This window comes from Botryllus schlosseri, chromosome 1, assembly GCF_051294905.1.
Source record: "Botryllus schlosseri isolate E-star chromosome 1, Bs_hap1, whole genome shotgun sequence".
NCBI classification, from domain to species: domain Eukaryota; kingdom Metazoa; phylum Chordata; class Ascidiacea; order Stolidobranchia; family Styelidae; genus Botryllus; species Botryllus schlosseri.
In genome coordinates this window covers 15,120,898-15,181,845 of record NC_137236.1, presented here as the reverse complement: position 1 = coordinate 15,181,845, position 60,948 = coordinate 15,120,898, and the positions used below count along the sequence as shown (strand labels likewise).

At 39.2% G+C, this 60,948-nt stretch overlaps 3 protein-coding genes and 1 long non-coding RNA gene across 4 annotated transcripts; 2 read left to right on the top strand and 2 right to left on the bottom strand.

Moving 5' to 3' along the window:
- Nucleotides 1-3,129: 3,129 nt before the first annotated feature.
- Nucleotides 3,130-5,207, top strand: LOC145442954 (kelch-like protein 40). The gene has a single exon (XM_080320996.1). The coding sequence runs from the start codon at nucleotides 3,165-3,167 to the stop codon at nucleotides 4,809-4,811; it is 1,647 nt and encodes a 548-aa protein (XP_080177122.1). The 5' UTR covers nucleotides 3,130-3,164; the 3' UTR covers nucleotides 4,812-5,207.
- Nucleotides 5,208-30,296: 25,089 nt separating this feature from the next.
- LOC145442962 (kelch-like protein 6) lies at nucleotides 30,297-32,697 on the top strand. Its single transcript, XM_080320999.1, has one exon. It carries the CDS (start codon nucleotides 30,570-30,572, stop codon nucleotides 32,187-32,189), a length of 1,620 nt encoding a protein of 539 aa, XP_080177125.1. The 5' UTR covers nucleotides 30,297-30,569; the 3' UTR covers nucleotides 32,190-32,697.
- A 4,719-nt stretch (nucleotides 32,698-37,416) lies between these two features.
- LOC145443097 (uncharacterized) lies at nucleotides 37,417-40,661 on the bottom strand. The gene is made up of 3 exons (XR_013916282.1): nucleotides 39,579-40,661; nucleotides 39,115-39,203; nucleotides 37,417-37,789 (listed from the first exon to the last, which is right to left on the bottom strand). It is a non-coding gene; the product is annotated as an uncharacterized LOC145443097 (long non-coding RNA).
- A 49-nt stretch (nucleotides 40,662-40,710) lies between these two features.
- LOC145437778 (uncharacterized) lies at nucleotides 40,711-44,318 on the bottom strand. The gene is made up of 5 exons (XM_080315079.1): nucleotides 43,764-44,318; nucleotides 41,509-41,657; nucleotides 41,194-41,433; nucleotides 41,057-41,131; nucleotides 40,711-41,001 (listed from the first exon to the last, which is right to left on the bottom strand). Exons 4-5 carry the CDS (start codon nucleotides 41,108-41,110, stop codon nucleotides 40,711-40,713), a joined length of 345 nt encoding a protein of 114 aa, XP_080171205.1. The 5' UTR covers nucleotides 41,111-41,131; nucleotides 41,194-41,433; nucleotides 41,509-41,657; nucleotides 43,764-44,318.
- Nucleotides 44,319-60,948: the final 16,630 nt, after the last annotated feature.

The following is a 60,948-nucleotide window of genomic DNA, read 5'->3' as shown; positions in this document are numbered from 1 at the left end:
ATGTCATTGTTGATCAGTTACATTAGATGAAGCAAGATCAAGATCCTTGCGATTTGATAGTTCCAGTCTGAAAGGATGTGATATTAATTATGTGTGTATTTTGACTCCTATTGATTCAATAACTGCTATCTTTACTTTTGCAGCATATCTATTGTAGCCTAGATTGTACTATTATTTATCCTTGAAGACTGGTTGGTGATGATGATGGTGCCGGTTGCTATTAAAGATACAGAGAAGCGTGCAGTGAAGATGATGGAGGAATTATATCGAATGAAGCAAGATCAAGATCATTGTGATTTCATAGTTCAAGTCGGAAATGATGTCTATCACACCCACAAAAATATAATATCGGCTGGTTCAGATTATTTCGAAGCCATGTTAAAACATGATACGAAAGAAAGTCAAGAAAATAGAGTTGTACTTCAAGATGTAGACTCCGAATGTGTCAAAAACTGCATCGATTTTATATATTTCAGTAAATTTGAGATTCCTGATGAAAAAATCATTGAACTTCTTCACGTTGCAATCATTATGCAGTTAGAAGATCTGACGCATGCAATATGTGAAATCTTGGTAGATTCAATATCTGTTGAGAATTATTTCTCTACAAGAAACGTTGCTGATGTTTATGGAATCGATGACATTTCTTCAGTGTGTAGAGAATTTCTACAAGAAAATATCAGAGAGATCGAAAACCAAGCTGGATTCGGTAGCGTTGACAAAAATGATATTATCAGTGTTTTGGAATCGGAGAAATCGATTTTGTGGGAGGAAGAAAAACTGAAGGTATTGCTCAAGTGGATTGAGACATGTCAAAAAAAGAAGGAATATTTGCATGAGTGTCTCGAATTGATAGAGTTTGACGGAATCTCACCAACATTTTTGCAGCATCTTCTAGAAACTCATCCCATTATCAGGAATGATGCCAAGTCACTTGAGTTGATCCACAGACATTACCTGGACGTATCAGTTGAACCGGTCAACAAAAAAGAAATGATAATTCTTTTTGATTTGCACGCAGATTGTATGCGATCTTTTAATCCGGTTTCCGAGAAAATAGCGAGGTTCCACGATGCGAAGTTTGCGCATTTTAAATCTTTTACAACCATCGTTCTCGAGTCATATGTTTACATTTTATGCGAGAATAGATCCGTTCATCGACTCAATTTTCGAAGAAAAAATTCAAAATGGCAAAGGATGGAAGATATGTTATGTCGCCATGGTACATATCCTTCCTCGGTGTCGTTGTGTGGATCAATATTTGTCCTCGGAGGAAGTTACGACCCTGAACTAAATTTTGTGGAACGGTTTGATCCTTCTTTAAATCGATGGTTTCTAATGGAAAACAACCATGCAGCAGATTATGGTGCAAGTCACGTGTCATTGGACGATTCCGTGTATTGTATTGGAGGTGGTGATGAGAATTTCCAGGTTTCCGCATTCTGCAGATTCACTCCATCCTCATCAGAGTGGGTTGACCTTGAACCGATGAGATATCCTGTGTGTGATAGTGGTGTCGTTGCAGTTGATCGAAAGATTTTTGTGACCGGCGGTTTGAGTGGAAAGGAGCTCATCAACAATGTAGAATGTTACGATGTCACATCAGCTCAGTGGTCTTCATTACCATCTATGAATGTTTGTGATGAGGGCCATGCTGTTTATCACATCAGCAATTGGATTTATGCGGTGAATTGGTATCACGATTCTGATGACATTGAGAAGTACGATATATTGAACAAGAAATGGTATAGCTTGAAAAAAGAAGAAAATGATTATGGTTATGGGACTTTGACTTTCGTACTCCGAGGATCTGCAATGGTGAGAGTATAGATCAGTGGTACTTAACTGAGGGCTCTTGAGAATATGTGATATTCTAGCGTTGACTGAAAACCTCTTTGAATAATGTTTAAGCATGCATTCTCGAGATTCGAGTAAGTTTCTGCTGTGCTGCGACATCAAAGTGATCTTACATATATATTTGTTGTTAAATAATGGTTGGGTAGCAAGCAATGTTCCATCTAATTTTTGACGAGTCTGCGCACACTCACCAACTCACTGCGCAGACTCTTGGAAAACAGTGCGTAACGACAAAAAAGTTCATCACTTTGGATTTTTTGTGCGCAACTTGGATTTCCTGTGCGCCAAGACCGTGAAAGCACTGCGCAATGCGCAGCTTCGAGGGAACATTGGTAGCGAGTAAAAGACAGATGACTGTGTGCCGGGGCTCAGTTGAGTGATAAAATTATGAATTTGTAATGGCAAATTTGAAAAAAATGTTTCAATCGCGTGTGGGTCTGAAGTAAACTTGTTTTGAGTTATACATTGTGATTGTCATTACCTTTCCTTTTTTATTACCTGCATCTACTTTTTATTCAGTATACACACCTCCTACACATCGCCTAGTACAGGTTAGTGTCTGAAAGATTACTCCAAGTCGTTTCGACAAAATCCTATTTTTGCATTGTATCGCAGTATCGTGGTGTATTAAATGATGAAATTGTTTTTAATAAATTGAATTGGAATATTATTGTCATTCAACACACATTCGGTTTCATTCAAACTACTAGCTGATATTTTTGTAAGTAAGAAATTGACAAATAAAAGGCAAGTTGGATATGAATTTTGTGATTTGATATGCTAACCTGCCTAGCCAGTCTTTTCTTTCATCATTGATTTTACTTACCACTTCCTAACACATGCATTTTGCTTTTATTAGCACGTCAACCATTTAGTATTTTGCATCGCCTAGGATTGGTGGGTGTCTGATTTCAAAGAATTCTCAATGTCGTTTCGACACCTTACTATCTACTTGTATCGCAGTCTTCTGGTGTATTGACATGTTGAGATTGTTGATAATAAATTGTGTTGAATTCATGTAAGTTGATAATTTTTTTTGCCCTGATAATTTATCACTAACAGGTCTTATTTGAAGTTTAGACACATTGTCGGTACACTGGGGTAAGATGTGTAGCAGTTCTAACCAACCTGCCCTGTTCGTGACATTATCAATCAATGTTAATGCAATTGGTTATCTGCATTTTGTCAATGCTGGTATTTGTGTGATAACAATTATGTCTGTATTTTGACTCCTAGTGATTCAATATCGGCTATCTCTACTTTTGCAGTATGGTACATCTAATGTAGCCTAGATAGTGCTATTATTTATGCTTGAAGACTGGTTGGTGATGATCATGGTGCAGGTTGCTATTAAACGTGTAGAGAAACGTGCAGTGAAGATGATGGAGGAATTATATCGAATGAAGCAAGATCAAGATCATTGTGATTTCATAGTTCAAGTCGGGAATGATGTCTATCACACCCACAGAAATATATTGTCAGCAGGTTCGGATTATTTCAAAGCTATGCTGAAGCATGATACAAAAGAGAGTCGCAAAGGAAGAACTGTATTAGAAGATGTAGATTCCGAGTGTGTGAAAAGTTGCATCAATTTCATATATTCAAGCAAATTTGAGATTCCTGATGGCAAAATGCTCGAACTTCTTCACGTCGCAATCATGATGCAGTTAGAAGATGTAAAGGATGCGATATCCGATATTTTGATTGAATCAATTACCACTGAAAATTACTTCTCTACAAGAAATGTTGGTGATATTTATGGACTGGTAGGTGTGTCTTCAGATTGCAGAGAATTTCTACAAGAAAATATCATGGAAATCGCAAACCGAGCTGGATTCGGGAGCGTGGAAAAAGATGAACTTCTCGGTCTTTTGAAGTCGGGAAAATCCAAATTATGGGAAGAAGAAAAACTTATGTTATTACTCAAGTGGATCGACAAATGCCACAGTAAAGGGGAATATTTGCACGAAGGTCTCAAAGTGATCCACTTTGATAAAATATCTCCAGCGTATTTGCAACATGTTTTACAAACTCAACCCCTTATAAGCAAAGATTATGAATTGTACAAGATAATTGCTGGATATATTTTGAATGCTTCTAACAAGGCACAAGAAGAAAATGCTGCTTCTGAATTGATTATTCTTTTTGATCGGGAAGGAGAATGCCTCCGATCCTTCAATCCAGTAACCGAGCAAATAGAAATGTTCCACGAAGCGAAGTTTCAGTCCTCGTTGAATTTCACTGCAATTTCATGCGACTCGTATATTTACGTTCTATGCGAGACTAAATCTGTTTTTCGACTCCACTTTCATTGCAAAAATTCAAAATGGGAAAACACAGACAGTATGATTTGTGACCATGGTGTCTTTCCTCACTCTGTTTGTTCATCCGGATGCATATTCGTTATCGGTGGCAGTTATCTTACAACAACCAGGGACGTGGAAAGATTCGACGCATCTGTAAATCAATGGTTCCAACTGGAGAACAAACCTACAGTGATTTCTGATGCAGGTCTCGTATCATTGAACGATTACATCTACTGTATCGGAGGTAAAGGGGAGGATGGCAATTTTGTTACTTCATTCTGCAGATTCAGTCCATCGTCATCAGTGTGGGTTGACCTCGAGCCAATGAGATATCCGCTTGATGACTGTGGTGTTGTTGCAGTTGATCAAAGAATATTTGTGAGCGGTGGTTGGAGTGAAGGAGACGCTATTAATACTGTTGAATGTTATGATGTTCTTTCAGCACAGTGGACTTCGTTGCCACCAATGATTCGTTGTCGTGGTTGGACTACTACATATCTAATTGGCAACTGGATTTATGCAGTAGATGAGTGTGGCCTTTCAGATAATATTGAGAAGTACGATTTATCGAAGAAGGAATGTTATGACATTCGTTTGAATGCAGGTCCGTCATTTTGTGTATGCGGAACTGTAATGGTTAAGGTATAGTCATCGAGCTGGTAAAAGTTGTCCGCGTTACTGGTCCATCAGAGATCACACCACAAATTTACACTCTGCCCATTTTCGACATATCAGCACTACGATTATTCAAATTAACTTGAAAAGGTTCATTAAGTCGAGATGGGTTGTAATTTTTAAATGTATCTTCGAATGCTTAAAATGACTGATGACACTTGAAATTGATGAAGATTTACCTACGATTACACGGGCTACTTCTAGGCCTAAGATAATCACACCCACAGAAGCTTTGCAAACTCATCACAAAACTAGCTGAAATATTTCATAACGTACCAGCGAAGTATAGTTTTACCCCAATACTTGTAAAGTAAGATTGGTCTTGAAAACATCACCGTTTGGATGAGTAGTGCACATTGAGAGAACCTACATGAGTTCTTCAAAAATATTAAGTACTTCGTTTTGATGACTTCCGACTTATATCATATATCACTTTGTATGGGCCGTAGTAGATTGTTATTAATGATATAGAAATCACTTTCAGAGTGTTTGAAAGATTTGTATATAACGTTTCTTTGCCTAATCTTTTCCTAACACCAGTCTTCCAAGCAATTTCAATGTTTCATAATAAATTGCAACTCTGCGATCACGGTTTCTGTTGAACTCCTGTCGATGTGTCCGTGAACAGGGCTTTCACAATGAAATATTTACATATACATGTACACATGCCAGGTTAGAGTTGGCAAGGCTTAAAGCTGACTGAAGAGTTTGCCTTGGTGATGATAGTGGTGCTCAACATTTTAGCTTGTGGAATGGTAAAATTACAAAAGAACTTCAAACAATCAAAATCGAATCAGAAAGACAAAAGCACGCAGGCAGACTTGGGTAACTGGATAATTGTAGTCTAATTGCACTAAATTAGAGCGAAGTGCCAGTAATCTAATTCTGATCCAATTTGGAAAAGCTGAAAATTTTCTAGTTGTCCATAAGTCTGTACGCAGGAGTGTAGATCCGGATTGTGATTTCGCATTGAAAGTAGAAGATTAGCAGGATTTTCCACTGAAGTATGAGAAATTAGTATGATGTCAGACGGCCTTTTTTGGACTCTAAAAACCCTTCATCCAAAATTTTTCTCTTTAGTGATTTTATTTCAAAGTGCATGATAAAGCATAATAACCAAAAGTAAATAAAGAAGAAATATAGTGCGTGCCTATTTGAATCCTGGATGGCTGAACTTAAGATCTCAAGTCTTATACGCCTGCACCATTCTTTTTATATTTAAATGGTCTTTGGGTTTATAGTCTTTAGGGTGTTATTGGAGCGTGACGAAATTGAACTCATATTTTCAGTCATATTTATTTCTCAATAATTTTCCATGTTCTGGGTTTGTCCATTTTTAGAAATTTACCAATCATCGTAATTATGATATTTTCAATATTTATGTTCCCAATTACCTACCGTACATTTTAGTTTATGGTGACCCTGGTAATTTTCTCATTTCTAGGATGACGATATCTCCTATTGGGTGGTTTTGGTAGGGTGTGGTGTTGGTGGAGCCGCTGTTGGGGTATATGGGATATGATATTTCCGGGGAGGGGTATGGGGGGGGGGTAGTAAAACACACGAAATGGCAGTTTTATTTACATATGGAAAAGGAAAAAAAAAGGCGTAAAAATAAATATTCATATTGGTACATGTATATGGAATGACTATACAATATGCATTTCATATATACGCGGGAAATTGGAGATATGCATAGTCATATTTCAGGATATTAACTAGATTTTGCGATCGCGTGTAAAGCGGTTATTTGCGTCGCCTTCAGGCTTATCGCGTGTTGTTCAATAGTTTGCGTAATTCCTCGCCCAATTTCTTCGATATGCTGTTGGTTATGGCCCGTATTCGGTCTTTCGTGGCATATTCATTCGCAATATCAAGTTGACGTTTTGATTTCCATATCTCGAGTTTGGCGATGGTGTAGGCCTTCAGTACCACAATCTTGTTTGGTCCGTCGTAACTGTTGTCGTAGATTTCTTTCTCCGTGGCGTCTATGTCGCTTCGAACGGTGTTTTCGATGATTTCCCTGATGACAAAAAATATAGTTTTGTACATATTGCATTCGACGTACATATGATATAGGGTGTCTTTTTCGGTGCCGCACAGTTTGCATTTTGTCTTCAGCATTTTTTGTCCGGACTTGATCCAGTTTGCTTTTTCCTTTTTATTTCCTGTGAAATATGCTTCGTTTAGTATTCGATACGATATAATTTTTTCCATATTTGTAAATATGTTTCCTGTATCGCGTGTAATTAGCCAGATTTTCTCCCAGTTTTTGTTTTCATAGTTTGGTTCCGTCTTTAGGTCTACCAATTTACTATATACTTCTCTTTGTGAGCAAACCATGTCGTCGTCATTTCCGTTGCGTATTTTGTAGTACGTTTCGAGTTCCTCGCGATATGTCGTACTCGGCGTTGGTCTGTGAGGCATACTGTTATTGTATGCATGGTGGTTCACATTAATTACTTTGCTACCAAGGTTGTACAAGGCTTCTTGGTGCCATATTTCTTTGGGTTTATCGAGTTCACTCAAAATTTTCATTCGTTTGAATTTCTTTGCTTTTATATGCGAATCTATATCTATCATGTCAATACCTCCATACATTTTTTTCTTTATGAGGGTGTTCCGGCTCTTCGCTTCCAGTTTTTCCGGGCACCATAGCAGTTGGAATAGCATCCTGTCGAGTGTTTTGAGCTGGTGGGACGTCACCGTAGCCGTCTGCAGGGTATACGTTGCTTTTGGGACAATCTTAGCCTTCATTGCTGTAATTTTTCCCATCCAGGTCAGGCGTTGTCCTTTTATAATGTGGCAGTCACGTTGGATTCTGTTAAGGAGATCTTCGTAGTTAATATTTGCCGCGTTCTTACCATGCGTTATCCCTAGTATATTGATATTGTCCCTGGCTTTGTTGTTGTGGCTGGAATTCTGGAGTATAACCCTTGATCTTGGATTTAGAGGTAGAATCGCCGTCTTTGGAATGTTCAGTTCCTGCCCCGTTGCTTCCCGAACCCTGTGATGCTCAGAAAGTATTCGCGTTATCGACTCGATGTTACTTATATAATAGGTAGTGTCGTCGGCAAATTGGTCCAGTTTTTGTTCGAATCCGGCAATATTGATGCCTTTTATTTCTTTGTTTGCCCTAATTTTCTTTGCAAGTGGGTCCGCGCAGACAGCGTACAGTGTCATGCTTAGGGGACAGCCCTGGCGAATACCTCGTTGGATTTGAATATGAGGTGTCGTAATTCCAGTCGATTCGATCTGTACGTATGGATGGCTGTATATCCTCTCAATTGCTTTTCTTATTTTGGGGGATATATCAAGTTTGGCCAGGATATCAAACATCATTGCATGGTCAATTTTGTCAAAGGCTTTTTTGTAGTCTATGGTAAGTATATAGCCTTGGATATTCTTTTCAATATGGTATCTTGTTATAGCACTCACGTTATTATGAATGGTATCGATGTTCCGTCCCGGGATTGCGGCTTTTTGAGTGGTTTGGATTTTTCCGTCCACTTCCTGCAGCAGTCTTTTATTGAGTACCTTGGCAAAAAGCTTGTAATCAGTATTAAGTAGTGATATGGGTCTCCAGTTTTCTAATTTTGTTTTTTATTTTCCTTTGTGTATAAGTATTACTTTTGCGTGATCCCAGCTTTCAGGTTGATTTGCAAAAAAGATTCCATTGTTCACTATTTGGCATAGTTTCGTACTTATTGCATTCCAAAACTTAATATAAAATTCAAACGTCAAACCGTCTGGTCCCGGTGACCGTTCTTTGTTCGTCTGCTTGAGCGTGTACCATAGTTCGATTCTCGTTACCGTGTCGATTTCATCCGGCGTCTGTTTTTTGGGTGTAGCATGATAGTCGCTCAGGTATTCAGTTCTCATCGCTTTTGTTGCTTCATGCCTTTTTTGCCATAGTGCTCTGTAAAAACTGGTTACTGCATCACATAATTTGTTGGGGTCTTCTGTTATCGTACCGTTGTCGAGCTCGATGTATTTGAGCTCTGCCTTTTTCTTTCTCGCTTTGATCTTAGACCAGAAAGTTCTAAAGTTCCCCCTTCCTTCTTCGGAGGTATCGGTTTTTGTTATTATTCTGAGTTTCTCTTGGCTCGATCTTATATCTGTCTTATTAGCGTCTTGTTTTCGCTTATCGAGTTGGTACCTTTTGCTCGTGTTTGCTATGTCTATTTTCAAATTGTCCCACCAATGTTGTAGACTTTGCGCTCCATCGAGGCTTGCCTCGCGTGTGGCAATCAAGTTGTTAATTATATCAACATAGACATTGTCGAGCAATAGTTCGTTGTTGCATTTCCAGTTCTGCGGCTGGCGCTTAGTCTTGTCGCTAAAGTCTAATTTAATGTGCGGACTATGATGGTCTGCGACATTGTTTTGATCGTGTCCTGCGCTTTTAATGAATTCACTCAATTCTTCCGTTACATAGATCATTACACCGATCCGTTACACATTATCTACTCGGGAATACGTATAGTATTCGGAGCTCGAGTGTTTATTTCTGAAGCAGTCAATCATTCCGTTTTCGCATATTATCTTTTCTAGTTGCTTAGCATCTGGACCCATTTCATATGTGTCCTTTCGTTTGACATCTTTTTTGTTCAGAATTACGTTAAAATCCCCTCCCATTATTATAGAAAAGTCCATCCTTTCCAATTCGAGTTCCATTTGGGCGAAAAAGTTAACTTTATCAATTTTTGCCGGGCCGCCGTTTCCAGCAGGCGCATACACATTTATTATATTGATCATATCTGTAGGGGAGCTGTCCAGACGTATCAGGATTGATTGGGCCCGATTTTCGATTAAAATCTGATGGTCGTAAATTTTACCTTGAAGGTGCTTCTTTATCATGATGGCTGTCCCCTTCCATCTGATTGAATATCCTCCTTTTGCGTTAGTGTAGATTTTGTAACCAATTCTTTGCGCCCATTCTTGAATCTCTGTTTCTCTAATTCTATGAGTTTCTTGAATTAAGAGCATATCGGGATCTGTCGCTTCTATATAATCTCCTAATGCAGTGGTTCCCAACCTTTTTCATCTCGTGCCTCCCTTGGCCGAAATTTAAGCCAAAATTCCCCCCTTAGGATAAATCTGCCCGATGATTAAAAAAGATCATTTTTACCGCGCAAACAACTGTTGACTGAGAGAATAAGACGGGCGGTACCAAGTGTTTGCTTCTAGCAGTGCTGTAATAACACTTTGTAAACCTCCAAAAACAATGGTCTTGGTCCCAATCAAACAAATTCTGGAAGGCTTGACTCAACAGACCCCCACACTTTCATTTGTGTTTCCGGCTTACCGTGTACCAATCGCTAATATAACTGCTGTGAAAAATCAGTATCTATAAATTTACTGGTCTCGCGATTTTTTTCTCAAGTTTGCGTATGCATTTGGCCAATAATATTTGTACTTCCATGCATAACAGGGTTGACCAGACTCGAGTGTGACTCGAGTCACCATTTTCTGATATACGGAAACGACTCGATTCAAGACAATCTGGGTATTAACTCGACTTGGACTCGAGTCATTCTACATGACTCGGACCAAGCCATATGACTCGAGACTATAAAATGGCCAAGACCGACATTTCATTGTAATTTCGAAGAACAGTAAAGTGACCACCCTGTTGGAATTTCGTCTATTGATCCTGGTACTTGACAATGCGACAACAAACAGCTCAAAGTGAGGAAAATTAGTATATCACAATTCCAAATCATTCAATATCACCAACCAGTGTTGACATGAGTGTGACTTGGACTCGGACTCGAGTCATAATACCATGACTCGGACTCGACCCTCTGCTCGGTGACCTGGACTAGGGCTTGACTCAATGGTGAATTGAATATGACTCGACTTGACTCGAGTCAAAACTATGAAAGTGAGATTGACTTGTGACTCGGAGCCTCGTAACTTGGTTACAGCCCTGATGTATAACATACACGTGATTAGATTTCCTACTGGATTCCATTGAAATTCAGGACACCCGTTACGCTTCGGCAACACTGCACCAAGTTTAACATGTCTTTTTTCGATCGGGAAGTTGTTCACTAAAAATAAAGCAAGGCTAGCGATCTCTTTGACTTGAATCGATGACGTTGGAATATTTTGTCATTGTCTGAAAATGTTGACTTGAAAATGTAAGATAAATAGGCTACCTCCACCAGAGGCCTTGCTGCGATAGATTCAGCACATTTTCTCGCTTAGGACATATTTGATTTAGAGGCCGTCGTTGGCCTACAAAATTGTCTTGCGAATTGCAGCACATCTGACCTATTTTTTTTTTAAAAAGGGGGGGGGATTTGTATGTGAAAAAGAGATTTCAAATAGCATTTGAACATACTTTCAGCAAATAAAAAACAGCCATAAGGAGCATACTTTTGGATATAACAGGTTGACTACATGACAGTTCGGACATGAACAATTTGGGAAATCCGTTACAATTCTAAAGTAGAATTCCTCCCTAAAAATTGCCAAATTCCCCCTAAGGGGGGAATTCCTCCCCGGTTGGGAACCACTGTCCTAATGGGTTCAGTGCTTTGTGCAAGCCGTTAACGTTGATCGACGTTATTTTCATCGCTACTGGAGGTGGTGGTGTGTCGCTTTGTCCCGTTTCTTCTTCTGTCTTTCTTGCCTTTTTCGGACACTGAATTTCAAATAGCAAGCCGGAGCCGGTTGGATTCGGAAATTTGCAAATGAGACCATCTCTGCTCTCCGGTGCCTCAACCGTTATTAACTGTTTTATCAGTTAAGCGTCTATACTATATTTGGTATCATATTTGCTTTCACTGTGTTGATGTAATCATAGCCATGCCGCAATCATTGATTTACTCGCTGGTTGATTAACTAATGAATTCTCTCTTTATCTCTATCTCCCTCTCTCACTCGCTCGACAATAAACAATAACATTGAGTAGGAGAACGGTTGCCAGTAAACTCGCCCCAAAGTAAATTCGGCCCAGGCAAATTCGGCCATTACCTCAGTAAATTCGGCCCACCGAGAATATTGTATTAAAACGTATTACCAACCGTTAACATGAATTAATTACATAATTATACTATTATTAAGTGATTTTGATGTCAGGGTATGCGTCGATCGCGTAATCACGGGAGATAGCGCGGATATTCACGGGGACCGAATTTACCGACGGCCGAATTCACCGGTCAATTCACTGGTTACTCGGTCAATTCTGCCCTCGGAGAATTTTTTATAAAAATGTATTACCAACTATTAATGTGAATTAATTTCATAATTATATTATTATCAAGTGATTTGGAGAACAGGGTATGCGTATAAATATATATATGTATATATATATGCCGATGTTTACGGGGCCGAATTCAATCGGTATATTCGGCCCTCGGAGAACATTGTGTGAAATTTTATTACGAACTAATAACGTGTATTATAATACATAATTATAATATTATCTAACCTGAACTGAACCCTAACATTAATCCTAACCCTAATTCTAGCTTAATCCTAAACCTAACCTAACCCTAATCCTAACCTAACTAATAATGTGGAGTATATTACATAATTATAATATTATCAAGTGATTTGGAGGTTAGGGGTTAGGTTTAGGGTTAGGATTAGCGTTAGGGTTAGGATTAAGGTTAGGGTTAGGATTAGGGTTAGGTTAGGATTACGGTTAGGATTAGGGTTAGGTTAGGGTTAGGTTAGGTTAGGATTAGGGTTAGGATTAGGGTTAGGGTTCAGGTTAGATAATGGTATTGTAACTGTTGTTGTTACTCTGGCCCTGGCCGAATTTACCGAGGGCCGAATTTACCGAGGGCCGAAGTGACCGAGGGCCGAATTCGATGGGCCGAATTTACTTTGGGGCGAGTTTACTGGCAACCAGGAGAACACGCTTCTACTTGATGGTATCGAGTTGTAATTTTTATTCGACAGCCAATCGATGTTTATGGTGACTTGTAGTAGTTTTTTCTTGTAGATATAATATCCTTGTAGTAAATGAAGCGATGAACGTACGGGCCGCAAGTCATGTCGTAGCGTGAGACGGAGACAAACCCTGTACCGTGAGTCGGTAAAAAACCAAAAACTGCAATAAAAGTCTGTAAAGTAAAGACACCTTCCCAGATTCCAGTCAGTGACAACGAGTGAGGGATAGATTACAAGTATACGATTTCTGCATACGAGAAAATATAGAGTAAACAGAGCTCACGGTCTACTTTTGTTTTATCCTATTTCAAGATGTTGCAAGTTTAATATACTAAACTGTCTGAAAGCCAGCCTACAACTCGTTAATGACGTTTAGGACCAATAATATATGAATACTAGACATATTTTTAGGCAAAATTTGACGAAATATTTCGCTTTTAGCACCATTTGGTAGTGAAGTAGATTATATCAAAGTCAAATTTATTCAAGAAGAAATCCAATAGTCCAAATCAAGTTGTGGTGAATTAAATAGAACTTGGCCTTGCAGAAACTTTAATAGAACAACGTGTACAGGAATCTTCAGTCATATTTGCAGTCTGGGTTGACTTTGGAGGAGAACCACTAGTAGGCCTACGTATTGTTGGAAATTATTAGACTACTTGTATTTTTACTTGGCATTACATTGTAACAGCGATAGGCTATTTGTAGGGGCGTATCTAGCCGAAAAAAAATGAGGGATACCTTCAGAATAGAGGGTGTTTTTAAAAGGACAGTGTGTTCCTAGTTCTAACCGATTGATCAGCTTGAATGTATGCAGAAATGCAGATATTACTACGGTCAGATAATCTTACTGGTTTTTATGACTGCCTCTTCGCGTATACAAAATTAAGTACAACTAAACATAACATTGTAACCCGTAAGCGAAGAAAACAGCATAAAGAGAGACTGCGAGGTATCTTGACCTTAATTACCAAAGCGAGGATGTTAACACAAAAGTGCGCGCAGATCATATCACAGCACATCGGGAGATCTCTCCATTTTGCGCTCATATACGAACACTCGAACAGTGAAGATACGCAAATGAATGTTTTCGTTTGTATCAATTGTTCAGCCTGTTTTTGCACATGATCTCAAATAATTTTGTTCTAAATCAATATGATATCTACTGCATGCTAATATTTTGGTGTATGGAGATGTTAAAGACCAATTAACGATTGAGCTTGTGCGATTGCATCACATGAATAACAGTGGCCCGGCGCAGGCTTAGGCTTGCATTCAAAATGCATTCCTAAATGTGTTTGCGGTTCAAAAGTGACAATGCGAATTGTAGAGACAAAGACTATAGCTTTGCGTTATTACAACATTACGTTGCACAATGATGTAGAACTATTATGCGCCGCAAATCACAAAGCGGCCTAGCCTCCAATGTTTTTACTACTGACTAAGCGCAGCAGACTAGATCACTACTGTAAAATCACAGGGATACCATCATGAACATAATTATTTACGGTCAAAACCCTTGAAATTTCACTCTCTAGCACTATATACTTGCAATAAAACGTTTGTATACTTTACATTGGGCTGATTTCCATTTTTGAAAGTCCACCGGTCCGCCAAATATTTTTCGAAATTTTACCGGTCCGCGAGGTCAAAAAGGTTGAGAACCACTGATCTGGACTTTAATAACCGCTTCAGATTACCATACTTCGTTATTGACCCTATCTGGCTAGATGCTCATTGAGCCGATTAGCCAATATTATTAGAAGCATGTCAGCCACAATTGGACTTTGCTTTACTATATGTTATCTGTAATTTCCAGTTTTTGCTTAATTTATTCTCATTGAGTACACACTCTCAGCGTATGTACTTCTGTTAGTACATGATGAGTTGTCTTTTGCATAACGTGTTGGGTCTTGTGTTGTCAGATTTGAATTGTATGTATTGTTTATTTCATTTGTTTCTTGTTACAGAGTTCGGTGAATAAGTCCTATCCCTAGGTCAAAACAATTTATTAAAGTTAGCCGATATTCATGATTATGACCTTGTCATTGGTGCTTTGAAGGAGCTCAATGTGAAATAGAAGAACACCACTGCGGCTAGGCATGGATTGTTGACTTGAAAACAACTGCCTGGCGAGACTATGGACAGTTCTGTCATTCTACTGCAAAGAATGTGGGTGTCGGGCAGTTTCTGCTGAGCAAGATCGGTTGGAGGTAATTTGCGTTGTGTTGATCGCGTGATTGCAATCCGCACCAATTCACGAGAGACTTCTGGAAGAAAGCGCGTTGACTTTCGGTGATGCCTACAAGAAGACACAAACAATGGAAATCACTTCTAGGGATTCCGATGCTTACCAAACTACTTTGTCATGTGCGACAAGTCTACATGTGCCGAGACGACAAGGTTGTAATGAAACCCAGCATGAAGATCAGAGCCCTCGTCGAAAACCAACCTCTTCAAAGCCGCTTTGTTATTTTTGTGGAGACGCTATGCATCCTCGTGTGAATTGCTTGGCAACAGATGTTGTATGCAGATATTGTCAGATCACCGGCCATTACAATCTCGCATTCGAAATCTTCCCTTTATGAATACGGTAAGCGCCTCAATACAAGCACACAGGAAATAGAATTTGACTCGCAAACAACTCGATCAGCTACGGATCGATCAGTATGCAATGTTAAGGTTGTCAATTTAAACGCTTCTTCATTGACGGATACTGGTCCTGGGGAATGTTTCATGTATCAACAATTTGGTGATGAATACAGAAAAAAATTGCATTGCTCATTGCTCATTGAATTCTCGACATCTTCCCCGCGGCCATTGGGAGGATGTGTTACTGGACGCTCTGCTTTCTATTCGGTTGCACTCCTCACGTGAGAATGTTTTGTCACTCACACTGCTCGACAAATGGCACCTCCATTCCGTCATGGTTGTAAAAGCTTGAAACCATGTCCTATTTACGTCAAGCGACATGAAGGATGAGCCCTTGGTGGACAATGCGGAGCTTCTCAAACCATACCCTGTTTACGCCCATGTCCGACTTAACGTTGGCAGATAAGCTATGGTATCGGTTCGGTATATGTCACCACGCAGTACCACCGTCGAAACTGGGAGAGCAGAATTTGGTAACTACGGCGAAAATTGTCCGGTTGGACAACTCCCTAGCAAATACGCCGCGATTTGTAATGACGCCATTGCCACCAGCACCGAGGGCGGGAATAACGAAAATCCGCAACCGAACATTGAGCATGAAAGACCACTGTTTCGTCCTTCAACGCGTGCTCGGAAGGCAGCAGATCAATACGAGGCAGTATGTATCTATTATTGACAGCGTATCACATCCCAGTAATTGGTTCCTACTGAGTACGCACACCAAACGTATGTAGTCACTTTAGTACGTGAGCAGTAGGGCGAGTTTTTTTTACCTGAAAACGATATATATTGTGATATTGTGAACAAATCAAAACTTTAACGTTTTAGACTTTAAAAAACATGATTTCAAGGTAATTTTGACCTAAAAAACGACAAATTTTACATGATTACACTTTATTGTAAGGAAATCTGGACCTACGAAGAATTCCAATAGTTACATGACACGTTGTGGTGGAAATTATCAACATTTATTGTAGTACAACAAAAGATACTTTCCTGCATTCATGGGTAGAGAGTGTCCGTCCTTAATAAGTAGCTTGCCAAGAAGAGAGTAGGAACGTTCAACAGCAACAGTTGTTGGCTGGCAACTCTGAAGTTGTGGGTACAATGCTGGTGACACGCCGTGTTGCTTCATTCTAACAATGTTGTCTCCTCTACATCACAATTCTCCATCATGCCCTTATTGATATAAGAACCAATGCCCACACAGTCTTGCTTCAGTTAGGTTAGGATATAGCAGTACGATGAGCATAACACCGTGTCAACCTATTTGTTTCATTTGACCGTTTATGATTCACAATGTCCGCACAATGGGCCGGGAGCCCAATAAAGTAGGTTACAAGCTGTAAAATTTCAAATCATAATTTCAGCGACTATGACAAAAGCAAGATACTGGTTGCAAAAAAATGGAGTTGTAAACAATTTTGATCTAACGCTACAATTTTTGACTTTTTTGGACATGTCAAAAAAATCGCCGTATTGATGAGTTGCCTGGTGCTTCAGATGTCAGGTCTCGCATTGTTGCAGGCCTATATCATTTGTGTGTTGTTACAGAATAAGTTTTATAAAGCCAATCTCTTGGTCAGAACATGTGCTTTCAATTTGAACTATTTTGGAATAACCTGAGCAAAAAGCGGATGAGATATCCGAATCTACTGTCGATTCTATTGTGCTCGTGAAATCTTGTGAATATACTTTTGATAACTCTTTTATAACTTGATGTTTATTTCATTTTGTAGTTTAATGTTTGACTGTTTTGTATTATCTGTCATGTGTCATTCATCTTTGTGAGCAGTTTTTGGCGATGAACCATTTTTCACACTCGTACACCTTCTTCAATTCAATGGTATTGTCTCGCTGCGTTTTCTTCCTAAATTGCAGATCCAAATTTTGTTTCATTTCTATTCGTTTTCTCACAGGAATTAAAACTAGCGATATTCTGGTGTAAAACCGTGTGCTTAACACGGAAACAGGAGCATGCGGAGATGTCATAGGTCAACTTTCATAACTGATTGGCTTCATTAGTCTTCGTTTTTCCAACACATGGAGGATTGCCCATCTTATTGCAGTAGCTGGTCTGTCTTTAAGCCATGGTATGATAACTGTAATTAGCCAAAGATATCGGCAGCACCCTACTCTGAAATTTTTTGATTTTGACATGGCACCATGGTAAATAAGTGTCTACAGTGTCTATCCGCTTCCACCAGGCTCCCTAAAGTTGTTTTTTACTGCAAATCTAGACATTTTGATTAGCACCCAGAAGTCGGTTTTGACCATTTTCTTGTCCATTCCTTAGCTCTATGCTACATGCATCACTATATCGTAATGTTCCAGTTCATATGTACAGTTCATATTGATTTGGCCTATTCTAGCTGATTTCATGTGATAAGTGTGATTATTCATGTTTACTGCCAAAACAGATTATGTCTTCAATTCTCTTTTATACAGCACATGCTTAATTAGTGACCAGCGATCATGGTGCGAAAGGTATGTTTGGATGCAGAAAAACATGGAGTGTCTATGATGGCTGAATTACATCAAATGAAGCAACATAACGATCATTGTGATTTCATAATCAAGTCGGAGATGATGTGTATCCTACCCACAAAAATGTATTGTCGGCTGGTTCCGCATATTTTAGAGCGATGCTGAAACACGACACAAAAGAGAGTCGCGGAGGAAGAGTCGTTTTAAAAGATGTGGATTCAGAATGTGTCAAAAGCTGCATTGATGTTATATATTCGAGTAAATTTGAGATCCCAGATGGAAAAATCATTGAACTTCTTCACGTCGCTATTATGATGCAGTTGGAAGATATGAGAGATGCAATATCCAATATTTTGGCAGAATCAATTACTGTTGAGAATTACTTCTCTACAAGAAATGCTGGTGATATTTATGGACTGATTCATGTCACATCAAGATGCAGAATATTTTTAGAAGAAAATAGCATGGAAATCGCAAATGAGGCTGGATTTGGAAGCGTTGAAAGAAGTGACTTCTTGAATCTCTTGAAATCGTCAAAATCAAAGTTATGGGAAGAAGATAAATTAGTTTTAACGCTCAAGTGGATTGGGGGATGCGAAAAGAAGGAATGTTTGTATGAATGTCTAGAATTAATCGAATTTGTCGAAATCTCTCCTGTGTTTTTGCAAAAACTTCTAGAAACTCACCCCATTTTCAAGCGTGACTCCGAGTTGGACAATTTGATCAGGAGCCATATTCAAAAAGCATCGGTTGAACAGGTAAAGAAAAGGGAATTGATAATCCTTTTTGATGGGGACACCGACTGTATTCGATCCTTTGATCCAATTTCAGAGAAAATAACCAAGTTTCACGATGCAAAGTTTCGGCATTTCAATCAATTTGCAATAATTGTTCTCGACCTCTACATTTACATTTTATGTCAGGATAGATCCGTTCACCGACTCAATTTTAAGAAAAAAAAATCAAATTGGCAAAAGATGAAAGATATGATTTTTGACCATGGGTCACTCCCTTGCTCAGTGTCATTGTCAGGATCCATATTTGTCATCGGCAGTGGATGTTTTCACCAAGCATCAAACGATGTGGAAAGATTTGACACATGTGCAAATCAATGGATTCAACTTCAAAAAAGGCCTACAGCAATTTGTGATGCAAGCCATGTATCACTGGATGATTCCATTTATTGTATAGGAGGCTGGCGAGATCGTGTCGAACTTTCTTCATTCTGCAGATTCACTCCATCTTCGTCACAATGGGTTGACCTTGAACCATTGGGATATACTGTGTCTAACTCTGGTGCTGTTGCAATTGATCAAAAGATATTTGTGATAGGTGGGATGAGGTACTTTTCTATGGTTGATATTGTACAATGCTACGATGTCACCTCGGCTCAATGGACTTCATTGCCATCTTTGCATTGTGGAAGTTGCAGCGCAGCTCATCACTTCGGCAACTGGATTTATATAATGGAAGGGTACGTCAAATCTTATTACTTTGGGAAGTACGATTTGATAAAGCGGAAATGGTATACAGTGGATGACGGTACAAACCCAACTTTCCGACTTCGCGGATCTGCGATGGTGAAAGTATAGATCACTGATTCTTCAACTGAATGCCGTGCCTCTCCAAGGAAGACGTTGCATATTCCAACATGAACTAAATCCTTTGTGTAACTAATATTCATTGAGCATGGAATAACTTTAGTTGTGCTAAAACTTCAAACTGATTTCTTTGTGGATTTGAAATCACATCGTGTTTCGTTCAATCTGATTGCATACTAGATGACATCTCATTTGTTAGACAAAATTGGTGTTTTTCAGGTCGTACATGTAAAAGTACATTTTAAATCGTTAGAATAACAGAAATGAAGCAGTTTTCGAGTAAGACTTGGCTATGTTATATTGTTGGCCTAATAAACCGAGCCCTACACCAAGCCCTTATCCAACAACCTCTTTAAACCTAACCTCATCAAAACGGCGAATCCGAATTCATAATCCTGACCATATTTGTCATCGACTCTTAATCGTTTCAAGTGTTTACCGTTTATTCCATGTGTCGTATACCCACGTTTCGTTTTGACCAACTTCAGAGCTTGGAGCCACAATAAAAAATTCTGTAGCAAACTCAGCGTTCTGCATGTATGTCTATCTAACAGATTACCGATTTGTTCAACACAGACTCCGACAAATAGATAATTCTAGTTGTCTAATGTCACTAAATCAGAGCGAAATGCCAAGTTTAGGGTGGAGTGAAAATGACTTTTTTTTCAAATCGAAAAAAGGGCTTCCTCAATCCTGACAAATGACCTTAAACTTCAATAAAAAGTGACTTCAGGGTGTTGCCCCCATTTTCCAGCTGGCAACCCCCCAATTTCTGAGCGTGGGGGGGGGGTAAAATGGCCCATCTCGGCAACCGCTGGTCGTAGAGTCATGATATATAGCTCAAAATCTGCGGAAGCATCATGTTTCTATCTGTCTTCAGAAGAAAGTTTTCTCTATTGTGAACAGAAAATGAGTTATAGCCAAAAAACAATATATACGCACATTTTTGTTGAAATTCAGCATTTATTCTGACGAATTGTGATCTGTCATCAGTTTTTTTGAAACTAAAAGTAACACACTGACATAATACAAATATATTCACAACACAGTCCTTTTAAAATAGGTTCAAAACATCATAATTAAACACCCACATTTAACGGCTTATTGAAAATGCATTTTTGTGTCAATTTTTTTCATCACTTTACGAGACTTAATTTTTAGGCAATTGAGAGGCCATCTCATCTTTCAAATCCCGAAACTTGTGCTGATGCTTCTGTTACGAGCTTTACATGTCGTTCCACTGTTTGATTGTGGCATGGATGAAACAAAATCAGAGGCTTCTCGCGGCATTCTTCCAACTCTGCATCAGTTAAGTGCTCAATCGTTGGAGGAAGTTGTTGATAAGGTTCAATATTAACCAACTCGTGGTATGCCTTGGCTTTGGGACACAGAATAAACGAATAGGACCCCAGTTCAATTGGTTGGAACTGCTATGACTTTCAATGTCCACAAGTGAATTTTATTCAGCAGCATGTTTTCGAAACGCAAGAATCTTGGTCACACCCTTATTTCGTATGTCTTCATTATCATCTACCAGCATTGCAATCATGATATTTTCGGGGTTTGCGGAATAACCGTTTCTTATCACCACATTCAAAGCAATTTTTCGAACGTTTCGGTCAGGGATATATAGAACTCCGGGATGGCTGACTGCGTGAATTGCGTCATCGCGGTATTACCCAAGTAGGTCCAGCTTCACGCATTCAGTTTTGATGCACGTTCCGATCAGCCGCTTCATCTGTGTGTAATTTTAAGTTTTTGAAAGCGGTAGGGGCATATAATATCCATGTTTATGTTCTTATATAAAGCTAGAGGTGAACTAGGTCATGAGATGTTCAGGTGGTCTGAAACTTTGCAGTATTAGCCCTATTCCTTCAGTAGCAATTTACCGGTATGCCGGTACGGTCATTTACTCGCCTTCGGAATATCTCTGCTTCTGTAGTATCTAATGTAACATGTTTTGCTGCGCTGATAATCGTGAGAAGATAACAAAATGTAGAATAATTTCCAACGTTAACATTGATATCCGCAGTATGATTTCGATCACGCCTTGCGGTATGTTTTTCGCGAATGTATGTCACCATCCAAGGCTTTACATTGTACAAGTGCAAGTGTACATTTACACTGTGCCGTGTGAACTATGAAGGCGACCGTTAGGAAGGACTTCGTCAGTTAAGATCTTGTGCTATAGATTAATATGTGAATAATGCAGGTAGTACTGGTATTGCAGGCTTACCGGTATTCCAGATCATTGCTGGATTATTCCTAGTAAGAATTGGAGCCACTGAGTACACTACCGGTGTGCAAGATTCAAGAGGCATTTCAATTAGGGATAACCAAACATTTGAATCTAATACAAACGAAACGTCACGGTCGTTGCAGTTGTAATTGTCCATAATAACTGTTGAATCCAATCTCTTGTTACAGATACTATTCATCAGTTAGGCTACATGTCTAGTAAAACAAGGCAGGCATATGTTTGTTTGTTAATGAACGGCACCTTAATGCTACAGTACTGGAATTATACATCAACAGACGTGCACTGTTGTGAACTGCCAATGGCTGACTCCCAGTATATGGCCAGTATATGGCCACAACATTTGTTGACCATTTGCTCTTACTGAAGCCATGAAGATGCCCACTCCCTTGAATGGATAAGCCAATATAATCGTCAGGACACGATACGACCCTGAGATACGGCGTGTCTTTACCATATAAACACTTACAGCCTAGAGGCTATAGGCCTGTACGACGAAGGAAAAGAAAACTATGAAGATTGCTTTCAATTTGCAAGGTTTCGTCAAATCGTCACAATAACGCATGGAGTTCTCCTCAGTCGGCCCAAGGTAAGTTTGGCTGATTCTAGTGATACGTTATAAAATGAGCGATTTACATTAATCCTGATGTGGTTAAAGTAGTCAGCATTGCTACTCAAGTACCAGTCGTATTCCCGGGCGTACTGGTATTTGAACTTCCTCAAGTAGCTGTAGAAAGTGAAATGCTTGCAAGGTACTTGAGTTTGGAGATGGCTGCTTCAAATTTACAAGATGTATCTTCGAAAATAGGCAGCACCTACTTGAGTACTGCAATGAAGTAGAAGTTCTTCACTATTGACCATCTCTGCATACATCTATATATATATTCTTAAGGTTAATTTGTGTCTCTAAATACATCATTTGTTCATTTTTGTTGCAGATTCCGGAAAAAGAAACGCGATGTTCCAGCATTTGCATCACGTCAACAGTGGATATCCTAATATATTATACTGGGCACATCCCATTGAAATCTTGGCAAAGATGGCCACAATCTGAATATTTGGATCTCGTGCCTCCTCACCGAGATGTTTTTTAAATGGAATCATCTATCGCTCAATCGGAAAATCTGCAAGACAATGATACTGAATATTTCTCAACTGATAAATGGCATGAAATGCTTCAGGAGACCCATTCATGATGTACCGTTAAGCCATGGTGGTAATTTCTTCACTGCGGTCATGAAACTATTTCTTGGTGAACAAAATATCAGCTGAATTCAACAACTGGGTCTACCAAATGCTTCTCAAATTGATATTGATATGTACCAAACGTCCACCCCCCGAAGCTGCATTTGAACCTGAAGAGAAGTATCAATGGTGTGCTGATTTCTTGATCAACTTTCATTGAGTGACATAGAAGGTGACAATGCTGCTATCACAATTTCGAGTCCTTACAGGCCGTGCTATCTTTTCGTTATTGTAAATGCTCCATGGTAGGGGTGCATTTAAAACAAACGGTGTTTGAAACGCCATGTTTATAACATGCTTTAAACAGTGTTTTAAACAAAGGCCTTTTGAAAAAAATTCTTTTTAAGTTGTAAAATTATGCCATAATTGTGTAAATACTTTCCAAAACACGTGTTGTATGAGCTCACGGACGATTACCACCCGATATAGCGGACTAATATCGATATGGGATGGCTGGAACCCTCAAAATAGTCGGTTTAACAGCAATAGCACAGATATTTCGTCAAAGGAGCTATATTTACACTATATTTACAATTGTCAATGTCAATCCAATATGACGTCACTATTGAATATTCTTGACGTCATGGCTTAAAAAAAGATGTTTTATACAAGGGCCTTGATTTATCATGTTTGTTTTAAATGCAACCCTATACTCCATCGTAATTGTCGATTAACGCGAATTGAAACTGTTGATTTAATCAATCCTATAACCCCCCCCCCCCTTTCCAGCTGCAAGGTTTCCGACAATGGCTTGTAAATAGGTAGAAGACGCTGATATTATTCGATATTCACTGTTATTTATGGCCTGATGCAGATTATATGATGTGTAGAAATTAAACACATTCATGATTTACTGAAATACAGAGTTGTCATAGTTTACTTGGTTGGCTATACAGCAGTGTCATACTTTACTAGGTTGGCTATACAGCAGTAAGGTTGTGATATGGGAAGAATGTCTAGCTTACTCACTAACTATTCTGCAAAAGGTTGAGGATCATTATTCTAGAAACAGCTGTATCGCTAGCTTGCAGAAAAGTGGATATTTCGAGGCAGATTGCAGGTAACTTTCTGGACCTACTTAGGTAAAGGCCAAAATGAAGTCAGCCATCCCGGAGTTCTATATATCCCTGGTTTCGGTCAGAGAAATTCAAAACCTGTTGAATCAAGTTGAAGATGTTTCTGGGTCCATGTGTTATATGTTTGTTTCCCTTGATCTCAAACCAAGTCGGAAAATATACTTCAAGGCAAAAACGAACCAGAATCTCCAGGTTCAGAGGAGGTTCAGCAACTGTTACATAATACCGTAAAACTCTGCAATGCATCCTAAAGTTAGCCATCTTGAATGCGCAACACGTGGTCCAACCTCCAAGTAAGCCAGATCATCATCAGCATTTCCTTGAATAATTACCCAGCACATTTATAAGCATATAACTGGTCCTTACTTAAGTCACTAACAATTTCCGATGGGAGCTTTGGAAAGGCCATAAGTGGTGGCGAGAGCTTTTTGAATTGAGTAACTGGCCAACAAGATACACTTCCACGTAGTTTTTTTCCAATTTGGTGTGACCAAGGTGCTGGCGATTCAAAAACATGCCGCTTAATAAAATTCACTCCTGGACATTGAGAGTCATAGCAGTTCCAACCAATTGAACTGCGGTCCTGTTCGTTTATTCTGTGTCCCAAAGTTGAACTTGGAAGCAAAGGCATACCACGAGTTGGTTGATATTGAACCTTATATCAACAATTTCCTCAAGCGATTGAGCACTTAACTGATGCAGAGTTGAAGAATGCCGCGAGAAGCCTCTGATTTTGTTTCATCCATGCAACAATCAAACAGTGGAACGAAATGTAAAGCTCGTAACAGAAGCATCAGCACAAGTTTCGGGATTTCAAAGACGAGATGGCCTCATTCGCCGAAAAATTAAGTCTCGTAAACTGATGAAAAAACTTGACAAAAGAATGCATTTTCAATAAGTCGTTAAATGTCAGTGTTTCATTATGATGTTTTGAACCGATTTTAAAAGGACTGTGTTGTGAATATACTTGTAATATGGGCCCAATATTCGGTATTGTCAGTGTGTTGCTTTTCTTTAAAAAAAAAACTAATGACAGATCACAATTCGTCAGAATAAATGCTGAATTTCAACAAAAATGTGCGTATATATTGTTTTTTTGCTATAACTCATTTTGTGTTCACAATAGAGAAAACTTTCTTCTGAAGACAGATAGAAACATGATGCTTCCGCAGATTTTGAGCTATATATCATGACTCTACGACCAGCGGTTGCCGAGATGGGTCATTTTACCCCCTCACGCGCAGAAATTGGGGGGTTGCCGGCTGGAAAATGGGGGCAACACCCTGAAGTCACTTTTTATTGAAGTTTTAGGTCTTTTGTCAGGATTGAGGAAGCCCTTTTTTGATTTGAAAAAAAAAAGTCATTTTCACTCCACCCTAGCCAGTATACTAATTTGGAAAAGCTAAAAATGTTCTAGTTGTCCGTCCAAGTCTATGGTTCAACAGAGTTTAACAAAAGCTAGGTATGAATTATATTTGAAATGGCTATATTGCAGCCATGCTGTTCAGTCGAATGTGGCGAAGTTTAGAAATCACTCCGTTTTCACGGCGGTCTATAAGTGTGGAATTTGATGTACGAGATATTTCGTGGAGTTGCACTTGCAACGCATTGGAGCTTCTAAAGCAGAGATTGTCAGTAACACACAGAGGTGGTCAAAGTAGTCAAGAAAGCTACTCAAGTAGAAGTAGAAGTAGCGACGAAAAAATCTACTCAAGTACGAGTAGAAGTACTTCTTCCATAAGCCACCTAAAACTACTTGAAGTAGAAGTGGAATTGAGTTACTTTAAATCTACTCAAGTAAGTAAGTAGTTTTGAAAACAGTCTTAATTCGTTCGCATGGACTGTCAAAAGCTGCAAATTGAGCTATGCGGAAGGTGCAGAGAGCTTGATTTGTATTGATGCATACCAGGAGGTATCAATATTCGACAGAATAAGCATTCTTTCGCATCATGGGATTCAAATTATATTATTGATATAAAAATGCGATAGTAACCCTTTGTTTACTAGAAGACCCCTTTTTTGAGAATATCATGGCATGGCGCCCTACCCCATATTATAAGGCCCCAGGTTTAGGCGAAGAGCAATACGGAGAAGTTGTATCGGATACGGTTTCAACACTTTGCCCGATTAGTATACGTTAAAAACAAATAGTGTGGATTGCAAAAGTTATATTTAGTGTAACTTCATTTTCGGAAAATACTACGCTTGTTTTTATGCTTCAACATGTATGTTCTACAGTCAAAATAACTGCAAGTATTCAGAACTCTAAGTATGATACTCGGAATTGAAAGTGAAATACAAAAACCACTTCTAAAAAGCGGAAAATATATTTCATGCCTTTTGTCCAAAAGCTTCAATGGTGATCTGCTAAAACAGGTGTAACGTTTAAAGAAGCCGGATTTTCCAGATTAGCAGGGCACGTCACGGGCTGTTAATTACGAAATGATAGGGAATTGCTAGATTGCGAAACGGTTGTTTTAAACGTTATGGTGGGCCATATTTACTGCGATGAAATATTTGATATGGGCGACAATACGATGAGAGCGGAATCAAGCAATCCGGTACCTAAATTATATTCACTGATACTTTCGTACAAACATATTTGTCACCCCATAATTACTGTGCGCGAATCGCAAAACAATTTCTGGACTTTACTTGACTTTTATAAATATTAAATGTTGGTACTCCGTGGAAACAGCCCCGAAATCCTTCAGGCTATCTTTCGTATTGGGAATTAAACTACTTCTACTTGACAAACTGAAAATAGCGAAAAGGAAGTAAGTAGATCGCAAAATATTATGAAGTAGAAATAGAAGTAGAGAAAATCAGATCTACTTGAGTAAGTACCAGAAGTAGTGGAAAACTACTTGAGTACTTCCAAAAAGTAGAAGTACTTCGTTACTGACCACCTCTGGTCTAACACATTATTTCTAATTTTTGGGAGAACTCAATTAGGATCTGCACAATTGCACCACTTACCGTACTCAAGTTCGTGTGATGTTAGACTCCTCGCCGACTAAATTTCTAGACAAACCTATTGTATGAATTTTAGATTTTGTGACGTGGATTGTAATTTTGCGGTATGTTCCCATGAGTAAAATACCAACTGGGCTATGGCGACTGCATCACGGAATATAGTGATTTTTAAAAATTGCAGCGATTTGTAGATATTTTCCGGTAATCGTGAAGATATTCCCTGTAATTTTGAAAGAACCCTCCTCCTCGCTAAGATAGAGCACTCAATCAAATATTTTTTTTCAGTACTCAAGGCCCTGATTGGTTATTTTTCTAATAATCATTTTTTTACTTCCACTTGCACCTGTTTGACAACATTTGAATTAAACGTCGTTACTTCTATTTTTACTATACGGGAAAACTCTTGACGTCCCTTCTACTTGAGTACCAAGGATGAGTAATGCACGGTAGCACAAACGAAGTGTGCTGCCAGACACATCGACAGCGATGTAACCTTGGTCCATCAATAATGACCAAGGCTTGGGAGAGGGAGGGAGTCAGGGAGACAGCGAGGTAATGGAATTTAGAGACTGATATTGTGGGATACCAACACTTATTTACTTCTCCCAAAAGTTAAGTAAATTCCCAAAATTTCGTCGTGTTCCGCGTGAAATAGATATGGATTATGGAATGACAAATACGTTTTCACGAAAGTGTCTGTCTATATAATTTTGGCAGCAGGTTACGTGGTTCCTTTCATACGGTACCGTTCTTTCAGCCATATCGCGCGTTGTATCGCAGTCAATACGACCCAGTAAAACGGTCGTAACTATTGTATCTGGGAAATAAGTAAATTTTCTGAAGCAAGACGCTGGTACGATAAATTAACGCCATCAGTTGGCGGGATTAAGCCACAGACAAACTCGGGAGTTCCCCTAACCGATCGAGCTTCTTTCTTGCTTCAACGTCAGATTAGCACAGCATCCGTCTGCAGAGGATGCTGGAGGTGCTAGCCAACATCCGAGCATGTTACTGTCAAGTTTCTGTTCAGTTATTTGTTATGTACCAGGTTACAGCCGGGTTGTAACCAAGTCAGAAGACTCCGAGTCACATGTCAATCTCACTTTTATAGTTTTGTCTCGAGTCAAGTCGAGTCATTTTCAATTCACAACCGAGTCAAGTCCTTGTGTTGACTGCTCAGCTCCCAGTTAACGTCTTGTTACACCCACTTTTATAACTCTGTTTATCGATATCGAAGGGATCCCATTTATACTAATTTTTTCACTTTTAGCAGTTTTGGTCGAATTTTGAAGTACAGTACCAAACCAATAGACGAAATATCAATAGTGCAGTTACTTTACTATTCTCAGACATTATAATGAAATGTCGGTCTTAGCCGTATGATTCTCGAGTCATATGACTTGGTTCGAGTCATGCGCAATGACTTGAGTCCAAGTCGAGTCAATACACAGGGGTAATTCCATGTCTGATCAACCAAAAAAATGGATTTCGTCACCACATAGTGTCAGATTTTGCTGAAATTTGGCTCAAAACATCATGAAGTATAGCTCACTAAATCACAATTTATTTGAGATGAATTACTTCAGTAGTTTCAAAGTTATCGCATGATGAAAAACAGGCTTTTCATGCCCATTCAACCGTGAAATTGAAGGGCTGTTTTTAAGTATATTTGGAATTGTCTGTGAATGAGCTACTTTGACCCTGAAATGTTGTTCACTTTGTTATGTTGTGTAAATTGATCTATTCTATCATTCAAGTGCGAAATTAATGATTTTTGGTGCACGGCCCAGAATTTAGCTCAAGGTAAAAGACGGTACCTCTGGAAATCACTCAAGCATGACAATATTTCAGGAGTCTCCCTCTCATTTCTGTCTACTTGAAAAAAGTTATGAAGGGTGGCAAATGAAAGCTGATGTAACATAGATTCCTTAGAAAATAAGTTTTTATGTAATATTTACTTACAAAGTTTTCAAAACAGGGTATATTTCAGGTCATGAAAATGTAGTGATTTTCCTAAAAAATGATGTTCGATATTCTAGTTGCCGTGTTACCTTGAGACAAACTCCAGCATGTTACTCATTTTCTGGAAATTCTTTGTTCTAACAGCTTTCATATGACACCATTTACAAAAATTTTGAAACAGACAGAAACGAGAGAGAGACCGCTGAAGTATTGTTGTTACGCTTCAGTGGTTTCTGGGGTTAATGAGTTACATTTTGAGATGTCAACTAAAAATCAGTAATTTTTGTCCTGCATGATAGAATAGATCACTTTATACAACATAACAAATAGAACAACTCTCTAATTATCAAAATAGCCCATTTACAGAAAATTTCAAATCAGCCTAAAAAATTACTTGGATTTCACGAATGGATGAGCATAAAAAGATTGTTCTTTATCATGCAATAACTTGAAAACTACTTATGTAATTCATTTAAAACAAATTGATATTTACTTGGATATACTTCATGGTGTTATAAGCCAAATTTCAGCAAAATCTGAAACTTAAGAGATACCCAATCTCTCTTTTGATTAATCTCAAATTGAATTACCCCATGGATTCAGAAGTATTTATGTAAAGTTAATTTAGAGGTACCATCCGTCAAATATTAGTTAGCAAAACATGTCAGCCATGTTCCTCTCCAAACAAGCTTTCATATGACATGTTACTTTCCAATTTTCGTGTAGACAGAATTACGCTGGATATAATTGAAGTTCATGTTACGCATGAACGATTTTGAAAAGTGTCACTTTATGAGGTGGGTTTTAACCCCTGACCTCATTTGATTATGTGACAATTTTCCCTTCAGTAGCAAGAATCTCTTCTATTCTATCATTAGACACCATAATCCACTCTCAAGTACTTGACTATGCTGTTTTATAAACGTTACTGTAACAGGTAATGTAAAAGTAATTGAACTTCATGGCTGGGTGAGCACAAAATGGCCATTTTTTAAAATGCGATAACTTTGTGATGGGTGGACCAATTTTGACAAAATTAAGTTTACTGCAGTCAGAACTGGATTCCAGATTTACCCCTCCATTCTCATTGCAATCTGAGACCTAGTGGTGACGAGTGCGGTTGATTTGACATGGACTTACCCACAGTCGAGTCATTTGCGTATTTTGTGAAACTGACTATAGTCAAGTTAAACCGTCAGAAAATCGTGACTCGAGTAAATATTACTCTAGTCATAAATATTACTCAGCATCTGTCAACATCATAAGTATATTTAATTTTGAAGCAGTACTTATCTATATTGTATAGTTTCCACGTCATTGTTGATCATGGTGCAGATTGTTTTGCAACATGTGAAGGAACGTGCAGTTAGTATGATGAAGGAGTTACAGCAGATGAAGCAAGATCAAGATCATTGCGATTTCATAGTTCCAGTCTGAAAGGATGTGATATTAATTATGTGTGTATTTTGACTCCTATTGATTCAATATCTGCTATCTTTACTTTTGCAGCATATCTATTTTAGCCTAGATTGTACTATTATTTATCCTTGAAGACTGGTTGGTGGTGATGATGGTGCCGATTGCTATTAAAGATACAGAGAAACGTGCAGTGAAGATGATGGAAGAATTATATCGAATGAAGCAAGATCAAGATCATTGTGATTTCATAGTTCAAGTCGGAAATGATGCCTATCACACCCACAAAAATATAATGTCGGCTGGTTCAGATTACTTCAAAGCCATGTTAAAGCATGACACGAAAGAAAGTCAAGAAAATAGAGTTGTACTTCAAGATGTAGACTCCGAATGTGTCAAAAACTGCATCGATTTTATATATTTCAGTAAATTGGAGATTCCTGATGAAAAAATCATAGAACTTCTTCACGTCGCAATCATTATGCAGTTGGAAGATCTGACGCATGCAATATGCGAAATCTTGGTAGATTCAATATCTGTTGAGAATTATTTCTCTACAAGAAACGTTGCTGATGTTTATGGACTCGATGACATTTCTTCAGAGTGTAGAAAATTTCTACAAGAAAATATCAGAGAGATCGAAAACCAAGCTGGATTCGGTAACGTTGACAAAAATGATATTATCAGTGTTTTGGAATCGGAGAAATCGATTTTGTGGGAGGAAGAAAAACTGAAGGTATTGCTCAAGTGGATTGAGACATGTCAAAAAAAGAAGGAATATTTGCATGAGTGTCTCGAATTGATAGAGTTTGACGGAATCTCACCAACATTTTTGCAGCATCTTCTAGAAACTCATCCCATTATCAGGAATGATGCCAAGTCACATGCGTTGATCCACAGACATTACCTGGAAGTATCAGTTGAACGGGTCAACAAAAAAGAAATGATAATTCTTTTAGATTTGGAAGCAGATTGTATGCGATCTTTTAATCCGGTTTCCGAGAAAATAACGAGGTTCCACGATGCGAAGTTTAAGCATTTTAATTCTTTTACAACCATCGTTCTCGAGTCATATGTTTACATTTTATGCGGGAATAGATCCGTTCATCGACTCAATTTTCGAAGAAAAAATTCAAAATGGCAAAGGATGGAAGATATGTTATGTCGCCATGGTACATATCCTTCCTCGGTGTCGTTGTGTGGATCAATATTTGTCCTCGGAGGAAGTTACGACCCGGAACTAAATTCTGTGGAACGGTTTGATCCTTCTTTAAATCGATGGTTTCTAATGGAAAACAACCATGCAGCAGATTATGGTGCAAGTCACGTGGCATTGGATGATTCTGTGTATTGTATTGGAGGGGGTGATGAGGATTTCCAGGTTTCTGCAGTCTGCAGATTCACTCCATCCTCATCAGAGTGGGTTGACCTTGAACCGATGAGATATCCTGTGTGTGATAGTGGTGTTGTTGCAGTTGATCGAAAGATATTTGTGACCGGCGGTTTGAGTGGAAATGAGCTCATCAACAATGTAGAATGTTACGATGTCACATCAGCTCAGTGGTCTTCATTACCATCTATGAATGTTTGTGATGAGGGCCATGCTGTTTATCACATCGGCAATTGGATTTATGCGGTGAATTGTAATCACGATTCCGATGACATTGAGAAGTACGATATATTGAACAAGAAATGGTATAGCTTGAAAAAAGATTATGGTTATTGGACTTTTATTTTCGGACCCCGAGGATCTGCAATGGTGAGAGTATAGATCAGTGGTACTTGAACTGAGGGCTCTTGAGAATATGTGATATTCTAGCGTTGACTGAAAACCTCTCTGAATAATGTTTAAGCATGCATTCTCGAGATTCGCGTAAGTCTCTGCTGTGCTGCAACATCAAAGTGATCTTACATATATATTTGTTGTTAAATGATAGTTGGGTAGCAAGCAATGTTCCCTCTAATTTTTGACGGGTCTGCCCACACTCACCAACTCACTGCGCAGACCCTTTGAAAACAGTGCGTAACGACAAAAAAGTTCATCACTTTGGATTTTTTGTGCACAACTTGGATTTTCTGTGCGCAGATACCGTGAAAGCACTGCGCATGTGCGCAGCTTAGAGGGAGCATTGGTAGCGAGTAAAAGACAGATGACTGTGTGCCGGGGCTCAGTTGAGTGATACAATAATGAATTTGTAATGGCTAATTTGAAAGTAATGTTTTAATCGCGTGTGGGTCTGAAGTAAACTTGTTTCGAGTTATACATTGTGACAGTCATTACCTTTCCTTTTTTATTACCTGCATCTACTTTTCATTCAGTGTACACACCTCCTACACATCGCCTAGTACAGGTGGGTGTCTGAAAGATTACTCCAAGTCGTTTCGACAAAATCCTATTTTTTCGTTGTATCGCAGTATCGTGGTGTATTAAATGATCAAATTGTTTTTAATAAATTGAATTGGAATATTATTGTCATTCAACACACATTCGGTTTCAATCAAAGTACTAGCTGATATTTTTGTAAGTAAGAAATTGACAAATGAAAGGCAAGGTAGATATGAATTTTGTGATTCGATATGCTAACCTGCCTAGCCAGTGTTTTCTTTCATCATTGATTTTACTTACCACTTCCTAACACATGCATTTTGCTTTTATTAGCACGTCAACCATTTATTATTTTGCTTCGCCTAGGATAGGTGGGTGTCTGATTTCAAAGAATTATCAATGTCGTTTCGACACCTTTCTATCTACTTGTATCACAGTCTTCTGGTGTATTGACATGTTGAGATTGTTAATAATAAATTGTGTTGAATTCATGTAAGTTGATATTTTATTTACCCTGATAATTTATCACTAACAGCTCTTATATGTCAGTACACTGGGGTAAGATGTGTAGCAGTTCTAACCAACCTGCCATGTTCGTAAAATTATCAATCAATGTTAATGCAATTGGTTATATACATTTTGTCAATGCTGGTATTCTAGTGATGAAATTATGTTTGTATTTTGACTCCTGGTGATTCAATATCGGCTATCTTTACTTTTGCAGTATGGTATATCTAATGTAGCCTAGACAGTACTCTTATTCATCCTTGAAGACTGGTTGGTGATGATCATGGTGCAGGTTGCTATTAAACGTGCAGAGCAACGTGCATTGAAGATGATGGAGGAATTATATCGAATGAAGCAAGATCAAGATCATTGTGATTTCATAGTTCAAGTCGGGAATGATGTCTATCGCGCTCACAGAAATATATTGTCAGCAGGTTCGGATTATTTCAGAGCGATGCTGAAGCATGATACAAAAGAGAGTCGCAAAGGAAGAGCTGTATTAGAAGATGTAGATTCCGAGTGTGTGAAAAGTTGCATCAATTTCATATACTCAAGGAAATTTGAGATTCCTGATGGCAAAATGCTCGAACTTCTTCACGTCGCAATCATGATGCAGTTAGAAGATGTAAAGGATGCGATATGCGGTATTTTGATTGAATCAATTACCACTGAGAATTACTTCTCTACAAGAAATGTTGGTGATATTTATGGACTGGTAGGTGTGTCTTCTAATTGCAGAGAATTTTTACAAGAAAATATCATGGAAATCGCAAACCAAGCTGGATTCGGGAGCGTGGAAAAAGATGAACTTCTCTGTATTTTGAAGTCTGGAAAATCCAAATTATGGGAAGAAGAAAAACTTATGTTATTACTCAAGTGGATCGACAAATGCCACAGTAAAGAGGAATATTTGCACGAAGGTCTCAAAGTGATCCACTTTGATAAAATCTCTCCGGCGTATTTGCAGCATGTTTTACAAACTCAACCCCTTATAAGCAAAGATTATGAATTGTACAAGTTAATTGCTGGATATATTTTGAATACTTCTAACAAGGCAAAAGAAGAAAATGCTGCTGGTGAATTGATTATTCTTTTTGATCGGGAAGGAGAATGCCTCCGATCCTTCAATCCAGTAACCGAGCAAATAGAAATGTTCCATGAAGCGAAGTTTCAGTCCTCGTTGAATTTCGCTGCAATTACCTTCGACTCGTATATTTACGTTCTATGCGAGACTAAATCTGTTTTTCGACTCAACTTTCATTGCAAAAATTCAAAATGGGAAAAGACCGACAGTATGATTTGTGACCATGGTATCTTTCCTCACTCTGTTTGTTCTTCCGGATACTTATTCGTCATCGGTGGCAGTTATCTTACGACAACCAGGGACGTGGAAAGATTCGACGCATCTGTAAATCAATGGTTCCAACTGGAGAACAAACCTACAGTGATTTCTGATGCAGGTCTCGTATCATTGAACGATTACATCTACTGTATCGGAGGTAAAGGGGAGTATGGCAATTTTATTTCTTCATTCTGCAGATTCAGTCCATCGTCATCAGTGTGGGTTGACCTCGAGCCAATGAGATATCCGCTTGATGACTGTGGTGTTGTTGCAGTTGATCAAAGAATATTTGTGAGCGGTGGTTGGGGTGAAGGAGACGCTATTTATTCTGTTGAATGTTACGATGTCCTTTCAGCACAGTGGACTTCGTTGCCACCGATGATTCTTTGTCGTGGTTGGACTACTACATATCTAATCGCCAACTGGATTTATGCAGTAGATGAGTGTGGCCTTTCAGATAATATTGAGAAGTATGATTTATCGAAGAAGGAATGGTATGACATTCGTTTGAATGCAGGTCCGTCATTTTGTGTATGCGGAACCGTAATGGTTAAGGTGTAGTCACCGAGCTGGTAAAAGTTGTCCGCGTTACTGGTCCATTAGAGATCACACCACAAATTTACACTCTGTCCATTTTCGACATATTAGCACTACGATTATTCAAATAAACTTGAAAAGGTACATTAAGTCGAGATGGGTTGTCATTTTTAAATGTATCTTCGACTGCTTAAAATGACTGATGACACTAAAAATTGATGAAGATTTAGCTACGATAACACGGGCTACTTCTAGGCCTAAGATAATTACACTCACAGAAGCGTTGCAAACTCACCACAAAACTAGCTGAAATATTTCATGATGTACAAGTGAAGTAGTTTTACCCCAAAAATAGTAAAGTAGAAGTAGTCTTATTGCTTAAATGAGTAGAGCAATTTGAGAGAACCTACTTGAGTACTTCGAAAATATTAAGTACTTCGTTTTGACGACTTCCAGCATCTACCATATCACTTTTGTATGGGGTGTAGTGGATTGTTAAGAATGATCTAGAAATTGCTTTCAGAGTGTGATGGAAACATTGCTGTGTGAAATATTTTTTTATGACGTTTCTTAGCACAGTCTTTACCTAGCACCTTCTTCCAGCAATTTTAATGAATTCTCAATAAATTTGGACTCTGTGATCATGTTTTCTGTTGAACTCCTGACGATGTGTCCATGAACAGGGCTTTTACAATGAATTTGTTACATGTACACACAGTGGCGTGGCAGCATATGCTGCCGCCCCTGGCTTTCGTTGAAAATGCCGCCCTAAGTGAACTTGAGGTTGCAAAAAAAAATTCTAAATAGTTAGCCTACATGTCCAAGCAATCTTTTCAATAAAAATGATTACAAATAATGTGCTGCATCTCAAAACTTCTATATTACTTGAGAAAGAAGCCTTACTGTCTTGGCGTTAAGGCTAAAAATAAAAGACAAAAGGTGCAGAACAAATGCATTAGGCTAAGGTTTATCAACCCTTTCGTCCAAAGGACCACATGACGTTTACGAACCTTTACGCGGGCCACTTACAGGTTGATGACCAATTGACAATACGGTATATTAGTCGTCCAATAGGACAAGCCAAAATTAGGTAACCGTCAAAACAAGACTTCACTTTCTACGCATTAAAATCGTTAATATTTATGTCACGAAAAGTAGGCTAACTGGGCACTTGGACATATTATTAATATCGTCGACTTCGGCCAATATTAGGCTTACCATATTTGGAAAACATAAAAGGAGGACACTTTTTACAGATGTCCCGTCGCGACGAACGTTATTACCACTACTTGTAACAGTTGTTACAGTTGTATGATCGTGCAATGAGCGAAAAATTTCTATAATTCATGATTGATTCGTTCAATAATATTGGTAATTGCATATATCTTGCTATAAAATTTGCACCCTCTCAGTCCACGTAATCAGATTTACCGGTGGAGTTCAGTGCATGTTGCCTAGGCATATTTAGTGCACGTAATTCATCTTTGTAAACACGTTCGGTCGTGACCGTTGGTGCAATTACTTATAGTTACATGTTATTATTTCTTGACCTGTGCGCTATAGAGTCAAAAGATATTGAAATCGCCTAAAAGAAGCACACGATTCAAAATTGGAATTTCTTCACTGCCAAATAATTATTTTTCTCTACGGGATGTCATTTGTCATGTGGTGTCCTGATTGCCTCGACAGGAAGATTCGGGGTCAGAAATTATCCAGGCACCCGGACAATTAGATATATATTTATATCGAAGTTTACGGTCAACATAAGGGGACCCTTTTCGGCTAATGATTTCATGCTTACGATCTTTTCGGCACACTTCTCGGATAACCATGTTGGCCCAAACTTCATATGTCTTTGTGGCGTGGTAATGGCCGACGCTTAAATACATATTTTCATAAATCATGCGTTTTTTTCGTGGAGGCCCAGCAAACACAAAACTTATTAAAGATATTTTTTAAACATCTTCCATGAGTTCAAAAGATGTCCTTCAATGAAGTGCAAAATATATACATTTGTCGACAGAAATGGATATATATAAGATGTCCTGTAGGACATCCTCAAAGCTATCCTGATAGACATCCTCAAAGATATCCTGATAAACATCCTCAAAGATATCCTGATGGAGATCCTCAAAGATATCTTGATAAACATCCTCAACGATATCCTATAAGATATTTTTTGTACAATTCGACCCTGCGTGACCCTGAATCCTGGTTGGCTAAACCTGCTATATGCTGCACTTCACACATGAACGAATACGAATCCTCAGTTTTACAAATCATGTATGGCTTTTTGTTCTGTATTGTACCAGTTCAAAATACAAAAAATGCACTCGACTAGACCTCAACGAAAAATTGGAATAAAAATGGAAGAATGAAGGTAAAATAATAGTCCCTGACATAACATACATTAGCAAGAAGTAGGCAGCAAGAGGTAGGCCTTTTTGTTCAGAAGGAAAACTAATTCCCAATTTCAAAAATCAGCATGTATATGGCTTCCTGTTCTGCATGAAATCAGTACAAAACACGAAAAAAAAACATGGGTGAAGAAAATACGTTAGCAAGAATTGGGCCTTGATACAGAACTGTGCAATCACTTCAGCCAATACTTCTGCCTCCTCGATAACAGTCTTCTCCTGTTTTCTCCTTTATCGTCGTCCTATAACATAAATGATTGATTACTTTGATTGATTAGCAGTAGAGCAATAGTCATTATATGTGTTTGTTTGTGAGTAATGTGGGACGGTCATGTCAAGTCACATTCATCCAAGGATTCCAAACCGTCTTTAGGAAGTCACGACGAACTTGGTGGAGTGTGACAGCCAAGTCAAACTTTACCATCTACTTCAACGAAATTGTCGATTTAACTCTGCGCGCCAAATTTGGCTTAATTCCAACATATAGAAGCTAATAAGCCAGGGGTTCTCAGCCATCTTTTGGCCGTAGCCCATTTTCGGGTTTGAAAGTGTTCTTGAGATCCATCTCCTCCCACAGAGTAGAGTCGTAGTCCTTTTCAATGTGTGGTAATCGCCACCGCCAATTGCATATTTCTCTATTATAAGCACCTTTTTATCTTACTAATCATATTTAAATGCAGACCTACAGGGACAAAAAATCGCGCAAAGCACGACAAAAATCTACTTGAACAAACGACAAACAAAAGTAATTTTGGGTTCAGTCGAGCTCCCCTAATTGGGTGTCTGAAGTGTGATGGCCCTGGAAGATCGTATAACTCATCGTTATTGTTCTGGGCCAGCTTCAAACATTTCTTTGGTGAACGGGATACTATAGCTAGCTGTAAAATGTACCTAATATATATACCAGCGAAGTTTGAAATCCCTAATTTTGTATCTCAATGATTTGACATCTACACGTTGGAATTGAGCCATATTTGCCATGCATCTTGTTCGCCACCAAAATAGCCGACCCAATGCTCCCTCTAATTTTTGACGAGTCTGCACACACTCACCAACTCACAGTAGTGCAAAACCACTAAAAAAAATGACATCACTTCAGATTTTTTCTGTGCGCAGAGACCAACTAAGCACTGTGCAATTGCGCACGTGCGCAGTGCAGCTTAGAGGGAACATGGGTCAGGCAATAGCAATCTGAGCCCCCACGCGGTACGAATGCGACCAGTTGAGGATGAACTTGCTTCCCGTGTAGAAATGTGAATTGAAAGGAGTTTGAAATGAGTGACGGATTATTGGCAAGAAAGTTTTGGAGACATTGGTTCCACCGCTAAATCTGAGCAAGTGTAACGAGATGATCATAAATTTATGCAAGCAAGACCAACAATTTTGACATAATTAAATGACTATAAATTTTTTTTAATTACATCACGTCAAAGTTTGGGAACCACTGGTATAGTGTTCTGAAGATGAATGGTAGCGGCCCTGGAGGTAGCAACGATTCACTTACTGTCAAATGATATGATAAAGAACGCAGCTGTCACACAGACGTCAGATTCATAAACAAAATTACCTTGCAAGCTCCAATAAAAGTTAGAAATCGTCCCACTTTGGTTGTAATCGTTGTACTCTCGGCCGTAGGATTAGCCACTTTACATGCTCCTTCAAAGATAATATAAGTAGATCAGGGGCTGCATTACAAAACAATGCGGCAAATCGGAATCTCCGCCAGCGGTAACAATCTCTCTCGAATGTGATCACCCCATAGTGTCAAAATTGGTATTTCAAAACATTCCAGACTCAACACCGAGTTGCGCAATCAACGCACTTGTTTGTGATTTTGACATGTCGGCAATGTCAGTAGAAGATGACTTCAAACGAGGGCTTATAAGGCTGTGTGGTCAGCAAGGATTTGCAATTTAGCTGCGATGATCTTTCACAAGGGAAAGCAAAATACTTTAACTCTGTAAAAATGCTCTGAAAGGCATTGTTATCGAGGGTTTTGTAATCTCGATTGTAATATCAGTAACAACTTACGTGTAATAGTCTTGTAAAGATTAACATTTTGAAAACTTCTTTTTTGTCCATTTTTGCTTGTTTGACCTTTTACGCTGAACAATTGCCACACATCTTTTACAGCTATGCTTGTCATGATATTTCTGACCGTTGAAGCCAATTGTTCACCGTGAAGTCCTTTCAAAGCAGATAACTGTAGTACAAAATACAAATGGCCCTGCCTTACGATAGTGGTGTGTACCAGAATGAAAAATAACTAGATCAGCCCAAAAAATGAGTAGGGTTTCAATATTTTTCGAATTCACTAATATAGCATCAATTCATCATGGTAAAGTACATGCATAAATGACGATTATACCCCCAAACCCCCCTCTGGCTACGCGCCTGCATAAACATCAAATAACTTGATGGAACGTTGATCTTGACGAGAGGTTAGATCAGGGTGGGCAACTTCTCCAGTCGGCAGGCCGGATATAGGAAAATTAAGTACCTGGGCACCGGATTGCTTAATCGATGCATTATTTGTCCATTTATCCACAAGGAATATATCGTATTTAATGAATGTATTTTAACGACAGCAATGTCACTTCAAAGCCATTTCTCGCCGATAATGGCGAATACAATGTGGATTTGAGAATAACATTGTCATGTAGGCAATTTCGATACTGAATTACGCGGCCTGCGTCCTCTACCAAATTCGAAAAGTGGCCTGCAACCCATTTTGAGTTGGCGCCCCTGGCATAAGCGGTGCCTTACAAAAACCTAGAAGTGGGCCATGCTACAGACGGCGGTTACGGAATCAAAAATAGGAAATATCAGCCTGCTGACCATTGTAGTCGACAAAAATCATGATTACCACAGACCACATTAGGTTTGATTGCATAGTCAATGCCGATAATGCAAGTCTTCCCGCTTCAACGAACTTACGCGTAAGCTCCACTCTCGCAACGCTGCGCATACACGTATAATATAATAACATGGTCACTAAAATTTGACGTAGTAAGGAATTAGTGGGGAATCTCGGCAAACTGGGGCGGGGCATTATCATGTAGGACAGAAAACTGTCGGCGGGCCGGACAAAATCACTTCGCGGGCCGTATGCTGCCTGCCCCTGGCTTAGATACTCAGGCTAAGTTTGCTCTAATCGAAAAAGTCATACCAGTTCAGATTTCTTGCAATCGCCGTCAGTCAAGTACTTTTCCAGTTGTTCCAGCTGAGATACGGTTAGACAGGGGTTTTCAATAAGATCTTCAAGCAAGATAGGGGCTGTTGTACTGTTTTTATTTTTTGAGTCGTTGATGATGTGACCTTTAGTTAGATCCATCATCTGATTCATCTGCTTGGAGCTGAGGTCCATCATCTGGTTCATCTGCAACTTGATGTCTTTACGCATCAGAGTGGTCACTGTGTGCAGATGTTGGAGTTGATGAAGAACATGGAGGAGCTAAAAAATTATTTGAATTCAAGAAAACTGGATTGATCATATGCGATAAACTTACCATTACTTTGTGATAGGCCTTGTTGTTGACAGTCAGAATTTTGCAGTTCAACATTGCTTACAAATGAAGGATCGTCTGGAAAATAGACCGACTCTATTGCTTAAATTCGAGAACGAATCAAAGTGTTAGGAGCTTACTGCATTGATTGATTCCCTGCAACTGGCCGCTACATTCAATGTTGGGATCATGCTGTTCTTGAACACTCTACTCACTTGATGATGGCAAACTTGCATTTGAACCATCATTAACAGGAGCACTCTTGCTTGTCACACTTTCATCGCCAGAATCAGGAGGTGACCGCACTCTTGGAGTTGGTATAGGCATGCCTTGTGTCTGAATACTTGGATTACGTTTTTTCTTTGAAGGAACAGCATCATCTACAAAGTATGAAAGTTATACATATGTCACTTCTGCGTATAACATATTAGGCAGAATAACAGTGTAGGCTACACCTTGATTATCAGATGACATGGACTTGTCAAAAAATTTTTTGGCGGCTGACGTTTTCGGTTAGGCCGTTGTAGGTCCTTATCTGAAGCGGAGGGCAAGCTACTATTGTCTACAACTGCCTTCATATCACGAAAGGCCTTGACCCATAAATCTAAAACAGATGGATAATATAGATGGTAAGTTTCCAGATTTATCAAACTACTGGATTTGTAAACAGCGCAACTAGATCTAGAATTACTCAAATTTGAAAACTCGCACAAACTTGAAAAAACGATATTGTATCGCACACGCAAGCATAGAACTGCTAATGAAACACTGTACGCAAGTAACTGTATATATAGCTTAGTGGTTCCCAACCTTTTTCGGTGTCAGGGCCAAATTTAGAATTTCAGAGTATATAGTTGGGGCCGCACGAATTCGTGACTGCTTAAGATCAATAAAAAGTTCACAAAATAGAGTAAAATCGAGCAGAACTGCTGCTGGGTTTTGCCTCAGCGTATTCAACCGTGAGTCACGTGTTGTACACTACAAAAAATAATTAGACAAATTTGGTCTTATGGTCTCAAAGTGACTTTTTAGAAAAAAAAATGTCTTAAAGACCAATCGGTCTTAAAGACTGATCGGTCTTAACAATGATTTTTCGTCTCAAAATTAAGACTGAAAATGCTGAAAAATAAGACCATTGTCGCCCACGAGTGCTGTGTGGGTATTCATGTCAGTATTAGGTTCTGCATAACATATACACCTGAATTCGTAGTTCATTATATAGCCTACCCATTATATATCATTATCATTCTATATAACACTCACCAATTTGTATACAATCCTCCAAACAATATACAGTGTAGTTTGAGTATATAATAGTATTTGTGGTGAGTGCGACGTGCCAACACCATTGTGTCAGTGAAAAGTGACAAGGTACGGTACTTTGAATTTTTGTTCTGGTGCAAATGCATCCTGTATTTGACTTATTTGAAGTGTGACATGTGATCAACGAGAAATGGACAAACATGGCACCACCAAATACGTTTTGGCTCTCCGCTCTCAAGTCACCGCTAGATTGTATTTGCAATGACCTTTGATGGATCAAAATTTGTCAAATAAACCTAACTACGTCTTGTGCTCCGGGCTCATGACAATTTCCATTCTGATTTATAAGACTACGGACCATGATGTTTCTTGATTAGCAAAGTTCGTCTTAAAAACAAGACCAGAAAAACTGATGCATCATAAACTGTCTCAATATGCTAGACATCATAAACTGTCTCAATAAGCTAGTTATGTCTTATAACTCCTGGCCCATGTCAACTTTCCTGTCTCATTTTTAAGACCACAAATCATGTCGTTTCTTGATTAGCGAAATTTGTCTTAAAAACAAGACCAAAAATACTGACACATCAAAAATTATCTCAATAAGCTAGTTATGTCTTACAGCTCCTGGCCCATGTCAACTTTCCGGTCTCATTTTTAAGACCACAAATCATGTCGTTTCTTGATTAGCGAAATTTGTCTTAAAAACAAGACCAAAAATACTGACACAGCAAAAACTGTCGTAATAAGCACAATATGTCTTATACGATGCGTTTCATTGGTCTTGATGCGTTTTATTGGTCTTATTTTTAAGACCAAATAATTGTGACAATTATATATGGTCTTAAAAAGCTGAATCGGTCTCAATTTTAAGACCAAAAATACTGACATAGCAAAAATTGTCTTAATAAGCACAATATGTCTTATAAGATGCGTTTTATTGGTCGTGATGCGTTTTATTGGTCTTATTTTTAAGACCAAATAATTGTGACAATTATATATGGTCTTAAAAAGCTGAATCGGTCTCAATTTTAAGACCTCAATTCATCAGTGAGACCAAAATTGCTGAAAATGAGACCAAATCATCCTCATTTCTTAAATTTGAGACCAAGTTTGTCTAATTTTTTTTTGTAGTGTACATCTATTCGTAGATTAGTTATCAATACCTATATACAGTAGTGACATAACGTTAGCACTCTACTCAGAACTTTACTGCAATCCTAACTCCAGACTCCAAGCTAAGCAAGAGAATTTTATAAATATAAATTTTATATCATAAATCGATTTCTTGAAATTTTTGTGGGGGACGCAAGACGGCCAGCTCGAGGCCGCGGTTGGGAATCACTGGTATAGCTACATGCTACAGTCTCATTATTGTCATGATTCAAGTCATCCCAACACTGGTACTGAGTAACGGTAAACCTTCACAAATTATGAGTTGACTTACCGGATGAGCATTTGATACGTATTTTGTACAGAGTCCAATTGCCCGTGTCATATTTCACTTGATGATGATGAAACGATCCGTCCCGTCAAATCGGCGGTTCTAGCTCGCTTGAACCGTAGCCACTCTTTCTGGTACTGCCTACGTCTGTGCTTCCCCCGTCTTCTTTTATATCTGGGCATTACCACGTTGTAGCTGAGCTCCCACTACACTATTATAGACAAAAGTACAAGAACATTCGATCACGATGAATGATTTTAGCGACCACCATCTGATGATATTATATAATCCAGCACTGTCACAATAGCTTATATGATATTCGCAAAAGTGCAAACCAAGTTCTATGTGAGATTATACCATACACTATATACCTATGTTTCGTATCAAGCATATATAAATTACCATCTACAGTTCAGTTTTCAGTAATCCTCTGAAGGAATATGGTTGGTTGAGCCTTAATTTACCACGATTAATTCCAGAACGCAACTAAACCTAACATACGACTGCGTAGCTGTAAGCCTCCATTACGAGAGCGCTTTGTCTGCCTGTATTTCGCGCCGAAACTTATGTGAACTCGCCAGAGATGAGCATGGATTAGGATTAGGTTTTGAAAAAACAGGATTTGTGAAATTTTGTCGGATTTGGATTAGATTTGGATTAGACATTTTTTTCAGAACGGATTAGGATTTGGATTGGATTTATCTATTTTCTGGGAGATTGAAATGTCGTGTGGCGAATGGCGACAAACTTTATTCAAATCAGTTATTAATGTACTTATGGTTACTAGGTTATCCTGAATCAAGTGAATCGTTGGTTGTAAAAGAAAATTTTCGAATCCCTCCATTGCATAAATTATTTTTTTTCTGTGGTGTGCCCCAGGGCTCAGTACTTGGACCGGTCCTTTTCACCTTATATGTCAACGACATTTTTGAAACCTCCTCATTGAACACCACACTGTTCGCTGATGATACTCACCTCCTCTCTTCCGCATCTTCGACGGCAGAGCTGGATGCCCTGACTGGTGACCAAATGCCCAAAGTCCATGAGTGGACGGCCCAGAACAACCTTTGCATAAACGCCTCGAAATCGCAATTGCTGACAGTCAATTCAAAAAATAACCTAACCGTTAATATCGCTGGTCAGCCCGTTTCCAACACAGATAATGCCAAATATCTCGGAGTTTTACTGGACTCGAACATGTCCTGGAAGAGTCATATATTCAGTCCCTAGAAACTAAATTATCACCGAAGTGCGGCCTGTTCTACAGCCTTGGGCGCTTCATGCCAGCATGGGTTCTCCTGATACTCTTTAAATCCTTAATCCAATCGAAGTTACATTATGGCATCCTCTGTTGGGGGGCTGCCAGTAAAACTGCACTCAAGCCACTGCAGAAACTACAGCATAAAGTGCTCCGAATCATAGCTAGGGCCCCAAAGGGGCCTGGCTGCCCATCCAATAAGTCGCTGCTGAAGAGATTCGGCGTCCTAAACATAGAAGATATGCGGAAACTAGAAATCGCCAAGTTTATGTATCAGTTTCACTGCGGTCGTTGCCCCGAATATTTCAATGACTTCTTTACCTCTGATTCAAAAGCGCACAAGTACAACACACGCGCGTCCACGTCGTCCAAATATCATATGATCGACCGAAAAGATCATCGCTCCATCAAATATGCCAGACCTGATGTGTGGAACAGTATCCCGCCGGCCATCCGACAGTCGACGAGCATGTCCACATTCAAGTCGAAATACAAGCAATTACTACTAAATAAATACAGTCCATCCTCAAGATTACCGGACCACGACTGACCTATCGATCTCGCTTCCCATGACATGCTGCCCTATTTCTTGTCGCTTTCATTTTCTATACTGTATTCTTTACTTTCATTCAGTGTGCATGCCTCCTCTTTACTACGCCTAGGCCAAGGTGGGTGTCCGATTCCATTGACAAATCCAAGTCGCTTCGACATCTTCCTGTCTATTCATTGTATCGCATATTTTGTGGTGTATTGAACTGATAAAATTGCTAATAAACCAATGATGATGATGATGATAGGATTGGACATGGACTTGAATATGAAAAAGTTATGGATTAGGATTTGGACTTGGATTTGAAGGTTCGGATTTGGATTGGATTAGGACATAGAAATTTCAAATCCGCTCATCTCTGGAACTCGCAAGGGAGAAATGGCGTCTTGTTTACACTCCGGATCAGAAGCCGGAGTCGTAGCAGGATTTCAGCCGGACTGGATGCGGATTCTGAATTTATTTCGACAGTCGGATTTTGGCAACATTCTTAATTATAATATTAAATACGATATCATGATTTTGGCAGAAGTTTTTTGGGCGCAGAACCGGAAATTCTCCAGCCGGATTCTGCGGACTTTCAAATTTCCTTCCAAAATTTGGGAACCGACCAATTCCAATCAAATACAACCCAACCACCGAAAGCAGCGGAGGTGGCGGAGCGCGAGGATGCGGGCTAATATGATATTTAATTTTAGTCTGTAAAATTGCAAGAAAGAGCGTGACACTAGGTGGAACATACGGTAGTGACACAGTTGATTAATCGCCCCATGAGAGTAAAAGTTCAATATAATCTACTGTACATTTATAAACACCACTCTACCATAATAGGAAGCAATAATCGAATTTGATATTCCTAACAAATATATTTTCAGCATTCGACAAAATTTGGCCAAGAAAAGTTGTGGTTCAGCACAAGGTATGCACATAATATGATTTGGACTTGACTGGACAAGAACAAGATATATTTAAGTCGTGCTTCAGCACAAGGTATGGACAAGATATGATTTGGACTTGACTGGACAAGAACAAGATATATTTAAGCCGTGCTTCAGCACAAGGTATGGACAAGATATGATTTGGACTTGACTGGACAAGAACAAGATATATTGATGTCGTGCTTCAGCACACAAGGTATGGACAAGAAATGATTTGGACTTGACTGGACAAGAAAAAGATATAGTTAATTCGTGCTTCAGCACAAGGTATGGACAAGATACGATTTGGACTTGACTGGACAAGAACAAGATATATTTAAGTCGTGCTTCAGCACAAGGTTTGCACAAAGATATGATTTGAACATGACTGGAGATGAAAAAGATATATTTAAGTCGTGCTTCAGCACAAAGCATGCACAAGATATGATTTCAACCTGGCTGGACAAGAAAAAGATATCCTGACAGGTTCAAAAGACATCTAGTGTTTGCTGGGGGAAGGGTGTCCAATAATCAAAACATTTATCTACATGAAATCGCACGCAACGATTAAAAAAACGTATAATTAATGCTCGTTCACAAATGAATTATGGGCCCCCTTCAAGCTCGCCCCTCCCCCAATTAGGGGTTTGGGGTGCACCAGTTACGACGTTGCTCCTAAAGAAGTACGTATGGTAACCCCAGCCAATATGCGTCCAACATTTTGAGCCAAGTTTCCATCGCCGACGATCTTTCTGCGAGCGCACACGTTAAGTCTCTCGTTGGACAGCACTTTCTCTCCATCATTGAGAATAGATTTACCCTCATGGGCGTATTTTTTGTTTTTAATTTGCAGTAGCGGTAGCAATTTTATAAGCAATAGATCGAATAACAATTGATCACATGCAGCGCTAAGAAGAACTTCCAGTGAAATAAATCTGACACGAAATATTATCTTTACGATAGTGTGCGAATATCTCCGAAAGGTGTGGCTTGCCCATGGCCACACCAATGCGTCGCAGAACTGATATTTTACTCATCAGTATCCTAAATCTCATGGTCAGGCTAATAAAATCTTTGGGGTTGACCTTGAAAGTTAAAAATAAATGACCTTGGTGAAGTTTCGGTGATAGTTATCTTGTGGGCCACGGGCTGGCCGCACATGTATTAGAAAATTATAGTTCAATAGCCTCCTCAAAATTGAACTTTTCGCGCTTTCGCCTAAGCAAAATCAGAGATAACATCTTCAAAATCAAGTTTTTGGACGTAGTCTTTTTCTATAGAAAGAATTCATATTACTGATAGAAGATCTTCAGTCATGGTAGAACGTAAATACGACGTCATCATTTTGAGAGTCTAATTTACCTCTTGTATAAATTTAACCACAACCCGTCATTTAAACGTTTACAAACAACTTCAACAATTACCTCGTGATTAGCCATCTCTTCGTGCTGTGTCCAGCCTCCTTTTGCCGCCCCCTTGGAGCCTGCCGCCCCTGGCGCAGAGCCAGAAGCGCCAGATGGCTGCTACGCCACTGGCTCCAAAGCCCTGGTACGAAGGACTGTATTTTGTGGGATGGATCCGGATTGTGACTTCGCATGGAAATTAGGAGACTAGCAGGATTTTCCACTGAAGTATGAGACATTAGTATGATTTCAGACGGCCTTTTTTGGACTCTAAATCCTTCATCCAAAATGTTTCGGATACTGAATTTCAAATGGCAAGCCGGAGCCGGGTGGATTCGGAAATTTGCGAATGAGACCAGCTCTGCTCTACGGTGTCTCAACCGTTATTAACTGTTTCATCAGTTCAGCGTCTATACTATATTTGTTATTACATTTGCTTTCACTCTGCTGCTACCGGATCTGACGTGAAGTCGTGGGTAAAACTCTGTATCTAGCCGAAGATATGGGGTAGGATCCCACTCTGACATTTTTGGGTTTGGGTATGGCCACCTGATCAGGGAGTAACCGTCTGCTCACACCAGGTGGCCTGAAGTTCGTTTTTGCTACAAATCTAGACATTGTGATTAGCACCTTGATGTTAAGATTTGACCATTTTCTTGTCTGTTCATTGGATATATGTGTCAGCTCGTATATTTAATTCGTATAATTTTGCCTAGTCTGACTTGCTTTATATGTCACCTGGGATTGTTCATTTATACTTTCAAAACATATTACGTCATTTATTCTCTTTTATACAGCATATACCTAATTATTGATTAGCGATCATGGTGCAAACGGTATATTTGGATGCAGAAGAGCATGGCGCGTGTATGATGGCGGAATTGCATCAAATGAAGCAAGATAACGAACATTGTGATTTCATAATTCAAGTCGGAGATGATGTGTATCGTACTCACAAAATTGTATTGTCGGCTGGCTCCGCATATTTTAGAGCCATGCTGAAACATGACACAAAAGAGAGTCGCGAAGGAAGAGTCGTTTTAAAAGATGTCGATTCAGAATGTGTGAAAAATTGCATCGATTTTGTATATTCTAGTAAATTTGAGATTCCAGATGGAAAAACCATTGAACTTCTTCACATTGCAATTATGATGCAGTTGGAAGATGTAAAGGAGGCAATAGCCGATATTTTGGCGGAATCAATTACTGTTGAGAACTACTTCTCTACAAGAAATGTTGGTGATATTTATGGACTGGTTGAAGTCACATCAAGATGCAGGATATTTTTACAAGACAATATCATGGAAATCGCAAACCAGGCTGGATTTGGAAGCGTTGAAAAAAGTGAGATCTTTAAACTCTTGAAGTCTTCAAAATCGGAGTTATGGGAAGAAGATAAATTAGTTCTAACGCTAAAGTGGATTGAAAGATGTGAGAAGAAGGAAAATTTGTATGAATGTCTAGAATTGATCGAATTTGTTGAAATCTCTCCTGTGTTTTTGCAAGAACTTCTAGAAACTCACTCCATTTTCAAACGTGACTCCGAGTTGGACAATTTGATCAGGAGCCATATTCAAAAAGCATCAGTTGAACTGGTAAGAAAAAAGGAATTGAGAATCTTTTTTGATGAGGACACCGATTGTATTCGATCCTTCAATCCAATTTCGGAGAAAATAACCAAGTTTCACGATCCAAAGTTTCGGCATTTCGATTCTTTTGATACGATTGTTCTCCACCAGTATATTTACGTTTTATGTCAGAATAAATCCGTTCACCGACTCAATTTTAAGAGAAAAAATTCAAATTGGCAAAAAATGGAAGATATGATTTTTGACCACGGGCGGCTCCCTTGCTCAGTGACATCGTCAGGATCCATATTTGTCATCGGAGGAAGTTTTGGCAAAGAATCAAACGATGTGGAAAGATTTGATACCTATTTAACTCAATGGATTCAACTGCCAAAAAAGCCTACAGCAACTTGCAAAGCAACACTTGTGTCACTGGATGATTCCATTTACAGTGTTGGAGGATTGAAATATGTTGCCCAAGTTTCTTCATTCTGCAGATTCACTCCGTCCGCTTCAGAGTGGGTTGACCTCGAACCATTTAGATATCCTGTGTATGGATGTGGTGCTGTTGCAGTTAATCAAAAGATCTTCGTGACCGGCGGTTATAGTGAACAAGATCTCAACAAGAACGTAGAATGTTACGATGTATCATCAGCTCAATGGACGTCGGTGTCATCTATGAATATATGTCATGGATTCAATTCTGCGTATCACATTGGCAGCTGTATTTTTGTAGTGGATGGCTATAAAAACATTGAAAAGTATGATTTATTGAACAAAAATTGGCATAGCGTGAAAAAGGAAGCAGTTGTAAAGTACTGGCACGGATCTGCAATGGTGAAGATATAGATAACTGTGTCTTCAATTGAAGGCCTCTCGAATCTTAGGACGTGAGATATTTTAATGTGGGCTCAAAACCTCTGAGAATAATGTGTGAACATTCTGCATTCATGAAATTTGGATAAGTTGGTTATGCTGTAACTGCAAAGTGGTTAGTATTCATATCAGAAACGACATTGACTATGTGACAGATCCATCAAATTACAGCTCATTTTAGTGAGAAAATTGTAGATTGTTGTAGTGATACATTAAGAGTATCGTTTCAATTGTTTGAATGACGGAAATGATTTTTTCCTGTGATATATTGCCGCATTCCATTTGAATCAACCGAATCTAACCCATATCCAACCTATAACTGTAGCTGCATCTAGCCAAAGGTGGCCAAAATTTAAAAAGTGAGAAGTTTTCCCAGCAAACTGTTCAAGTAGACGAAGTCTATAACCAGCTGAGCAGGTTGTGTAAATAGGCGAAACCTACTCGGGTACTCCAAAAAATTATCAGTACTTCATTACTGACCACCTTTGGCTAGATGTTCTTTGCGCCGATTAGCCAACGTTTTTAGAATCATGTCAGCCTAAATTCGTATGCTCTTTCAAATATTTCTGGAATAATCTGAGCAAAAAGCAGATGAGATGTCTGCATCCACTGCCGATTCTCTTTTGCTCCTGAAGTCTTGAAGCAATTTACATTTTATGACTCTTTGATGTTCATTTTTTGTTACAGTTTATTGATTGACTGTTTTTATAAACTCTGTCATTTGTCATTCATCTTTGTCAGCTGTTTTTTTTGCATCCGATCCGAGTTGCGATAATGTTGAACGTTCATTTACACTCGTTGACTTGCATTAATTTAATGGTGTTGTCTCACTGCGTTGCTCTTTCTAGACTTGCAAGTCCAAATTATTTTTTCATTTGTATTCGTTCCGATGTATGATTGCGATTCTCCAATGTATTATCTGAAACAGAATTTTCAGATTGTTGGATAAGTTCCTCATGAGTGAAATGGATTATCGTTGCGATACTAAGGTGTCGGACAGATTTAGATTCTCAAGAACATGCCTGCCCTTTAACACGGTAACAAGAGCAAACGGAGTTGCCATAAGTCAACTTTCAAATCCTATAGGCTTTCTTTGTCTTTGTTTCATAGAGGATAGAGGATTGCCCATCTGGTAACACTAGCTGATCTGACGTTGAGTCAGGTAAAAACTCTGGAATTAGCCGAAGATATTGGCTAGGACTTTTAGATTTCCATATGGCTACCTGGTGAAAGAGTATCCATTTGCTTACACCAGGCGGCCTGAAGTTGATGTTTGTTTCCAATCTGGATATTTTGATTAGTACCCTGATGTCAATTTTGACTATTTTCTTGTTCACACCTTCGTTATATGCTATGTGCATCGGAATGCTAGTATATTCAGTTCATATTGATTTTCTCTGTTCTGACTAGTGGTATGTGATGCCTTCATGTTTACTGTCAGTACAGATTACATCTGCTATTCTCTTTTGTACAGCATATACCTAATTAGAGATTAGCGATCATGGTGCGAATGCTATCTATGGATACAGAAAAGCGTGGAAAGTGTATGATGACGGAATTGCATCAAGTGAAGCAAGATAACGATCACGGTGACTTCATAATTCAAGTCAGAGATGATGTCTATCATACCCACAAAAAATGTATTGTCGGCTGGTTCCGTATATTTTACAGTCATGCTGAAGAATGACACAAAAGAGAGTCGTGAAGGAAGAGTCCTTTTAAAAGATGTAGATTGGGAATGTGTGAAAAATTGCATCAATGTCATTTATTCAAATGAATTTGAGATTCCAGATGGAAAAACCATTGAACTTCTTCACGTCGCAATTATGATGCAGTTGGAAGATGTGAAGGATGCAATATCCGATATTTTGGCGGAATCAATTACTGTTGAGAATTACTTCTCCACAAGACATGTTGATGATATTTATGGACTGGTTGATGTCACTTCACGATGCAGATTATTTTTACAAAAATAATATCATGGAAATCGCAAACAAGGCTGGATTTGAAACAGTTGTAAAAACTGTATCGGTGTTTTGAAGTCCAAGAAATCACACTTATGCGAAGACAAAAAACTACAGTTATCGTTAAAACGGATTGAGACATGTGAAAAAAGAAGGAATATTTGCATTGATGTCTCGAATTGATCGAGTTTGACGGAGTTAATTTTCCATTTTGCAACATCTAGAAACTCATCCCATAATCAGGAACGACTCCAAGTCATACAAGCACATTCGTGAACATATTCAAGAAGTGTCAGTTGCATTTGTCAACAAAAATAATTGATAATCCTCTTTGATGAGTACACCGATTGTATTTGATCCTATAATCGAATTACGGAGAAAATAATCAAGTTCCACAATGCCACATTTAAGCATTTGACTTATTTCACGATCTCTCTCGATATGTATATTTACATTTTATGTGCGAATAAATCTGTTCATCGACTCAATTTTTGAAGAAAAAATTCCAAAGGGGAACGAACGTATGGAAGATATGATTTGGGACCATGGACTATATCCTCGCTCAGTATCTCTGTCTGGATCAATATTCGTTATTGGAGGAAGTTTTATTAGAGAAAAATATGATGTGGAAAGATTTGACCATGGACTATATCCTCGCTCAGTATCTCTGTCTGGATCAATATTCGTTATTGGAGGAATTTTTATTAGAGAAAAATATGATGTGGAAAGATTTGACCCCTCGGTAAATCGATGGCGTCAACTGGTATATTCACCTATAACAATTTTGACGCAAGTTTTGTACCGTTAAATGATTCTGAGTATTGTTTTGGAGGTTGGCGAGAATGACGAGATGTTGTCGAAGTTACTTCATTCTGCAGATTCACTCCATCCTCATCAGAGTGGGTTGACCCTGAACCGATGAGATATCCTGTGTGTGATAGTGGTGTCGTTGCAGTTGATCGAAAGATATTTGTGACGGGCGGTCATAGTGGAAAGGAGCTCATCAACAATGTTACGATGTCACATCAGCTCAGTGGACTTCATTACCATCTATGAATGCTCTCGAGAATATGTGATATTCTAGTGTTGACTGAAAACCTCTCTGAATCATGTTTAAGCATGCATTCTCGAGATTCGAGTAAGTTTCTGCTGTGCTGCAACATCAAAGTGATCTTACATATATATTTGTTGTTAAATAATGGTTGGGTAGCAAGCAATGTTCCCTCTAATTTTTGACGGGTCTGCCCACACTCACCAACTCACTGCAGACCCTTGGAAAACAGTGCGTAACGAAAAAAAAGTTCATCACTTCGGATTTTTTGTGCACAACTTGGATTTTCTGTGCGCAAAGACCGTGAAAGCACTTCACATTTGTGCAGCTTAGAGGGAACATTGGTAGCGAGTAAAAGACAGTTGACTGTGTGCCGGGGCTCAGTTGAGTGATAAAATTATGAATTTGTAATGGCAAATTTGAAAGTACCGTTTTAATCGAGTGTGGGTCTGAAGTAAACTTGTTTCGAGTTACACATTGTGATTGTCATTACCTTTCCTTTTTTATTACCTGCATCTACTTTTCATTCAGTGTTCACACCTCCTTTTTACATCGCCTAGCACAGGTGGGTGTCTGATTTCAAAGATTACTCCAAGTCGTTTCGACAAAATCCTTTTTTTCATTGTATCGCAGTATCGTGGTGTATTAAAATGATGAAATTGTTTCTAATAAATTGAATTGGAATATTATTGTGATTTAACACACATTCGGTTTCATTCAAACTACCAACCTGCCATGTTCGTGAAATTATCAATCAATGTTAATGCAATTGGTTATCTACATTTTGTCAATGCTGGTATTCTAGTGATAAAATTATGTCTGTATTTTTACTCCTAGTGATTCAATATCGGCTATATTTACTTTTGCAGCATGGTAGGCTATATCTAATGTAGCCTAGATAGTACTATTATTCATCCTTGAAGACTGGTTGGTGATGATCATGGTGCAGGTTGCTATTAAACGTGCAGAGAAACGTGCAGTGAAGATGATGGAGGAATTATATCGAATGAAGCAAGATCAAGATCATTGTGATTTCATAGTTCAAGTCGGGAATGATATCTATCACACTCACAGAAATATATTGTCAGCAGGTTCGGATTATTTCAGAGCTATGCTGAAGCATGATACAAAAGAGAGTCGCCAAGGAAGAGCTGTATTAGAAGATGTAGATTCCGAGTGTGTGAAAAGTTGCATCAATTTCATATATTCAAGCAAATTTGAGATTCCTGATGGCAAAATGTTCGAACTTCTTCACGTCGCAATTATGATGCAGTTAGAAGATGTAAAGGATGCGATATCCGATATTTTGACTGAATCAATTACCACAGAGAATTACTTCTCTACAAGAAATATTGGTGATATTTATGGACTGGTAGGTGTGTCTTCAGATTGCAGAGAATTTTTACAAGAAAATATCATGGAAATCTCAAACCAAGCTGGATTCGGGAGCGTGGAAAAAGCTGAACTTCTCTGTATTTTGAAGTCTGGAAAATCCAAATTATGGGAAGAAGAAAAACTTATGTTATTACTCAAGTGGATCGACAAATGCCACAGTAAAGAGGAATATTTGCACGAAGGTCTCAAAGTGATCCACTTTGATAAAATCTCTCCGGCGTATTTGCAGCATGTTTTACAAACTCAACCCCTTATAAGCAAAGATTATGAATTGTACAAGTCAATTTCTGGATATATTTTGAATACTTCTAACAAGGCAAAAGAAGAAAATGCTGCTGGTGAATTGATTATTCTTTTTGATCGGGAAGGAGAATGCCTCCGATCCTTCAATCCAGTAACCGAGCAAATAGAAATGTTCCATGAAGCGAAGTTTCAGTCCTCGTTGAATTTCGCTGCAATTACCTTCGACTCGTATATTTACGTTCTATGCGAGACTAAATCTGTTTTTCGACTCAACTTTCATTGCAAAAATTCAAAATGGGAAAAGACCGACAGTATGATTTGTGACCATGGTATCTTTCCTCACTCTGTTTGTTCTTCCGGATACATATTCGTCATCGGTGGCAGTTATCTTACGACAACCAGGGACGTGGAAAGATTCGACGCATCTGTAAATCAATGGTTCCAACTGGAGAACAAACCTACAGTGATTTCTGATGCAGGTCTCGTATCATTGAACGATTACATCTACTGTATCGGAGGTAAAGGGGAGGATGGCAATTTTGTTTCTTCATTCTGCAGATTCAGTCCATCGTCATCAGTGTGGGTTGACCTTGAGCCAATGAGATATCCGCTTGATGACTGTGGTGTTGTTGCAGTTGATCAAAGAATATTTGTGAGCGGTGGTTGGAGTGAAGGAGACGCTATTAATTCTGTTGAATGTTACGATGTCCTTTCAGCACAGTGGACTTCGTTGCCACCGATGATTCGTTGTCGTGGTTGGACTACTACATATCTAATTGGCAACTGGATTTATGCAGTAGATGAGTGTGGCCTTTCAGATAATATTGAGAAGTATGATTTATCGAAGAAGGAATGGTATGACATTCGTTTGAATGCAGGTCCGTCATTTTGTGTATGCGGAACCGTAATGGTTAAGGTGTAGTCACCGAGCTGGTAAAAGTTGTCCGCGTTACTGGTCCATTAGAGATCACACCACAAATTTACACTCTGTCCATTTTCGACATCTTAGCACTACGATTATTCAAATAAACTTGAAAAGGTACATTAAGTCGAGATGGGTTGTCATTTTTAAATGTATCTTCGACTGCTTAAAATGACTGATGACACTAAAAATTGATGAAGATTTAGCTACGATAACACGGGCTACTTCTAGGCCTAAGATAATCACACTCACAGAAGCGTTGCAAACTCACCACAAAACTAGCTGAAATATTTCATGATGTACAAGTGAAGTAGTTTTACCCCACAAATAGTAAAGTAGAAGTAGTCTTATTGCTTAAATGAGTAGTGCAATTTGAGAGAACCTACTTGAGTACTTCGAAAATATTAAGTACTTCATTTGACGACTTCCAGCATCTACCATATCACTTTTGTATGGGGTGTAGTGGATTGTTAAGAATGATCTAGAAATTGCTTTCAGAATGTGATGGAAACATTGCTGTTTGAAATATTTTTTTATGACGTTTCTTAGCACAGTCTTTACCTAGCACCTTCTTCCAGCAATTTTAATGAATTCTCAATAAATTTGGACTCTGTGATCATGTTTTCTGTTGAACTCCTGACGATGTGTCCATGAACAGGGCTTTTACAATGAATTTGTTACATGTACACTAGGGTTGTTCAGAATTGGCCGTCTTTCGAAAAGTCCAGGTTTTCAGTCCGATTCCCATGCCTTATACCTTAAAAACATATTCTGGCTACTTTTTTTTATAACTCGTCCCCTGCATCCGTGTGCACATTGAGCTGGAAGAATAGCAGCTGAAAATAGGGGATTCCCCTAAAATCTGAGTGTCACGATTTTACCTAGCCTAGTTAAAGTGACATATAACATGGATTTATGCAGCTGTTGCGGTTTGGAGTGCTACAAAACCCCACTATATAAGGCATTCCTAGTTCAGGATATCATTTCCATGTCCCACACTGCCTTAGAACTGCTCAAAACTACCTAAAACTGATAGTCATTTTGTTGGATCACATATCCTACACCCCTCAAACCTACCCGGCACTGTTCATCAATTTCCTGGATCCCCATGTGCAAGAATACAACTGTAAATGTAACATCCACTCACAGCCACATCACAGGAAACGAAAAACTAAGGCAAACACATCACAGGAAACGAAAAACTAAGGCAAAGAAAGAGATCAACTTGGCAAAATATTACATAAATCAGGTGGATGATATGGTTGCTTTCGAGAAATCTGCATATCTGTTCCGGTGATCTTCCACAGCTTGTAGGAGGCTCGCTCGCTGTTTTTCGTCATCCGTTATGAACGCAGCATAGTCGGTATTCAATTTTACCATACGCTCTGCTGCATCATTAACTACTTCAACAGTATTCACAAATTCTTGAGCAGTCACGAAATCCGGATCAGTATGCCATTCCGAAACTGGAAGACTCAACCAATCATGTTCCACATGTATAGCATCAAATAGAAACCACGATTCTGGCCCAATCAAATCGACCATACTCGTTGACTCAGAGACAGAGTCAGAGATCAGACTGAGAGGCATACCTCTGCGAAATTGTTCAGGGATTGGCATTTTCAGCAATTTAGCAGCCATCGCTTCCTTCAGTTTGTCAGGAATCTTTGGATTAGCCGAGAACGGTTGCCCGACATATGAGCATGCGACACAATGAAAAACGACAGTTTAGCATGCGACGCTATAGCATGAGGACACATTAGCATGGTAACACATGAGCATAGGGACACATGAGCATGGGGACACATGCGCATGGGGACATATCAGCATGGTGAAACATGAGCAAGGGGACACATGGGCATGGAAACATATTAGCATGCGACACTTGAGCATGGTTACACATTAGCACGGGGACTAATCAACATGGTTACACATGGGCATGGTACCAAGTGAGCATGGGGGCACATAACCATTGGGACACTTCAGCATGTTGACACTTGTGCATGGTGATATATGAGCATGGTGACATGTTAGCATGGTGACAAATGAGCATGGGGACACTTGCGCATGCGACACTTGAGCATGCGACACTTGAGCATGCGACACTTGAGCATGCGACACTTGAGCATGCGACACTTGAGCATGCGACACTTGAGCATGCGACACTTGAGCATGCGACACTTGAGCATGCGACACTTGAGCATGAGACACTTGAGCATGCGACACTTGAGCATGAGACACTTGAGCATGCGACACTTGAGCATGCGACACTAGAGCATGCGACACTAGAGCATGAGACACTTGAGCATGCGACACTTGAGCATGCGACACTTGGGCATGCGACACTTGAGCATGCGACACTTGGGCATGCGACACTTGAGCATGCGACACTTAAGCATTTGTCATTTCTTAGTGTGTAGTTAACTAGCGTCAAAATCATGGATTTATACCAGTCCGAAAATGATATATCTCCCCTCCTCCAACCCTAATATCCCCCCTCCCAACTTTGATACCCATCACCTCAACCCTAATCTTGGGATACCGTAACCCTAACGCAAAGCCTAATCCTAACCCTAACTCTAACCCTAATCTTGGGATACCTTAACACCTTAACCCTAACCCTAACCAGCCCTAATATCCCCCCTCCCAACCCTAATACTCAATACTCATCACCCCCAACCCTAATGTTGGGATACCTTAACCCTAACCCTAACCTTAACCAACCCTAATATCCCCCTCCCAACCCTAATACTCATCACCCCCGAACCCTAATCTTGGGATACCTTGACTCTAACCGTAACCAACCCTAATATCCATTCCCCCAACCCTAATCTTGGGAAACCTTAACTCCAATATGGACCCTAATCATAACCCTAACCTAACCTAACCCTAATCCTAACCCCAAGCAAACCCTAATCTTAACCCTAACCTAACCCTAATCATAACCCTAACCCACCTCCAACCCTAATGTCCCCCCTACCCACCCACGGCACGTAAAACTAAAATAATATAACAAGTCCCGTGTCGAAATGCGAATTTGCAATCGCTTTCGTCTCACAAAAGGATATATTCTTTTAGTTCGTCTGATACGTGTAAACGATTCCAATATATGTGGAGCAATGACAACCTTTATCGCTTTACCGTGATATTTGGAGCTTTTCAGACAAATCTATACGGTCACATGCTTAAGTGTCGCATGCTCAAAAGTCGCATGCTCGAGTGTCGCATGCCCAAGTGTCGCATGCTCAAGTGTCGCATGCTCAAGTGTAGCATGCCCACATGCTCAAATGTCACATGCTCAAATGTCGCATGCTCAAGTGTCTCATGCTCAAGTGTCGCATGCTCAAGTGTCACATGCTCAAGTGTCGCATGCTCAAGTGTCGCATGCCCAAATGTCGCATGCCCAAGTGTCGCATGCTCAAGTGTCTGCATATCCACGTGTCGCATGCTCAAGTGTCTGCATGTAGACGTGTCGCATGCTCAAGTGTCGCATGCGTACATGACCCCATGCTCATGTGCACATTTGCTCTTATGTCCCCATGCCCATGTGTCCATATGCGCATGTGTGCCCATGCTCTTGTGTACCCATGCTCATGTGTCGTCAAGGCTCATGTATCGCATGCTCATGTGTCACCATGCTCAAGTGGCACTTATTAAATTGTCACCATGTTGACGTGTCCCTATGCTCACGTGTATCCATGCTCGTGTGTCCCTATACTTATGTGTCCCCATGCTAATATGTCCTCATGTTAATATGTCCCTGTGCTGATATGTCTACATGCCCACGAGTCGCCATGACCAAAAGTCGCTATGCTCAAGTGTCGCATGCTCAAGTGTCGCTTGCTATTGTGTCGCATGCTAATATGTCCACGGACCGCCGAGAACATGGTAAACACCACCATTTCCTCAGTTAGATACCAATGATGTTTTCGCAATTTCTTGTATGCCACATCAGCAACAGCGAGATCGCATAATGAAAAGTTTTTCATGTCATGAAGGAATTTGAGATCATTCCAAGGTGCGTCACATGCAATACCAGTTTTCAACCAAGCTGGAACATAAAACAAAGCAATGAATGTATTGATTCGTTCCAACTTTTCAATGAACTCTTCAGAATAGTCCATTTGCTCACTCCACATGAACATTTTTTGACAGTACAGGACTTGACCCATCCATCTAGCGCTATGAGTAGCACCAGGCTTGCGAAAACGATGATCAACATATTTGTCATCCAAAATCGCCAAGGTGCCTGTTGCACATTCTCTGTAGTCATCTCTTATCAAGACTTCTTTCTGCTTTCCATCATTGGGTTTCATCAGTGGAATTATTTCTTGCTTTGCTTCATCAGCTTTCATCCCCAACCAGCTGCCTTCAATAAACTTCAGCGTTTTATAGCTTCTTGATTTATCAATATGTTTCCACTTCTTCTTGAAGGTATTAAAATCCGTGTTTTCAGGGCCTGTGGTTGTCGATCCAAACAAACACTTCCAAACCTCTCGAATAACCAGTTCATAAATATGATGGCGACAGGCATTGTAGAAAACTTTCCTGTTAATCAATTGTTCAAGTAACGGAACCGCACCTTTGTTTTTACCAGTGTTTGAGGATGTTGTGTCAAACACAAGAGCTCTAACAGATTTTGTTAAATTCCAAAGTTCCAGCAGTTCAAATGATGCATCAGCTTGTGCTTTTCCTGTAGCACTCTCCAGAGTTTGAATGCCAAGAAGTTTCCCTTTCTTAAATGCGCCGGAATACGCAGACGATGCGAGCACTGCCAAGGCCTCAAATTGATATCCTAGACGACTCTTAGTGAGCTTTCCATCCCAGTGCAATGCAATGTGCTCTGGTGGATTGGTGGATATTTTTTCAAAGATAGATTCGGAAATTTTCAAACGATTTGCAATGCGTCGTCGATAGGTCCCAGATCTTGAAAGATGGAAGTCATTAGGGTTGCCATCGCAAGCTTTAATCAGTGCTGCAGTTATCATGGTAGCGGCATTATCACTGACTTTCAAGCGATCAAAAACCTGGCATAGGTCTTCGT

Excerpts from the sequence above, each read along its gene's own strand:
- LOC145437778 (XM_080315079.1), bottom strand. The coding sequence starts at position 41,110 with ATGTTGAACTGCAAAATTCTGACTGTCAACAACAAGGCCTATCACAAA. Across the intron at positions 41,002-41,056 it reads AGGCCTATCACAAAGTAATG|CTCCTCCATGTTCTTCATCA; the intron begins GTAAGTTTATCG and ends ATAATTTTTTAG.
- LOC145442962 (XM_080320999.1), top strand. The coding sequence starts at position 30,570 with ATGATGGTGCCGATTGCTATTAAAGATACAGAGAAACGTGCAGTGAAG.
- LOC145442954 (XM_080320996.1), top strand. The coding sequence starts at position 3,165 with ATGCTTGAAGACTGGTTGGTGATGATCATGGTGCAGGTTGCTATTAAA.